General features: G+C 36.1%; 2 protein-coding genes across 2 annotated transcripts; both read left to right on the top strand.

Moving 5' to 3' along the window:
* Positions 1 to 40,036: 40,036 nt before the first annotated feature.
* LOC149261018 (bidirectional sugar transporter SWEET3-like) lies at positions 40,037 to 41,257 on the top strand. The gene is made up of 4 exons (XM_089367247.1): positions 40,037 to 40,139; positions 40,327 to 40,363; positions 40,498 to 40,720; positions 41,042 to 41,257. Exons 1-4 carry the CDS (start codon positions 40,103 to 40,105, stop codon positions 41,255 to 41,257), a joined length of 513 nt encoding a protein of 170 aa, XP_089223373.1. The 5' UTR covers positions 40,037 to 40,102.
* Positions 41,258 to 41,298: 41 nt separating this feature from the next.
* LOC149261017 (bidirectional sugar transporter SWEET3b-like) lies at positions 41,299 to 41,776 on the top strand. Its single transcript, XM_089381004.1, has 2 exons — positions 41,299 to 41,420; positions 41,538 to 41,776. Exons 1-2 carry the CDS (start codon positions 41,382 to 41,384, stop codon positions 41,769 to 41,771), a joined length of 273 nt encoding a protein of 90 aa, XP_089237130.1. The 5' UTR covers positions 41,299 to 41,381; the 3' UTR covers positions 41,772 to 41,776.
* Positions 41,777 to 72,089: the final 30,313 nt, after the last annotated feature.

Raw genomic sequence — 72,089 nt, 5'->3', positions numbered from 1 at the left:
TCAACTCATCGAAGTACGAGTCAAGTTCTAGTCAGACCTATTTCTTTGTCTTTGCCTAGGTGAGAGTCCCAAGTGATGGGATTGCATGTGTGTGCACCACAACATCCATACTCTTGAATACTCGTGCATGGGAAGCCTATCTACTAGTGATAAACTGTGGGAGTTCTTCATAATTCTAGATTTAACTCTGGATACGTACCTTTTCTCAACTGCATTGGCCCTCATCATCTTACGCAAGTGAAGTAGGGCTCCCTTGTACTTCATCATCCATGTTTGCATGTCATCAACAACAGCATACAAGTTCATTAAGATACATGCTCTTCTAGCACATCGCTACTGCCATCCATTGAGATGGACGACTGTCTTGTGCACAGTACCAACCTTGGAGTACAATGCTCACATAACTGTGTCAAGGGACAATACTTCATCTAGTATTGCCTTCTTCAGTTCAACTCAGGCGGACATTGTCACCAAGTCTCCTCCTTGCTTGGCCGTTTGTAGTTCCTTTTCCATTCGCTCATTCTCAACTATTAGGAAGTGAACACTTGAGCTAGTGGCTTTAGCATACACTCTGGTTACATCGGCCAAGGCAGCTAGATGTTTGCACACATCATTCATGATCACTCGTTCCTCAACTTGTGCAGGAGATGTATGATCCTCCGGAGTTGACACTCTGCGAGACTGCACAACTCTATGTTGGGATTCATCAAATGAGATGTTGTACATCTCTTCTTCCGTCTGATCACCAAGGATCTCAGTGCCTCCTTGGTCATTTGAGATTTGCTCATCATCTGGATACATTGACTCATCATCTGGATGCATTGAAGTGGGTGAGTCAACCTCTTTGTGGTGAGGAAAGACGTCGGTGTCCTGTTCCAACTCTTGCTACTCCATGTCTGTATCCAAGTGTTGAAGTGCTTGTTCTATCTCATGAGTGAACTCTGGCCCCTACGATGGTTCACCCTGTTCACCTGATACCAGTTGTTCCAATGAATCAACTACTTGTACGGGTGCTGCTTCATCTATTTACACATGTTGCACCCCTGTTGTATTTGTTGTTGCTGCGCTTATCTCTCCTGTTTGTGCAACTCTTGTTCCTTTTGGAGTTTCTCCCTCATCTCATGAAAATCCTTATCTGCTTCTTCCATTCTCTTCTTATCCCTCTGCCTTCATGCGATTCGCCTGTTGCACTACTGTCTATTTGCCTCTATAGCCATAGCTTCTTTCTCTACAAGTGGAACTACTCGAAACTTGTAGATTTTGTCATCCTCCGTGCAATCGACAATCTTCCTCTTACCTTTGTCGTGCACTGGTATGCTTGCCTCTAATGCCACTGCTGCTACTGGTGCTCTTCGTGATGCTGCTTCATGTTGCTTCGCTAACCATTCCACAGCGAATCCGACCGGTTCATTGGTTCTGGAGAAACTGTAGAAATATCTCCATGGATCCTCCTCGGCCCAATGACATGCACCGTGGATCCAATTGAACTGAACTCTCGTGCAGTGATCTTTCACAATGCAATGTGGGTCATACAGATTGTAACTTTGGAGGTCGAATGGGTACTTCTTCATCAGTTCTGCTTCAACATCTGCTTGCTTGATACTCAGGATCTCATATAACCCAATTCACAACGGAAGAGCGGGCCAAGGTGACTTCTTCTTCCGATGCAGTCTAGTTGTCAATCCTGCCGAGATGTGATATGCTACTTCCTGCATGACAAGTACGCCCAAGGAAAACTTCAGAAGAACATGCGGAGGTTTCTCCGCACTGAACATTCAGATGAAAGTGTTGGACGGTGAGGCATACCAATCTGCAATGCCTATCAATGCCTCCATTACCTCCTTTAACATGCAGGGTGGATCCTATTCACATATCATCTTTTACACTCAGGTTACAAAATGATCAGATAGCCATGTGATTACTCCTTTGAAGCTGCATTTGGACAACAACTTGAAATACGTGTTCATAGCAGTCTCCGTTGGTGACCATGCCCACTCCAAACCCGGGAACTCTTGTCGGGTACAAACTGCATCTAATATGTAGGCGTACATGTAAATCTCTACATGCATACCTCCGGGAGATTGTTGAGCCTTCGTTACTTGTTCCTTCAGCTGATGAGCCAGTATGCCAAACTAGTTACATGGTTTTCCTTCTCTAGCCAATTGATCCAGTGCAACCACCCAACTCTGCCGGAAGGTTTTTGTGCTTGCTTGGCCATACATTCGACAAGAAAATATGTCCAAGTATTGGTATTCCTTCATCAATACATTTGTCTTGTAGATTTGGTTGGGTGTCAACCTGAATCAAGCTGGCTCCTTTATCCAATTCTTCATAATGTCTCTGGAGTTAACACTGTTGTTGGGTAAGCTGAATGGAGTCTTCATGATAGTCACGGGCTCTGATATATGATACATCTCATCATAATCTCATTCCCAGAAAGTCGCAAGCTTCGTCCCACTAACACTGCTCAAGGTCATTGTCTCAGGATTAGTGTGAGAGATGATCCAGTGTATCATGTCCATGCATGGGAACGTGGGATATTTGCATGCAATCCGGTACAAGCTGGACTTGTGAATGTTCACATACACCTTAAGATCTTCGAGGTGTTCCCCAAAAGTGCCTACAAATGTTTCATTGACCTCTTGCCACTTAAGTTTGATGTCCTTGTCTAGATACATGTTTGTATCTTCATAGATCGGCAGACTAGAGCACACTTGCTCAACTGCTGCTCCAACTACATTTCCATCAGTGTCCTATGAGTTCTCTTGGAAGCCATTGATATGGATGAACACCTAAAATATCTAGAGACAAGAAACAGGCATGGCAAGAAATCTGTTAGTGAAAACCAAAGAAAATTCGGGGAATGACACAACACATACCTGGGAAACTAATGGGCAAGATTTCACAATTTCTTTTGGGAGGCTGGGACAAGTTTCCAGAACTACGCAAAAGGCAGTCTGGGATGTTTGGGAGGCAAGAATGGCTGCTAGATTTTCACAATGCGGAATCCAGACTCGCTGCTGGCTTCTGGGATTGCGCAATGCGCAATTTTAGCTGGGAGTGACTATAAGCTCAGGGACTGCATTGTGCAATTTTCTGGGCCAGCAGTCACTGTCCCTCAGAAATGTGCAAAACATTCCTAGACGACAATACTAGGTAGAAATGCACATTTTTGGAGAGGAAAGTAGAGCCTTCCTTCCCCATATTGTGCAATGCTTTCTTAATGAAGGCAGAGTCCGGGCCAAGGTTGGCCTAACTCGCTGACGAGAAATTGAAATTAAATAATACAACTAATGCATGGTGACACTAAGTGAAAGTAGAAGTGATTAATAGTGCATGCAAACATGAATGAAAGCCTCAGCAAGAAAATCAACATGTATGTGGGTGAAGCGATTTGCTGATTTGGCAAACGTTTGTGCAAAACAGTTTCATGCATGGGGCAGCAGTGAGATAGCAACGAAAACTAAAACAGAACTAGGACAAGCTAGTATACATGTAAACAACAGCAAGGATTGAAATAAATCAAGCAAAAAACTCTCAAAAAAGAGAATACACAAAAAATGATAGAAATGATGAAAAAGACAAGTTGAGGCCACTTACCCGTGAATAGCTGAGCCAGATTTGTCAAAGAGTCCTGGATGTATTATGGGATGTTAGAGCTCCAAGATCGATGTGAAAGAATGAGCTCTGATGCATCGGATAAATAAGTTTGGGCTCATGAGGCGCATGCCACAAATCTTGGAAAAAGCGACACTTGGAGAAAAGTTTCTAAAACAACTTTGTATGTAACCTCTAGCTGCTAAAAATATCTCCTTGAATCATGGGATTCCTTTTTCATGTTGCATTTTTCTAATCTAGGAAAAAGCAAGCCATGCATGCAAGTCAAGTTTCCTTGGTCCAGGGTGGAACTGGTCAACCAGACTGCTCATGCATGAAGCTGCTCAATTGCTTGAGAAAAATGGGCATTTCTGGCTAGGAGATGAGGCTGGCTGCCCAGGAGATTTGTGCAATTTCTGAGCAGAACAGCTGACTGCTGCCCAGATTTGTGCAAATTATGGGTTGAGCAACCCTACAGGGGAAAATTGCGCAATTTTCACTAGGAGTGTTGACTGGAAGGATTGCGCAATTCTAGAGCCCAGCATGCTGTCAGACAGGATTGCGCAATTCCTAGAGGGAAGGTTGGCCACCCTCCAGAAATGCGCAATTTCTTGGGGAAGTTGCTTAGCCTGCAACTAGACCAAGTCCAGGTGAATAACCTGTGAGGGAAATGCATCAAGCTGTGACCGACAGGATGCATTTGAGCAAGCAAAACACTGAATCTTATGTGCATGATGAAGCAAGACAAGGTGCTGTGAAAGGTTGGTAGGGAGGCTCCAAAATGAGGCTAAAGAAAAATTATGGAGTGTGGTTGTAGACACTACAACAGAAATTCAATAAGTATTGATCTATCTGAAAATGATGGAATGTGTGTATCAGAAGGTGGTATGTAATTACATCATCTAGCGAGGGCGGTTGGTGATGCTGGAATCAAACTATGTCTACATAAAAATCTACCCCTAGAATCAGATCCTCTATACATGCATCCTAAATGATTTTAATATTAATTTTAACCATGCATCCTAGATAAAAAATTTAACCTATGTATACTTCCCTGACAATAGCTCCAAAAATTTTGGGTAATTTAATTTTTGGTTAAATTACTTTGCATTGAATTATCAATCCAAGGTTTGTGAAATTGTGAAGTATACATTCACTATATATGCTATTGATCTAGGTGGATATTGGTGGCCACCCATCTATTGCACCTAGACCCCCTAGTCAGTTTCATCGATTTCCTTAATTGTAGCACAATTTACTATTTTTGGTAGTTTTACGGCTCATGAACTTCTGGAGCCGTTTTGAGGCCCTAAACGACTTCTTTTTGGCAAGATAAAAGATAGTGATTGCTATGACAATCACATCAGCAGTTGTAGTCCTCGGAGAGATCTTTCCAACAAGGTATCATACACGTAAGACGATGATAATATGAACAAGTTATAGCCCCAGGAAGTTAGTTGCCCAACTAACCCCAATAGGGCCCATAAACTCTTGGTGTTACATCTCCTCGAGCTAGGGTTTAGGTTGTTTAGGGTTTTCTCTTATTGTTCAATAATAAAAAGGCCCTTGAGCCTCATTGTAACTTAGTTCAGAGGCATGTAGCCACCACATCTCTTCTCAGAGATAAGCTACTATTGCCTGAGTTATCTTATTTCCATTCTGTTTGTAAGCATAGTTCAATATTTTTCTATTAATGAAATGAAGTGTTTTTCTATTGCATCTATGTGTTTATGATTATATATGTAAGTTTTTGCATTCCTGTTTAAGTTCAGATCAGTGGTATCAGAGCGGTCTACTCTTTCTCTCTTTTTTCTTTGCATGTGCCCAACGAGGTTAGGGTATAAGGAGTTAGGGCTCAATCTAGTTGAACCATTGCAGTCACAAAACCTGATGACCTCCCATGGCAGAAGAAAAGAAAGATGAGGGGGCATGAGATCCTTTCAAAATGTTGCTCAAGAAAGCCCTTGAGTGATAGAGGGACGCGATGATGGATAACTTTTCCCGGATCCTTCGATGACTACCCATAGGTGATGCATCTTCATCCAACAGCCACTCTGGAGGTGCCACTTATTTTAAGGTATAAGTTAACTTTGATATTCCCATATTCAAAGGCTTGATAGATGCAGATGCCATAGATAAATGATTAAATCTATTAGAAGGATATTTTTTAATTCATGACTTTTCCAATCGGGAAAAGATTACGTTTTCAATTCTCACAGCCGCCCCACACATCAAGGATTGGTGGGAAACCTACTATGAACAAAAGGACGAGAGTGGACCCTCGCTGTTTTCAACTGCACCCACTTGGAATTCTTTCTGAGACACCATCAAGGAATAATATTACCTTGTTAGGAGCTATAAAGATAAATACATAAAGTGGACCATGCTATGGCAGGGAAGGGACCAATATGTGCCAGAGTTCACAAATACTTTCCATACCCTTTGCATGAAGCTGGGAATCAAGGATACTGAGCTTCATTTGGTGCTCAGGTACTGTGGCTGTCTACATAAGCACATCTAGGATGAGATGGAGTTCCTAGACATTTCCTCGCTCGACATAGCATATCGATACACTTTAAAGATTGAGCAGAAGTTTAAACTGAAGAAGCGAGACATTGGATATGCGAATTCAAAGAAAGGAAAAGGGACCCCCAAACCACAAAAAAAGGGGCCAAGCCAAGGCAGGGCTACCCAGGATAGCCTGCTGAAGCCGCAAGCAAAGAACAACACCACGAAGATGAAGGACATGGGAAAATGGTGTGAGTTCCATAAGATATCCACTCACAATACAAGTGAGTGTCGGGCCAAGCAGTCACTGGTGGCCGAATTGAAGGCTTCTAAATTAGATGCAGGTTTCGACTCTAAATTAGAACCCGATGCGGGGACTGACAAAGGGAACAAGATCATTGATGCAGAGCTTAGTGCCATCATGGCCACCACAAAGATCCAGAAAATTGAGCCTAAAGATCCAGAAGAGGGGGAATTTCTCTTCCACTCAGATAGGGGTGAAGGGTTCTCTGCTGCGGTTCATTGTCGACAGCGGGAGCCAAAAGAACCTCATTTCAGTAGAAGTCATGAAGCAGTTTGGCCTAAAGACTAAAACACATCCACAGTCATACACTGTCAGGCGGCTTCACCAAGGACAAGCTTTGTGTCAGCTAGCAGTGCCACCTTCCCTATAACATCAAGCCCTTCATAGATGAGGTATTGTGTGGCATTGCTCCTCTTGAAGTTTTTGATGTATTGTTAGGAAAACCATACTTGTGGAAGCGACATGTTGTATATGAGTCTAGACCTCGCTCTGTGATTATTACTTTGGCTAATAAGTTGTACAGGATACTAGAGGTAGCCTCGCCTACCACCATCTCTTTGATCACTGCAAAGAAATGCAGTAAGATCATTTCCCAGACCAGGAAATTTGTTTTCCTTGTGATTCACCCCCAAGGCAAGAATAAGGTTGTGGCCATGACTTCCAGGCAGGGCTTCTCTTCACAGAAGCAACAGATGGACAAGTTCATGGAGGAGTACGGGGATATTTTCACCTCAACCATAGGGGTACCTCTGCACCGTCAGGTCAAGCACTTCATCGATCTGACCCCGGGTGCACCGCCGCCCAATGGACCGATCTATCGATGCTCTATTTTGGAGAATGATGAGATCAAGAGGCAGATTCAGGAACTACTATAGAAAGGGCACATTAGGCCAAGCTCATCACCCTGTGGGAGCCCAATTATATTGTTGCAAAAGAAGGATGGGACCTAGAGGCTCTGTATTGACTATCGGATGCTAACCAAGATCACTTTTCGGAATAGGTACCCAATCCCGCGTATTGATGACCTTTTGGACCAACTCAAGGGGGTGAAATATTTTAGCAAGATTGACTTGAAATCATGGTATCACCAAATGCATATTGAACCATCTAATGTGTGGAAGACTACCTTCAAATCCAAGGAGGCCCTTTTTGAATGGTTGGCCATGCCATTCGGATTGAAAAACACCCCTGAAATATTCATGAGACTGATGGGCGACATCTTGTGGAACTTCACCAATGCATTCGTGGTGGTGTATTTAGATGACATCTTGATCTTCATCCAGATTTTGGAAGAGAACCTCCACCATATTCGACAGGTCCTTCAAACCATTCAACAACACTAGTTGTGTGCTAAATTGGAAAAATGCACCTTTGGCTTGACTGAGGCTCAATATCTACGGTACATAATTGATGAGCAGGGTGTACATTTGGACCCATCCAAGATACAAGTCATTCGATATTGGCCAACACCAACCACTCTAACAGAGCTCCACAACTTTTTGGGTCTTACCAATTTCTACCGTAGGTTCATGTTGGGGTTCTCTCATATCACTTGGCCTTTAAGTCAAGTCACTAAGGGCGGAGTGAAAGAAAAGTTCTTTTGGTAGGAAAATCAACAACAAGAGTTCTCTTAGATGAAGAATCTCCTCTGTTCTGCACTAGTGCTCACATTACCATATCTGCAACAACCATTTGAGATTGAGACAAATGCCTCTGACTATGCTATTGGTGCGGTTCTTACTCAACATGGGCATCCAGCGGCAGGCCTGTGACAAAGAAATGTATTCCATTGTGCAAGCCTACTGTCAATGAAAGCATTACATTCTGGGGAAGTAAACGGTCATCCACATAGACCACCATCCTCTACAGTTCATATAGACACAAGGGAAGTTGCAGAATGATCTCCATTAAAAATGTTCCACCTATATGCAACAGTTCCATTTGAACATTAAGTATAAGAATGGAAACACCAATAATGTCACCAATTGCCTCAGTCATCCATCGGTCATGGCGCTAATCACTGTGCTCAACTCCTGTGGGCACGAGACATCGGGGTGGCCGCATCTTTACAGGAGTGATCTAGAATTCGGCAGCATATACCAAACACTCCTGGAAGGGAAGAAAGTTCCAAATTTTCACCTTCATGATGCACTATTATGCAACTTGGGGCACATATGTGTTCCTTCAAGTGAGCATGCCAAGATGATTTGGGAGGTGCACTATAGACAAGTCACTAGACATTTCGAAGTAGAGAAAATAGTGGTGGTATTGCAGAAGTATTTTTATTGGCCAAAACTTCGTCATGATGTTGGGAAGTACATTAGATCCCACATTGCCTAAACCATTACAAAACCAACCATCAAGAAGTAAGGCATGTATACTCCTCTACCTACTCCTCGTTGACCTTGGCAATCTGTCTCCATGGATTATATGTTGGGCCTTCCTTCTACTAAGCACAACAACTATGTTTTCATGGTCGTCGACATATTCTCTACGATGGCCATCATGGCATCCTGCAAGAAGAGTATCATAGCAGATGCCACTTCTAAGCTCCTCTTTGAGTGAGTCTGGGTACACTTTGGTATCCCACAATCCATTATCTCAGATCGGGATAGTAGATTCCTGAGTTCATTTTGGTCAAGTCTCTGGTCGATGCTGGATATAAAACTTACTAAATCCGTGGCTTTCCGTCCCCAAACTGATGGCCAAACAGAGGTTTTCAACATGATGATCGTACACTTTATGCGCATGTACAAATTGAAGCATCCACAAAAATGGGATGAATGTATCCCCTATGTCCAACATAGCTACAACAGAGCTCTCCACATCTCAACAGGTCACAACCCCTTTCAGGTAGGGATGGGATTTCAACCATTATGTCTCATTGATGTGGCCATACTATTTACAACCACAGGTAGATTCAAATCACTTGCAGTCCAAAGATGAAAGGGCTAAAATCTTCATTGAGCACATTCAACAAATCCGCCATTAGGTCTAGGATATATTGGACAAAGCCAATGCTAAGTACAAAAAGTGCCATGATCAGCATCGAGTGCCACATAAGTTCCAGGTGGGCGACAAAGTTTGGCTTCATTTGCAGAAGGAGCACCTTGCTATACCCCACCGAAAGCTTCACCCACTTCGATATGGGCCATACACTATCACCAAGGCCATTGGTGACAATGCCTTCACGCTCAACATCCCACCATTCCTTGGTCTGCAACCAGTGTTCAATGTAGATTGCCTTCAGCCATACTTTCCACCATTGTTGGACACATCTCATATTGCAGAACAACTCACACCAATAGAGCTCAACCCAGACTGCATGGAACAGGCCACAACTGATCAGATCAAGGACAGACAGATCAAGAACACTCGGAAACAGAGGATACAACGATATCGAGTGGTCAAAGTAGGCCAACTCCTTCACCAGGGACCAGGTTCAACAAAAGTTTCCTCACCTCATTAAGGCTCTGCATGCAATGGGGACCATTGCTTTATAAGGGGGGAGGAATGATCCAAGTGGATATTGGTGGCCACCCACCTATTCCACCTAGACCCCCTAGTTAGTTTCATTTGTTTCCTTAATTGTAGCACAATTTACTATTTTTTGCAATTTTTTGGGTCCTAAATTTTCGGAGCCGTTTTGAGGCCCTAAACGATGTTTTTTTGGAAAAATTTCAGTTGGTGATTGCTATAGCAATCACATCAAAAATAGTAGTCCTTAGAGAGATCTTTCCAACGAGGTATCATACACATCAAACGAAGATAATATGACCAAGTTACGACCCCAGGAATTTGGCTACCCAAAAACTCTTGTTGTTACATCTCCTCGGGTTAGGGTTTTGGTTGTTTAGAGTTTTCTCTTATTGTTCAATAATAAAAAGGCCCTTGAGCCTCATTGTAACTTATTTCATAGGCATGTAGCTGCAACATCTCTTCTCAGAGATAAACTACCATCGCCAGAGCTATCTTCTTTTCACTCTGTTTATAAGCATAGTATTTTTTTATTAATGAAATGAAGTGTTTTTCTGCTACATCTTTGTGTTTATGATTATATCTGTAAGTTGTTGCTTTCTTGTTTAAGTTCAGATCATCTAGGCTATAAACTTTAACTTTAAAATAAAACTACTCAATTTGCAAGATGAAATTTAAATCTACTTATGACAAGATCTTAGTAGGCACTCACACATGTTCTTTCTCAAAGACCAAAATTAAATAAATTACGAAATTCAATACCTGAAAATTTAAATGAATTCAAAGAAAACTATACTAATATGAAAGCTTCAAAACTCTATTCTATTGAAAAAAGAAATGAAATATTATTCTATTTAACTTTGAAAGATAAATTTACTCTATTGTACTTTCAAAGGAAAACTTAAGCTATTTGACTTGGAAATGAAATTTATTCTACGAAACTCTAAATCAAATATATTCTAAGAATTTACTCTAGTAAATTCAAAAATAATTCATGTTCTGATATGTCAATTAAAGAAAATTTGATCTATGAGACGTGAACTATGACTAGTGAAAGCAACAAGATTATGCTACAATTATAAATTAAATGACAAGAATCAAAATGCAAGAAGCCTAAGAGATTACTAGTGGGCACATACTAAAGAAAAAGTGATCATAATTGTTCCAACATAAATTTGAGACTAAGCTAAAAAGAAGATCATCAAAGTAAATATTTTTGGTTGTTTTAGGTTTCTTATGAAGTGCTTGACCTATAGAAAATCAAAGGCAAATAAGTGAAATTTGAATTTAATAATAGAACAATAAAATGAAATAGAGCATCTAAATGAACTGAATATCTAAACGAAACATAGTTTAATCTAAATGCAAAGCGTAAATAAATTAAATCAAAGAAACGAAATACATATATACTATTCTCACACATCTTTAGTGGGCCCTCCTCATGAGTGCGAGTTATTGGGAACTCAAATCACACAAAGAAAAGTGCCAACAACATTTACAAGGAATCCATGAACAAAATTTATATTACTCGTATTTTATGAAACTGAGACTTCACAATATGATATTTAAGCAATAATAATAATGATTTTTTATCTTAACTTACTTCTTCACTTAGAAATGAAGCATTTTTATAATGTTTTCAAAAGTAAACAACTTGAGGAATTATATCCTAGAAACTAGAAATAAAATAGACATTTAAGTCTTTGATTCTTAATAGAAGTTTTGCTTCTCATGATTCACTACTGAAGGAGAAAATCATGAGAAGAGATTTCTTGAAACATCATTAGGTCAACATGTATTTAGATCTTTCTCGCTTGCTAATTATCCCCACTCGCTTGATTGTAGAACCGATCACTTGATAATCTATGCAAAATAGGTTTGCCATAACCACATTAACCACGAGTTTGACCAATGAGATAAACTTATCTTGTGAGCTTCCATTTGTAACCAATAGGCAGACCTCCATGTTGATGACATTTGAGCACTTATCATGTGCTTTGATTGTACTCTAGTACATGCAAACCTGTAGAACTTTGGATTTGGGTGTGGAAATTTAGGTTAGCTGCAAAAAGTGAACATTTCGGTAGCTATAGTATAGTTTAACCAAATTCATAAAGAAAACATATATTTTGATCTAATGATGGATTATTACCTTTTCAATATAATTTGCATGACCTAGATGACTTTTAATTTATGAAAGAGATAGGATGAATTGAAAATGTATAACAAAATGGTTGGAAAAAGAGAAGATGGACTGTCAAAAGTAGGACAATTAAGAGGTTCAACACTTCCTAAGAACACATTATAACTTGAAAAAGATATTATTAAATGCAGAAGGAGAGGTTAAAGCATGCCAAAGAATGGTCATATCGGCCTTAAATTATACCTATTTGGGAGGCCCATCAAGGGCCTCAGGAGCTAGTTGCAGGGGGGGTGAAAGTATTAGAAAGCATCAATTCCTAATTTAAATCATGAATTCCATCAAGAAGAATGGAAAAAATATTTAAGGAATAAACCAAGGGCTTGTGAAGGCTAAAGAAGACAGAGTCTAAGGTCTAGACTATGTTAAAAAGGTGACGAAGAATTTTCCAAAGGAGACCTTAAGAACCTTGAATTTTTTTTTAAAGATTGTCTGTAATGAACATTGGATACATTTTAACATCATTGTGCCATGCCCATTGAATTATGAAAATACTCCACCGTGTTATGCTTTGTGATCAAAGATAAAAACCTAAATCTTGAAGATCTTAGAGATAGAGAGACTGATCTAATTCTGTTATTTGTCAAACAAATATAATTAGAAGTTTCTAATGACCTTTGCAAAGAGAAAAATATTCTTAGACTCCGAGTTTATTTTGGTCTGCTACAAGGTCAAAAAGACTTCAGAGAAAATATATTAAGACTAAATAATATCAAAAGGCAGTGAAGGTAATCTACTAAAGGATTCTTATATTGAAAGGTATGCGTTATTACTTTCATAAATTTTTTTGAGATCAAAATTATTTTGAGGTTGGAATTTCAAGTGTATCTCCCTCAACCTCAAATAAAAGCAAGAATATTATGCCTCTAGTAAAGAATTTTGTGGAAGACACTATTCATAAAAAAGGGTTGGTTCTTTAGTATCTATGGAAAGGTTGAAGTGTTTCTCATGATTAGTTGTCTCTGAAGAACTATTCTAGAACTAACATCATGGCATTAGACTTTGAAAAAAAGACCAATAAAACTAAAAGAGTATTATTTGATGACTAGAATATAAATTAGATCATAATTCTATGGAAAAAGTATGATCCATTTCCCTACAACTGTTATTCTTGGAAAACTATAGCTATAATAAAGGAACTCATGAAGTATGAAATTCATCTTGTAATGGCAACACCTCGGTTCAAATTGTGGCCCCAAGTATGATAATGAAAGTCAAGAGAAATATTTGATTTATATACATGTTTGAAGTATGACATAGCAAACCTGTGGTTGAAGCTAATGTATCAAATGTTCAAAAGTAGGACATTTAAGCTCAATGTTAGTCAAAGCTCTAAAAGTGCCAAATCTTAGGAGGATTCTGAAATATGTCTTATGTGTTTAAATCCCATTGAAGTTTGTTTGCACAAGAGTAATTTTGTATCTCAGAAAGAAGAATCTATCAAAGTACTTGAAGTAGCATTGACATCTTGTAGTTGTTAAGATTGAATCATTTCTTCAAGTCACATTATGTGGCTCCTAGCTTAAAAAAAAGTTTCCATGCAAAGCATACTACAATGTGAGATTTTTGAAAGACAAGTTTGAAGGTTGATGCCTCCTAAAAAATTTGGAATGTGAGATATGTATCTTCACTATAATTTTTGTTTAAAGATATATTGTCATCATAAATTAGCTCTATCAGTGAATACCTAGTATGCATCTAAAAACTTGCATCAAAATATTCTTTGGAACTATTTAGAAAAATGAATTATTTCTGCTTAATAAGACAGTGTCACCCTACAATCATCTGCATTATATGAAGATATTAAGAAAAAATATGAAGCCATCTTGATATGATACGGGGTATGGATTGTGCATAGTTGAAGACGCAAGGTTTTGTATGTCCTGTATTTCCCTATTGTAAGATATGAAGCAATGGAAATATCTTAAATCATAATTTTGATCAAAGAAAAACAATAATACACACAATATTGAGACGTTACAAAACGCAAGATGTTAAAGCTACAAATATTGCATGGACCTTGTGTTACAATGATGGCAAGGTATGGCTTCCTAGTCTTGGAGTATTTTTCTCTAGGTAGTCAAAGTTCCAAATAAGGAAAAATGTTATTGTCACTAATATATACTTGAGGAAAGCATGCCTTGATGGAACAAGTTCAATATACATGACAAGATTATAATGAAAAATAGGTTGAGTTCCTCTTCAAGGTTGAAGGCTAAAGTCATCTTAAGAAAAATGAGTCATTTGCAAATCTAGAAGTGTTATGATGTTGAAGAATAAGATCTTGTGTTGAAAAGGGTTTACAAACCCTAGTAGGAAAAAATGGCTTGGATAAGGAAGGCCTAGGGTATATGGACAAAACTGTAATATTGGACCTAGATTAACGTTTCTACTAAAAGAAGAAACCCTAGCCTATGCATGAATAGAATACATCATGTTGATGATGAGGATGAGGCTAATAAACTTTGCAAGTTGGATGCAAGGAAGCTAATATCAAGAGGGAGCTAACATTCCCTATAATCCTCAAAAGATAAGTACTTTATATTTCTTCCTTGATTATTAGTGTTTTTTTTTACTTATTAATCTCTTGTCTTTGTTTCTTTAGCTGGGTTGCAATTGTTCTTACATGACCTCTTAGTGAGGATTGAATTTACATAGTGAAGGTTTCTAGGTATTTTCCAATAGATGGAAGAAATGGAAGAATGAAGAAAAGTGTGTGATAATAGAACTTTCCCATAATAGTGAGTTGTGACGAGAGATATTGTACTAGATGAAATTTGTGCTCAAAGGGAGCTAGTAGATCAACAAGATTGAAGTATGCCTTGATTATGCCAATGGAATCTATGAGATCCAACATGAAATAGTTGTGAAAGTTGAGAATAGAAGGTTCTCCGGGTAAGAGAGAGAGGATCATAACAAAATGTTTTCTCCAATTGTAAAAGGAAGTAGTTGTGGTAGAAAAGATTGCTTCTGTAATGGAGGGAGTAGTCAGAGAGCCCTCTTTTAGCTTCAAATGGAATTGACCTCTAAGTTCAAGATGATGAACTATCATTGACATTGTTAGAATAGACAACTTATATGATGAAAGACAAGGAGTGGCAAAGGTTTCAGTGTGAGAGGGAGCACCTAGTCAGGGTGATAGGAAAGAAATTGTGATGATGGACCCATTGAAGGGAAGTTGATCTATTTTATGATCCAAGGCATGTTTTTAAAAATGGGTTGGAGTACCAACATGGTATCGTTGGTCATGGAAAAGTTAGTTATGATCTAAAATTTGTCTCAAATAGTAAAGTACAGTTGTAGATTTAAGATTTGGAAGAGAGTGTTGAAGACATAAATAGTTTTTAAGGATACCACTTCAGTTTGGGCTCTGTAATAATTTCTTGGATGAGCATGAAGTAGACATCTGTCATACTCAGTATTACATAGGTTGAGTATATTGCAACTTTATTAGAAATTTGAGAAGCGATATGGATTAATAGGATACTTGCAGGACTATCTTGATCAGGTGCAGGTAATGACCATGATGATAGGTCGAAGCACAATGAGATCCAATATTGAGACATGGTATAGAAGGAAGTAGTGTGGCTTCAATATTATTCTATAGTATAACAAATTGCTAGAAAAGCCTCTATCCTAGAATGAAGTCTATATACTTCAGGGACAAGCTTGAACTTGCTAAGAATGCCCCTCTCATTGATAGGGAGTGTTGATGAGATAACATTGTGGAATTAAATTCTCCCTCTATCATATATGACTAAAATTAGGGATAATGGTCTATTAGGGGACAATCATTCTTCCTGTTTCAAGTATATTGACCAGAATTAGGAAGAATGGTCCTAGAGGCACATAATTAGCCAAATAGAGTGTGACCTTTCAACATTAAGATAATTTAGTATCAGACCCAAAATTACTCAGGTAGAGTGTGGCTTTTGGGGGTTCACCATGTGGTAGGTACTGACCAAAATGATGGTGAACCAAGACTAGTATGTATACCATGTGTCAGATAGACCAGAATTATGGTGACTAGTTGATGCTAATGACATACCATGTGTCAAGAGTACCGACCATAATTATGGTGAGGATACACCATGTGTCAGAGGTACCGACCAAAATTATGGTAGCCTGTTGATGTTGTTGACTTACCATGTGTCAAATGTGTTTAACAATATTATGGTAATTAATTGATGCTATTGGTTTACCATGTTTCACAATTGTTGACCACATTATGGTAACTTATTTTACCATGTGTCACAATTGTTGACACGATTATGGTCATTATTTTTTATAACCTTTTCTTAGAGAAATTGATCAACATGAGAACATCTAGATAGTCATTATGAATACCTCCCTTGCTAAGATGGACTGTTGAATTTTTGTAGCTATGGTCGGTCTTCATAATTTATATTTTTATCCCTTGATGTATTTATAATTATAAATTTAAAGCATGTTCTTCATGCTAGAGTCAAAAGAAAAATATTAAAGGCATGTTCTTCATGTGCTTTGCAAAAGATAAAATTTGAATTTTGAATTTTGAATATTTTGGCTCCAAGAAAGTCAATTTAGTCCTCCAATAGTTCAAGTTGGCCCAACCTACAAAGGCACACATTAAACCTCCTAGAAAAGTATAAATAAAGGCCTTGTCCTCTTCTAATAAGGTAGCTTGATCAAGTAACTCAAATTCATCACAAAATATTATCTCTATTCCTCTAGATGAAGTTAAGAAGGAGATATTTGATAAAGGATATGACGAATTTGATGAAGGATGAGCCAAAATTTCCAAGCTTGCACATGCTGAAGAGAATCAAATTCCTATGGGCATATTCTCTAGGAAAATCGAGTCACTATGTGATGAAGAAGTGACTCAAGTTCAACCTTAGAAGAACAAAACAGGATGAGTTCTATGGAAAAAATAATTACTTGTCAAAATGGATAATAGAAAAAGTTTCACTAGAATTATGTTAATGGTAAGTTTCACTTAGGGTTTTTTTAGAAACCTTGAACAATACTAAGAGGCGAGCGGGGGGGTGGGTGGGGGTGAATCGGTATTGTGCCTTATGGCCAATTTTACTAAATTTTTTCTTTCTTATTTCAAACCCTAATTCATTCATCCATTAATAGCATAACACATAAGAAAATATATGAATAACCATGAACCATAAGCAACATATCAAAGCACATAGCCATCAAAGAAAATAACCATGAATAACAACATAAACAATACAACATGCACACATATAGACACCAGATGTAAGGTGGAAAACTAAAGGGAGAAAACCGCCATCGAATGTTCCACTTCACTCTTATTCTATTATTATAAAGTATTATTTTACATAGTCACTGGTCGCCACCAGTTTTCAAGCCACAACTTTCCAATCATGCGAGTTGCTACTCACTCCATGCCACAACCTATAAGAACTTTGCAGGCCACCACCTGTAGGAAGCCACCACTCCCTCGACTTTCTAGGTCACTACCTACTAGAAGCCACCACTCCTAATAAGTCTCACCCAACCACCACTGGATGGAAGCCACCACTCCCAAGTTCTCAGGCCACTACTTGACAGATGTCGCTACACCCTGTCACAACAAGCCACTACTTGCCTCACTGAAGGCCCCAACCTTCAAGCTCCTTTCTAGACCATGTTCCAAAATATTTCACATTGAATCCATGATATCTACAATAAAAAACTTGTGAGCCTCTTTTCATCCATTTTTATACTAGAATGATAACATAAAATAAGCACATCAACAACTGAATAAACACTTGGAACACAATCAACAATCTGCATACAAGAATTTGCAACACACTGAATCTTCCCTCACACAACCAGCTCAACAAAATACTCAACATAAAAATCATCCATCACTAAAAATATTTTAGAATGCATTGATCATATTATGCATAACAATACATGAAGACTACAACAATAATATCTTCAATGAAACCCATGCAACGCAAACAAATCATCAATCTAAACTATGATCCAAAGTATATATAGAAACAAATACAAAAATATCTCTCCTCCCCATATTAGCAACAAGTAAGAGCAACACAATCTACAACAAAAACATGTCACACATATATATTTACTACAACTCCATCAAACTCTAAAATATGCTCCAAATCTAAGCTCTAATATGCACACTAACCCTGCAAAATTGTAGCTAACTCAAACACTCTCACTCTATATAACCCCTTCTACTTCACACTCTAACATTTAATAATTGATGGAATATGAAATAAATACACAACACTAATCCTAATTCTCTTGGCTTTATCATCTTCTAGAATGATGATTAACTCAAGTTGAACCTATCCACCAAAAACCATGTTCAAATACCATGGTTTATGTCACTCGAATGCACATGAAATCTAGAAAAATGACTCTAGAAAGAGTAACATTGGTTGTCCCTTCTGGAAGTGCATTTTAATGTACCCTAATACATTGAGCACTAGCCTTATAATTCAGGTTGTGCAAATGAGACTCGCGTTACTTTGATTTCAACCCAAAAACTCAAGAAAATTGCTCCAACTCTTCTTGAAACTGATCATATGTCTCTCTAAGCATCTCCCAAGTATGTTGATCCTCTAAAAGCTTATGTTAAGACTCTAAACATTAAGTCAAGGAATACAAACCTGTTCAACTAATCCTCATTTCAAAACCTTCAACCATGTTGACATTAATGCCAACACAATCGACTCCTCAGCTAACTCCTCAGGAAGGCAGGTTGACAAGACACCATCATAAAGCCTAGTTTTCCAAACAAATCTATAAACCAACATGACCATGAGGACCACCACTACTAGGTTGACATCAATTCCAACACCATGAGACAACATGTCCAAAATTCTCCCCCTTTGGCATTGATGTCAACCTACAACCAGAACACCAAAACTGATCTCATTCTCTGCTTGTGGATGTCGCTCTCCCCCCTTTAACAACAATGGAAAAGGGTGGATAAGTATGGTTGACACATGATTATATCTACTTATATGCATATGAATAGTAATCATATCCTCATGCCAAAAATTCCAACATCATGCCAACAAACCATGCCTCTATGTCAATACCATGTGCTTCCTTCTGTTGTTAGGTTGAACATGCTCCCCCTGAACATGTAATGGGGCTACAAAACATCTCTCCATGCTATTGTACATGATATATGGTGTTGCCAATGCCTCATTGTCACATACAAGAGGTTGCTCCACTTAGACCAAAATATATACAATGAAGGTACAAGGTTGTGCAAGGCCCCATAATTGTCATATTTAATACACCTTTTTTCCCTATTTTATTACTCATGATTTTATCTAATTCCTATCATTATTATTGTCATTTTGCACATTTATGGGCTATATTATCTTAAAATTAGAGCATGATAATGTAATGTTAGCATTATGATTAATATGTTATCCTTGATGGCAACCTGCATGTCAAATATGACCATGATGTCAATTGGTTGTAATATGATGTATTTTCCTTTATGATTATAGAACTGTTGCAAATGACATGAATATTGGTACATGTATTGCATAAATGAGGAAGTGTATTTGCAACCTTGTCATAGTTATAATTTTAGAAAATACTAAAATGTGAAGTTGGAAAAGTATACACGACCTATGTGAAGAAAAGATGAGTACATACGCAAGTTTAATAAACAAGAGTCATATACACGACCCTACCCATAGAAAATAAAAAGCCATGAGGTTTTCCCATGGTAATATCCCACAATTTTGTGTCGAAAATGGTTATTTGATCCCGTTAAACAATCACTACCAACAAATCCAAGGGATTTTCCTATGGTATTGACAAGATAAATGACTATAAAAAGAAAAGGAGATCAAGGGATTGGGCGTGAATTTGATGGATTATTTATGTGTGATCTGATTTGGAACAGGTGTGCACCAGAGAGAAAGGAGAAGGCTCACATTTGAAAGATATCAAAGTGTATTGGAAACCTAATGGATATTCTTGATTAATTTTCTTGTTGCAAGTGTAGTTATGGGAAAATGTTTAAGTTATTAACAAATGCAGGATCATTGATTAAGTAGAGCTATGATCTAGATATTATATGTAGAGATATGATTTCAGTGAGTATGCAAATGCAAAGATCTAGTTTGATGTGTTTAATGATAAATGTATTGAGATCTATATGTGGGTTGTAGTCCTGAATGTCGTGTACATATGTAGATCTGTTTCAGAATAGTCTCTTATACTATCTGAATTAATGCTGGTTGCTTAAATTTGCTACTTGTTGTTGGTTATGATTGATTGTTGTCACTGTGATGTATGAGAGTGTTTAAATTATAGTTGTTTTGTTGCTAATTGATGAATATATTGATGGTTGATGAGAACTTGTTGGATTGGAATTTGGCCTCTTGATAAACTTGTTGAAAGGAAGGCTTGAATTGTATTTGTTACAAGTATTGTATTCAAATATTATGTTTGCTGTTGAGAAAGTATGACAGAAAGAATGATTTGGTAGAGAAGATTTGATATTTAGTGTACTAACATCTGTACATAGGTCTGATGCCCAGGTAACACACACACACACACACACATATATATATGCATATCCATTGAATAAGAGCTACATATATATTCCTAGATAATACTCTTTTCGGTTCTTGCTTGATCTCGGTTGCTAACAATTATTTTTCTACGGATTGATGTATGTGACGAGGTTTGCCTTGAACATACATAATGAATTAATAGAGAAGCTATGGTATTCAATATATTGAAATTCGTATGCTATTTTTATGCATGGGAAGCACATATATTAGTGGATCTGTTTAGTTACAACCACATACATATTATGAATTGATTATGGACAAATTTTTGTATGCCAACAATCTATTAGAGAGGTTTTGAGATCGATGTGGCATCTTGTTATGTGCTTGATGAATATGATTATGATGTTTGGTTTGACATTTGATGATCAAAGAAATTGACTTTGAATTGGCATGGTATATCACTGATTTGGTTGCAAAGGAGATTTCATTTTTTTTATTAGTGTATGTATGCAAAGGTGTAATTCATATTTGCTGATTAATCTTATTATTGGGTGTGGGTCTAGTTTGAAAATTTGATGAAAGGGGGTATGCATGTTTTGATAGTTGATTAAGATAGTTGGATCAAATATGAAATTCTAAAACATGGTCCAAAAAGGTGCTGAGCGTTGGAGCCTTTAGTAAGGGAGTCTGAGCTTCCTTCGGGTAGGAGCCGGTAAACTTGATCAGGGGGTAGTAACTCCCTTCCAATAGGACTAGAGAAAGAGTGGAGGTTGTAGGCTCTTGCAGGTAGGATCGTGTGTGTTGGTAAGATTCTGTGCTAGTACAAGATGTATTTTTTTCTTTATAATAAGAAAGAAGACAAAGATGATAACAACAATGCTTTACTCCCACATTGGGTTTCCACCTAAAATATCAATGTCCATATGTGTTGATGTGTTATGATTTATCTACTCTTCAATGCTCATGGTTACTACATAATGAATGGCTAATGAAATAATTATGTAATGGAAATTGACAAATCATTTTTTTGGAAAAATCATGGAAAATTAGCGCACCTATAAATATTAACCCATAAAATTTTCCATGTGCAAGAGGTGGTTGGTAAGATCCCAACCCAGCTCGTTTCCCTCCTTTATGCTTATTTGGAAACATAGGTTTTAGATATGCTAACATCATTTGATATTTTAAAAGTCTGGTGTGATAATTTATGATTTTAGTTTATGATTTTAGTTTCAGATTTGGAAATCATTACATGTCAATAGCAATAGAAATTGAGTACTCTATATTTTTAGTTTTTATACCTTTACAGAGTGTGATCTTGAGTCTTTGTTGATTTGTAACATGAATTGCATTTAATCCATCGCGATCTAAAAAAATTGGTTGATTTGTACCTTGAATTGCATTTGAACCATCGAAATCTGGGGTCGGTTGTGAATTGCAATCCGAGTTGTAATAGGTCCATCATGACCTGGGGTCTTTTTGGATGAATTGCAACATAATTTGCACTAAACTTAAGAATATTTTGGACTCCTGTAACATTATTCTCAGATCTATTCTTCCCTGTACATTAAAATATAGTATATATGGTGTTTAACGTTTGTATTACATCACCCTAAAATTTCTGATATGCATGATTAAAGTTCATGTATCATTTGATGCAATTCATATTCACTTTGAAAATTGAAGGGACAAAGTGCGTACTTATCTGCGTATTGAATTTTGTATTTGTAATATATTATATTTTAAACCACCTTATTTTTATGCAGATTCGATTTAAAAGGAACTCGTGTCTCATGCATATATTTAATAGATAAAAAAGAACGTTGTCACAAGTCCTTTCATGGATTAAGTTTTGTTGTTGTAGGTTACGTATTTTCCATATTTTCAATTGTATTTGAATTCAAGTTCATGATTGAAAATATTTTGATCATTTAACATAATCTTATAGCTTCTCTGTAAACAAAATAGTGAATTGTGTTTTTAAGGGTACAGGTATTCTCTTTAATGATCCATGCTAATAACTAGTCATTTCACAATTCATAGTTGATGGAGTGAAAGTTTCAAGCTTGAATGCAGGTTTGAAGAAGGTATTGTCAACATTTTGATTTATGCATATGATGTCTACTTTACACAATTAGCACTTTGTACTAGATTGACTTAAGTAGATTTAAAACTTTTTTTGCATTTCACTCAGAAGTAATTATTAATAGGATTAAGTGCAGATTTATTATAGAATTTGATTTTTATTCTGCATTGCGTGTGGAGAAGAGAGTTGATTATGGTCCTTTTGATACTTTTCAAGGAGCTAGAGTTCATATTACAAATATTTAGGGTTTTATTTTTAATTGTCAATAGTTAGGGTTTTTTTTTCAATAGTCAATAGTTGGGGTTTGCTTTCAATTGTTGATAGAACTGTAGGATTAGTGTTTGCAGTAGTTAGGGTTTCATTTCAAATGAATTCCTTTGATTGTAGGATTAGAGCAAGGGATTGACTAGTGCTTGGAAACACTTGAAGGTGTGAGAAGATAGTTCCCAATGACAGATTAGGGTTTGTTTTTGCAAGTCCCTAAAGTCTTTCTCCAATATTTCCAGTGCTACATCTTGAAGTCTACAAACCCCATATTGACACTAAATGTTGGTCCATTAATTTACCATATACTACACCCAACAAGGGCCTAATAGGCCTAATATATGGCAATATGAATGATATAACATAGTTGTACAATGCATACAAATAACTAACATATGGCTAATCATGGATCCTCTCTCATCCATGATCATTACTCACATGACTCAACCAATCTCCCATAAGAAGATCATGATAGCACATGGTTACAATGACATCAAAGAACCATACATTACTGAAACAAATGACATCCATAAGCCCAAAAAATAGCTTTAACAACTCTCATCTCTCAAACAAAACTCACATCAACACATGCTTGACATGACCCGTGATTGTCTCTCTTGACTCTAGCACAAATCCACCAATAACCAAATGATGAAACAACATATTATAGGGATTAATATGAGAGTACATGGATGAAAATGATGATATACAATGTTAAGCATATGGCTATTATATCATGCTCAAAACTCTCTCCAATGCATGACCAAGACTCATAACTCTCTCCAAGCATGGACTACTCAACCAATGTACCAATATATAAGTGATTACAAGGTTGATATTTGCACACATGAGTGCATACATGTCTAAAATAATGGACACATTACAATGCAAGCCAACACATACTCTCTCTCTCTCTCTATGCATAGTTGCACTCAAGGTGTTTACATGGAAAAAATAATGTATCCTCCTAGTGCATTCCAACATCAAATGTTGTTGAAATAATGGATCAAATAGAATGCATGTTCATGGGCCCTTTTAGCCATAATATCAATCAGAATATGTAAAAACATATGGTTGAAAGCATCATTTTCTCTACACATGGCTAAATCAATGATATCCATCTGCATGGTTGGTACACATGCCTTTTTCAACCAAATGTCAATGAGAAAAAATACATATGTATGGCTGAAAACATACCCTTTAACTCATGAAAGCATGTGTAAATCTTATACAAATAAGTGAGAGAATGAAATGAAGAAAATAACAAGAGAAACCATGCATAATTCCCCCTGAGCTCAATATACCTCCAATAGGCAGGCCAATCCTGTGGACCTAAATGTGAATGAGGATCGTGAACACATCAAGATTCTTCTACTATAACTCATACACATACCATGTTGTTGCTACTCATTTCCATCAACTAATCATGTTTCCATACGCTGGTACCATACGCCCCCCTAAGACTATGCACCTCTCACAAATTTTGCAATCTTCGATGAATATGCATGAGCTAACCATGGACTATAGAGGGAAATGATATCACTACTTCATGGGTTGCTGCTCTTTCTTCCTCCACATGGTCTTAGGCTTCTTATTTTCGTTCTTCTCTAACTCTCTGCTAGGTCTCCTTTAGATATGTTGCTGCTTTTTGATGTAGGAGCATAAGGCTTGAAGACAAATTCAAAGAATTATTCCAAAAATACAAAAAGAAATACAAGCAAAGGAGTGGGATCCTTTAGCCATCAATTTCCATGTTTTTCTAGTTAAGCATAGAGCTAGAATATAGGATTTGATCATGATGTAATAAGTTTTAGTTAGTTAGCTGTAGTGGAGATTCTCGAGGAGAATGCCTCGTAGGACAGATAGGATTAATAAATTTTAGCCTTTGAATTAGGATCTGGTTGTTAGGATGAACCAATACTTATGTAATTTTCACACTATTGTAAAGGGATTTTGACCGTTAAAGAAATTTGGCTTTCCAAGAGCAAATCCAATGAATTGGGGAAAATTAGTCTCTGTGCATGTGAATGAGAAATTCCTGTCAAATCCCAAAGGATAATCTCCTTCGAAATCTCTGTGTTTATTGTGAAATTTGAAGTTTAATTGGTATTCTATGAGATGAATGAAATGATGTTGACTGTGTTTTTTAACTATGTTTCTTGTGAACTCTGAGTGTGTGGAGCGGACGGTCGAGATCAATGGAGCGGACGGTCAAGATCAGTGGAGGAAAACCCAAGGACACATCATATGAAGGTTTGTTTTGGACTATTAGATCTTGGTCGAGACAGATCAACAGTGTTTAGGCGCAGAAGTTAACCGACAGTTAACAAGCTGAAGCGGGTTGGAGAAACCACAAGTGGATTTCGGGTGGAAGAAAGACCGTAAGTGGTATTTTCCGATTGGCTCCGATTCCATACATATTTTGACATGTAGCAAAGAAAAGAGAGAGATAAATCGCTTATCGGGTGGGTTTATAGTGCGCAGGTTAGCCGGCCGATATTCTTTTGAGCCGTTAGATCTGGTGGAGCAAGATTAACTGTTGACAGGTGAGGAGCAAGTTCGAAGTCCGGAAGTGAGGTGACCGTTGGATCTTGAACAGATCAATGATGAAGAAGTGTCAACGAAGTTATAGTGGTGGGTGTATAATATTTGAGATTCGACCTTATGCTTTCGGCAACGGGGTTTTCCGTGTAATCCTGTGTATTTCCGATAAAGTGTTGTGGTCCTGATTTATAAAGAGAATCGACTAAGTTGTATGATCCCAGTTTAAAGGCTTAAGGCCTCAAATACGCTTCTGATAAGTTTGTAGAAGTCAGACTTCAAATCTTATTAAACTATGGCTTGTGTTACTGTGGGGTCCGGACTAATGGAGGTTTAGCATAAATCTGTGGTTTTAGAGGAGTTTGCTAATTCAGTGGAAGCTCTAAGGTTATCTATGGATGACAAAGAGCCCATTGAACCAGCAATTACATCCATTAATAGTGGTAGAAGATATAATCTCACAGTTTGGGAGATTAACACTCCTGCCTGTACACTAGACCTCCATCATTAGTGGTATCAGAGCAACCTGTTGACACTGAATTGAATCTCAGAAGCAAGAGAAAGAACTCCAATATGGCTTTTAGAGTTGGAAGAGGATGAGGACATGGTAGAAGAGGATGACCAGTTGCAAATACTGAGGTGATGGAAGCTATGCAATAGATGTAGGCTAGATTAGAAGCATTAACAACAGGGAGAAATATAGACGATGGAGATGTTAGTGAGCCTGAGGTTGAACTTGAAGAAGGGGAGTAAACTATAGCAGTTACTCATGAGATGAGATTCTTCCAATCAGTGTTGAGATCTACAACTAGGCCGAAAACTGAGGTTTCAATATATGCAGGAGGATTGAATCCAGAAGAATTGATAGACTGGATTAATGGCATGGAGAAATTCTTTGATTATGAAGAAACAAAAGATTAGAAGAAAGTAAAGTTTTCTATCACCAAGCTAAAAGGACATGCATCACTTTGGTGGGATGGAGTGCAGGCAAAAAGAAAGAGTCTTGGCAAGCAAGCAATCAGAAATTGGAATAGGATGGTAGCAAAGCTAAGAGGTAAGCTTCTTCCAAGTAATTATCAGCAAACCTTGCTCAGACAGATGCAAAATCTTAGACAAAGGTCTATGATAGTGAGAGAATATACAGAGGAATTGTATAAGGTAAGGATAAGAGCTGGACAAACTCAAGATACATATGAGAAGGTGGCTAGATATGTGAATGGTCTTAGGATGGACCTTCAAGATGAGATAAGTATATTGTCTCCTAAAATAGTAGAAGAAGCTTATCAGGTGGTACTGAAAGCTGAAAAAAAACTCATGAGGAAGAAGTCTGCTAGAGGAAGAGGTACTTTCCGAGGAAAAGGAAGTCAAGGTGGTAGAGGAAGATCTACAACACCTAGAGATGGAGCTAGCAGCAACTCAACCCAGCATGCAACCACAGAAGGTGATGCAGGTGGCAGAGGGATTTTTTCCAGAGGAAGAGGAGGCAGAGGAAGAGGAAGAGAAGTAAGATGTTACAAATGTAACAAACTGGGACACGGAGCTTTTCAATGCCCAGAAAATGCAGGAACAAATCAGAGGAATACAATTGTTGCTCAAGTTGAGGAAGAAGCAGCAGTAGTGACAGAAGAAGAAAATGTACCAAAGAGAGGAGAATCTTTGGTAGTCAATAAAGTTTTGCTCAAGCCAACAAAGGAGATAGTTAAACCATCACAAAGAAAGATTTTGTTCAAAACAATGTGTAAGGTTCAAGGGAAATGTTGTCAGATGATTATTGATAGTGGCAGCACTGATAATTTGGTCTCTACAGAAGTGGTAGAGAAATTAAAGTCGAAGACAATGAGACATCCAACACCTTACAAGGTGGCATGGTTACAAAAGGGACATCAGTTGTTAGTGAATGAATAGTGTGAAGTGGAGTTGCAATGGGGCAAATAATAAAATTGTATGTGATGTGATGCCTATGGGTGTGTGTCACATATTGCTTGGGAGACCTTGGCAATATGAAAAAGGAGCTATGCATGATGGGAAAAGAAACGCCTACAAGTTTGGTAAAGATGGTGTTATTAATACATTGCTGCGTATGGAAGAAGAGGATGCATCAAGAAAGAAGACTAATCCAAAAACTCTATTACTAGGAGGAAAGGAATACTTACAGTAGATTGAAGAGAATGAGGTAAATTTTGCTGTAATTTGCAAGCCCAAGGTAATAATGACTTCTACTAAAGTTTCTGATTTACCCATTGAAATTCAAGAAATGTTGGACAACTATTGTGATATCATTGTTGATGATTTGCCTAATGAGTTACCACCCATTAGAAGAATTAGCCATCATATAGATTTGATTCCTGGAGCAAATCTACCAAACAAAGCAGCTTACAGAATGACTCCCACAGAAAATGAAGAGGTTAGAAAGCAGGTTCAGGAACTGCTTGACAAAGGACTGATCAGAGAAAGTTTGAGTCCTTGTGCAGTACCAACAGTGTTGAGTCCAAAGAAAGATGGAGGCTGGAGAATGTGTACTGATTCAAGAGCCATCAATAAAATCACAATCAGGTACAGATTTCCTTTACCAAGAATTGAAGATTTGATGGATTGTTTGAGTGGAGCAAAGTATTTTACAAAACTAGATCTTAAGAGTGGGTATCATTAGATAAGGATAAGAGAAGGGGATGAGTGGAAAACTGCTTTTAAGACAAATGAAGGATTGTATTAATGGAGAGTAATGCATTTTGGGTTGTCAAATGCACCAAGTACATTTATGAGACTCATGAATGAAGTTATTAAGGAGTTTATTGGTAAATTTGTAATAGTATATCTAGACGATATATTAGTTTACAGTAGGTCTAAGGAGGAGCATATGAGACAATTGAATTATGTCTTACAAAGGTTACAACAAGAGAAATTATTGCTGAATTTGAAGAAATGATCATTCATGAAAGAGGAATTAGTGTATTTGGGTTTTGTTATTTCCGTTGAAGGATTGAAGATGGGTCCAGAGAAGATCAAAGCAATCATGGAGTGGCCTTCACCTAAAAGTACTTTTGAGGTAAGAAGTTTTCATGGTCTTGCTAGTTTTTATAGGAAATTCATAACGAATTTTAGTAAGATCAATGCTCGTATTGTTGAGACTACAAAGAAGGATAAACAACCATTTAGATGGACTGCTGAAGCAGAAAAGAATTTTTAGCTGTTGAAGAAGAACATCACTGAAAAACCTATTTTGGTTCTACCTGATTTTAATAAACCTTTCCAAGTGAAATGTGATGCTAGTGGAGAAGCTATTGGAGGTGTTTTAAGTCAGGAAGGCAGACCTATATCTTACTTTAGTGAAAAGCTGAATGATTCAAAGAAGAAGTATTCCTCTTATGATAAAGGGTTTTATGCAGTCATTGAAGAAGTGGAGACATTATCTAATGTCAAAAGAGTTCATACTTTATTCAGATAACCATGCATTGCAGTATATTATGCAACAGCCAAAGCTTAACCAGAAACATGCCAAATGGGTAGAGTATCTTCAGGGTTTCCATTTTGTCTTGAAGCACATAAATGACCAATCAAACAAAGTTGCAAATGCTTTAAGTAGGAGAAATACATTATTTCAAGAGAGTCAAATTCAAGTGTTGGGTTTTGATTTTCTTAAAGAATTGTATGAGATAGATTTAGATTTTAAGGAGGCATTTGAAGCTTGTAAGAATCTTGTTTTGATGGATAGGAATAAATGGTTGGATTATTTCTTACAAGATGGATTGTTGTTTAAGAGAAATCAGTTGTGCATACCAAATTTTCTATGAGAGAGAACTTAATCAAAGAGAAACATAGTGGTGGACTTGCAGGACATTTTGGTGTAGATAAGACTTATGAGCAGTTGAACATATTTTATTTCTGGCCTAAAATGAGATCTGAAGTGGAAAATTATGTGAAAACTTGTAAAGTCTGTCAATATGAAAAGGGAAAAAGCCAAAACACAGGTTTGTATGTTCCATTACCAATTCCAGAAAGGCCTTGGGATATGGTGAGTATGGATTTTGTTTTGGTTTTACCAAAGACTCAAAGAGGAAATGATTCAATTTTTGTTGTAGTGGATAGATTTTCAAAAATGGCACATTTTATTCCATGTTATAAAACTAGTGAAGCTACTCACATTGCTAATTTGTTTTTCAAGGAGATTTTAAGATTGCATGGGTTGCCTAAGAGTATTGTCTCAGACAGGGATTCCAAATTTGTTGTACATTCCTGGAGGACACTATGGAAGAAGTTAGGAACTAAACTGAGTTAGTTATGCCTATCATCCACAGACTGATGGACAGACTGAAGTTGTGAACAGGAGTTTGGGTAATCTTTTAAGGAGTCTTATTGCAGAAAATCCAAAGCAGTGAGATCAAGTATTGGCACAGGCTAAATATGCATATAATGACTCACCTAACAGGAGTACAGGACAGAGTCCATTCCATATAGTTTATGGAATGCATCCCAGAGGAGTGTCTGAGTTAAGAAACCTGGGAAAATATGAGAAGAGAAGTGCATAGGGAGAAGATTTTTCTTCAGAAATACAAGAAATACATGAACAAGTGAAACAACAGCTACAAGATAGCAACATCAAGTACAAAAACAGAGTAGACATGAGAAGAAGAGAAGTGAACTTTGAAGTTGGGGATTTGGTTTTAGCACACCTGAGGAAGGAAAGATTTCAAAAGAGGGAGTATAACAAATTGAAGTTCAAGAAAATTGGACCACGCAGAGTATTAAGGAAATTTTCTGCAAATGCATATGAAATTGAATTACCCCCTGATGTTGGAATATCTCCAATTTTCAATGTTGTTGATTTGTACAAGTATGAAGGTGAAATTGCAAATGATACAGAAGAAGACCAAGAGACACAGGAAATTGACTGGGTAAAACAGTTACCTACAGCAAAGGAATTACAGCCATAAAGGATTCTAGACAAGAAAGTGTTCAAGAAAACCAGAGGACATGAGTACTTTCAGTATTTGGTCAAATGGAAGGATCAGCCAACTACTGAAGCTACTTGGGTAACAGAAAACATGCTACAGAAATTGGGCAGTTTTGAAGAAGAACTCATGGACAGGAGCCCATGAAGAATTTTTTCCTCAGGAGTCTAATGCAAGAGCATAAGGCTTGAAGACAAATTCAAAGAATTATTCCAAAAATACAAAAAAATTTACAAGAAAAGGAGTGGGATCCTTTAGCCATCAATTTCCATGTTTTTCTAGTTAAGCATAGAGCTAGAATATAGGATTTGATCATGACGTAATAAGTTTTAGTTAGTTAGTTGTAGTGGAGATTCTCAAGGAGAATGCCTCACAGGACAGATAGGATTAATAAATTTTAGCCTTTGAATTAGGATCTGGTTGTTAGGATGAACCAGTACTTATATAATTTTCACACTATTGTAAAGGATTTTGACTGTTAAAGTAATTTGGCTTTCCAGGAGCAAATCTAGTGAATTGGGGAAAATTAGTCTATGTGCATGTGAATGAGAAATTCCTATCAAATCCCGAAGGATAATCTTCTTCTAAATCTCTGTGTTTATTATGAAATTTTAAGTTTAATTGGTATTCTGTGAGATGAATGAAATGGTGTTGACTATGTTACATTTTGTGCTTTTTAACTGTGTTTCTCGAGAAATCTAAGTGTGTGGAGTAGACGGTCGAGATCAGTGGAGCAGACAGTCGAGATCAGCGGAAGAAAACCCAAGGACACAACATATGAAGATTTGTTTTGGACTGTTAGATCTTCGTCGAGACAGATCAATGGTGTTCGGGTGCAGAAGTTAACCGACAGTTAACAAGCCAAAGCAGGTTGGAGAAACCACAAGTGGATTTTGGGTGGAAGAAAGACCGTAAGTGGTATTTTCCAATTGGCTGCGATTCCATACATATTGTGACACATAGCAGAGAAGAGAGAGAGAGAGAGAAACCTCTTATCGAGTGGGTTTAAAGTGCGCAGGTTAGCCGACCGATATTCGTTTGAGCCATTAGATCTGGTGGAGCAAGATCAACGGTTGACAGGTGAGGAGCAAGTTCGAAGTCAGGAAGTGAGGTGACCGTTGGATCTTGAACAGATCAACAGTGAAGAAGTGTCGATGGAGTTATAGTGGTGGGTGTATAATATTTGAGATCCGACCTTATGCTTTCAACAACGGGGTTTTCTGCGTAATCCTGTGTATTTCTGATAAAGTGTTGTGGTCCCAATTTATAAAGAAAAATCGACTAAGTCGTATGGTCCCGGTTTAAAGGCTTAAGGCCTCAAATACGCTTCCGACAAGTTTGTAGAAGGTAGACTTCAAATCCTATTAAACTATGGCTTGTGTTACCGTCAGGTCCGGACTAATGGAGGTTTAGCAGAACTCTGTGGTTTTAGAGGAGTTTTCTAATTTAGTTGAAGCTCTATGGTTATCTGTGGATGACAGAGAGCCCATTGAACCATCAATTACATCCATTAACTGTGGTAGAAGATATAATCTCATAGTTTGGGAGATTAACACTCTTGCCTGTACACTAGACCTCCATCACTTTTCCTAGATTTGCTTTGAAGAACTAGGAAAAATATAGTCTCTCACCATATGGAAAAAATTGTTACATGTATAAAACTCAACATGGCCAATATTTGAAGCAAGAGAATCAAATATCCTACTTCTTATGCTAGATATATGCCTCATATAAAATATGCCTCTCCTCCAAGGGCTAGATATGCAATTAACTGCCTTGTGGCCAAACATGTTACATAATAAAAAAATCCATTAAAACCATAATTATACCTGATGGCTGATCTCCTTGGTTGCTCATAATGTTGCAGGATCTACTGACTAAATCTATATACTCCACTGCTACAGTTGGCTACAACATGTCCAAACTTGTGATAGATGTAACACTCTACCTCATCCATCAAAGGAACAAAGGGGTTTTGATTCCTTTGAAATTTGACAAATTTTCCACAATATCTAAACCTAGGAACAAAATATATTCTAGTGGTAGAGGATCCTTGAGGTCTTCTTCTCTGTTGTTGCTGGATTTGTTGCTTGTTTCCTTGGTTACTGCTACTATTTCTGTTGTTAGTGTTTGCTACAGGAATTTTTGGTTCTACAATGTTATTCTTGCCTTCATGCGAGGTGGACTCTCCCTTTTGAAAACCAAGACCAGATCTATTCAATGGAGATATTTGGTTCTCAAGAAAACTATTTAAGGCTATGGTTCTCTTCTCCATCTTCAATTGCTTATCTTTTTCTTCAAGTTGCTTTCTCACGGAGACAACTTCAACTTCTAATTGTTCAACTTGGCCCTCCTTTTCCTTTTGCTCGATGGTTAATACCTCTTAAATTATTTTGGCCTCTTGAAGCTGGGTTTTCAAAATGATGATCTCCTCCTTGAGCTTGGCCTCCTTATCTTCACAGATTTGCAAGGTTTTTTCTTGATCCTTGCATGCAACTATTAGTCTACTAATCTTAGCAGATTATTTTTCAATAACCACTAAAGTTGACTCATATTCCACTTGTAGAAGCATTAGTTTATCACATTCATCAACATAAATGTCTAAATAAAAAAGAATAATATCAGATTTGTCTAAAACATAACTTAAAAACAATTCATCCATAGTTATACCTTGATATCTACTACATGGAAGCACATTTGGTTCTGCTGAATCTTCATTTTCTGATTTTTTGGCTGCACCATTCATACTAGGGGGACCAATATTTTCTAAAGCCTTCTTATTTTTCTCCTTCTTACAACTCTTCTTGAACTCTCCATTGTTGCTTCTATTTCCTCCAAACAACAGTTGCTGCATATCCCAAATCTCCTTAGCATATTTCAAATCTCCTATTTCCTCCAAGTATGCATTATGGAGATCCTAAAAAAAGATTCGTCTTACTCAAGCATTTTATTAAATTAATTTAGGTGAAAGTGGATCTTAGCCACATCCTTCACAAATCAATCTCCAAATTTTAGATCCATAATACAATAATTTTATTTCATTCTCTCATTCCATACCTTGAAATTTACAGTAGTTAAGACAAATACTATTGGAGGATTCCTTCTAAAAAATTTGCAAAATTTTCACCAAATCTTCCCAGGTCTCCTCTCTAGCAATTAAGCTACAACCAAGAGCCCTTGCTTTGATACCTCTTGTTAGAAACCTTGAACAATACTGAGAGAGGGGCGAATTAGTATTTTTCCTTATGACCCAATTTTACCAATTTTTTCCTTTTTTATTTCAGACCCTGATTCATTCATCCATTAGCAACATAACACATAAGTAGATCTATGAATAAACATGAACCATAATCAACATATCAAAGCACATAACCATCAAATAAAATAACCATGAGCATTAACATAAACAATACAACATGCACACATAGAGACACTAGATGTAAGGTGGAAACCCAAAGGGAGAAAACCACCATTGAATGTTTGCTTCTCTCTTCTTCTATCATTATAAAATTTTCTTTTACATAGTCAATGGCCACCATTAGTGTGCAAGCCACAACTTTCCAATCATGCGAGCTGCTACTCACTTCAGGCCACAACTTGAATGAACTTTGCAGGCCACCACCTACAAGAATTCACCACTCCCTCAACTTTGCAGGCCACTACCTGCTGGAAGCCACCACTCCCAATAAGTCTTGCGCAACCACCACTAGACTATCTAGCCACCACTCCCAAGTTCTCAAGCTACTAACTGAAGGATGCCACTACACCCTGTCATACCAAGCCACTACTTGCCTCACTGAAGGCCCCAACCTTCAAGCTCTTTTGTGGACCACGTTTCAGAATATTTCACATTGGATTCATGATATCTGCAATCAAACACTGTGAGCCTCATTTCATTCATTTTCATATCAGAATCACAACATACAATAAGCACTTCAATAACTAAATCAACACTTGGAACACAATAAAAAATCTACGTACAAAACTTTGCAACACATTAAATCTGCCCTCATACAATAAAGCCAGCAGCATACTCAACATCACACTCAACCATCACTAAAACTACTACAACATATATTGGTCATATTATGCATAACAATACATGAAGGCTACAACTATAAGTTGTCCAAAAAATCCCCTACAACACCAACAAATCAACAATCTAAACTGTAATCCAAATTCTCTACAAAAAAAACTACAACAATATCTCTCCTCTCCAAAATATCAGACATATATATCTACTGCAACTCCATCAACCTCTGAAATATGCTCCAAATTTGAGCTCTGGTCTACACACTAGCTCTGCAAAACTGTAGCTAACTATCTCATACACTCTTACTCTATATAACCCCTTCTACTTCACACTTCGACATTTTATGATTGATGGAGGATGCAATAAATACACAATACTAATCCACATTCTCTTTACTTGATCACCTTCTATAATGGTGATTAACTTAAATCTAACCTATTTTCCAAAAACCATGTGCAAATACCCTCGTTTATGCCACTGGAATTTGCTGGAATGCACATAGAATCCTGAAAACTGACTCTAGAAAGGGTAACATTGGTTGTCCCTTTGAGAAGTGCATTATAACACACCCTAATGAAATTAGCACTAGCATTATAACATAGTTTGTGCACATGAGACCTACGCCACTATGATTTTAGCCCAAAAACCCAAGAAAATGGCTCTAGCTCTTCCTGAAACTAACCATCTGCCTCTCTAAGCATCTCCCAAGTTTGTAGATCCTCTACAAGCTCATGTCAAGCCTTTGAACATCATGTTAAGACATCCAAACTTGTTCAAATAATCATCATGTCAAAGCCTCCAACATTGTTGGCATTAATTCCACCACAATTGACTCTTTAGTTGACTCCTCAAGAAGACATACTAGGTTGACAAGACATCATCATAAAGCCTAGATTTCCAAACACCTAAGTAAACCAACAAGATCATGAGACCAACACTACTAGGTTGACATCAATGTCAACACCTTGAGAAAACATGTCCAACACGGTTTGACTTAGATGCATCTCATGTTGAACAAATCAATTTCTCTAAGGAAAAGGTTGCTAGGTTTTTCGCCCATGTGGGATTTCCCAAGGTAAAATGTTTTATGTTTCTTATGTGGTTGTCTCTTTATGATTCTGCTATCATTCCTTTTATATTTTTGATGATCTTCTGTGTAATTTCTTAATTATTAATGTGAATGCAAGTGAATTTAAATGAATATCATTAGAGGTAATTATCATATAAGAAGATCCGTAAAAATCAACACCATGCATATATATAACACATTGCATGCTTAAGCCTTATTTCTTGCAAACTAACATTCCTACATGGAAATCATGAAGAAAAAATCCACATGAAATAACCAAAAGGTTTTGTAGTGGAATGAAATAAGAAGTAGGTTTGCAAACTGAAGAAGTGTTTGTATAGATTAAGAAAATCTCAAGAATGTGGTATCAAAAGTTTGATACTTACATACTAGGACTTGGTTTATCAAGAAATAAAGTTGATCACTATATGTACTCTTAACAAGTTGGTGATCATTTTATTTCTATGCTTAGATTATATAAATTGATGATATGTTGTTGATTAGAAACAATAATAAAATTATCAATGATGGAAATTCTTACTTGTCTTCTAAAGTGGATATGCAAAAACTTGGCATTGGAAATTAAAAGCGGTCAAGAAAACATAAAACTATGGTTTAAATAGAGGAAATTTGTTGAGACAATATTGAAAATCTTTAATGTGAAAGAATATATATCAATATATATTTCTATTACAATAGATGTAAGCTTATCGGAAAATCAATGTTCTAAAGTGCAAAATGAAGTAAAAGACATGTTTGTGTTCCTTATGCAAGTGTTATTGGAAGTCTAATGGATGTTGTGGTCTATTATTAGACCAAGGTATATGTCCAAACCAAGGAATGAACATTTGACAATTGTAAAGAGGGATTTTAGATAATTGAGTGGCACTTTGGATTATGCAATTTGTTACCGAGGAAGACTTGGACTCCACAAAGAAATAGATACAAATGGTTTGTTTATATATACTAGGCTAGGGATCTTGATCATATAAAATGTATAAGTGGTTATGTATTTAACCTATTTGGTGGAACAACAAATTGGATGAGCAAGAGGTACATGATTTTACTCATGGAAGTAAGGACATTGTATGGTTGCAAAGATTGTGTTTAGATTTTAGCTTTGTTACGTTGTGACAACTCAAGTGATTTTTTTTTGAAAAAGAACTTGCTTATCATTTCAAGAAAAAAAAGCATATTGATGTGCAATACCATTTTGTTAGTGACATGGTTCAACACAATAAAGAATTGTTGGAGAAACTTGATACATGGAAGAATGTTGCAAACGCATTGACAAAGTCTATTATTACTAATTTCTGTAGAGCATCAATCAACATAAATAAAATTAATAATTCATTATATGAATGCCTTACACTCAACCCATATTTTGAAAAAAACATGGTAAGTGAGAGAATGATTTACATGCATTACACACTTTGTACAAATTAGAGAATGTTGATTTGTTTTATGATTTTAAATCCAATGGTTTTTTAAGCACTCATGGTAAACACTCATTTTAAATTAATATTGAAATATTTACCTTTAAAAATTTTTGAAAATAAACTTAAAATAAATCTGAGATAATCCAAATAAAGCATCATTATTAATTTTATACCTTAAATTATATTAATATCACTTTTTTTCCATGAGATTATAAACTAGTTAGTATCTTCTTCATAAACTTATTGTTTAATATTTAAATAAGAAAAAATCATAATGTATAAATTATTCGATCACTTAAAGTTGGTATAGCCTTTTTATAGCATATAAGTTGAGTTAAAGTGAGTTAGTCCCAAAACATCAGATTATTGACTTTTATGGGGGCATATTAGTCCTAAATAAACCAGATTCTTGACTTTTATGGGGGCATATTGATCCTAAAAAGATCAGATTCTCGACTTCTATGGGGACATTAGTGCTAACCAAACGAGACCCTTGACTCCAATGAAAAAATAATGGGGCCCAAGTCCTTTAGGTTCGCTAGATTACATACAGCATTAGAATTAATGTGCTCTAATATTCCTGCATATACAAAGTTATTAAGGATGTAAAAGATATCATGCACAGTAACTTGTCTATGGCATATTGATCCTAAACAAATCAGATTCTCGACTTTTATGGGGACATTAGTGCAAAACAAACGGGACCCTTGACTCAAATAAAAAAATAATGGGGCCCAAGTCCTTTAGGTTCGCTAGATTACATACAGCATTAGAATTAATGTGCTCTAATATTCCTGCATATACAAAGTTATTCAGGATGTAAAAGATATCATGCACAGTAACTTGTCTATGGCATATTGATCCTAAACAAATCAGATTCTCGACTTTTATGGGGACATTAGTGCAAAACAAACGGGACCCTTGACTCAAATAAAAAAATAATGGGGCCCAAGTCCTTTAGGTTCGCTAGATTACATACAGCATTAGAATTAATGTGCTCTAATATTCCTGCATATACAAAGTTATTCAGGATGTAAAAGATATCATGCACAGTAACTTGTCTATGGCATATTGATCCTAAACAAATCAGATTCTCGACTTTTATGGGGACATTAGTGCAAAACAAACGGGACCCTCGACTCAAATAAAAAAATAATGGGGCCCAAGTCCTTTAGGTTCGCTAGATTACATACAGCATTAGAATTAATGTGCTCTAATATTCCTGCATATACAAAGTTATTCAGGATGTAAAAGATATCATGCATAGTAACGTGTGTAAGACAGCGGCTTCTGCTCTAATCAAACAAGCCCATCCTATTAGATATATTAGATATATTCTATTAGACAGCGGCTTCCGCTCTGACTTAAAAAACTATTAGATATATTCTATGGTCTTATGTAAGACTGTTTCTTAGTACGCCTTTAGATCTAATCAAAATGAAATTCACAGTGCCCTCCGACAGCGGCTTCTGCTCTAATCAAACAAGCCCATCCTTTTCAGGAGCTGTCACATCAGTGAAAGAAATACAAGATTGAAAAGCAGCCCACGTCCTGGAATACGGAGCTACAGAGCTCCCACTTTTATCTGTCATCCTCCATTAGATTTCAAAAAACGTGCAGGAGAGGAGGCTTCTTTGATTCCATTGTTCCTCTTTTACGTGCACTGTAGGACCCAACTGGAAAACAGATTGCATTTTTGCGTTGATGGAGAAGCCGTGACAGATAAAAGAAGTTATACGTCAACAACGCATAGAAGGTCGGGACTCGGAATAAAGAGAAAACTTAAGGGCATGGACGGAAAAAAACGCACAACGCCACCACTAATTTGTTATTAGTTCCACTTTAAATCCATGTGTACAGTACGAAGGTATATTCTCTAAACTATAATGGGAACCCTACTTTCAGTTTATTTCGTTGTATAAATAATTTCGTTTTTAAATTTCATTTCCAATTTCATAATCTATAAATAATCGTAAACAAATATTTTAAAATATTTTTAATTATTATTATATTTATGTAATAAAATTAATAATCTTTCTTAATTTTTTATTTGCAACTTAAAAACTTGAACGGGTCTAAATTCACTTTAAAATAATATAACTTCACATTAAAATGATATAACTTTACTTTATTTTAATAGTATTTTTTTTTTAATTTCTAGATTTTTTATTATACTTAATTTAATAATAAGTAAAATAGTATCCAATATTCTTTACTTCTGTGATTTTTTCTTTAATTTCTATATGATCTCATTGGGCCATTGGGCCATTCGAACTCATATATGATCTCCAACTAACTTCCTACTAACATGATGAATTAGTTCGTTGAAATGTGAATTTTTAATGGATTCCTGTCTACATTTCTTTTTTATAAAGATGGGATCGGGACTGGTTTCATGAATGTGGTATCTATTATCTTATTTTATAATGATAAACCAGCTGAGCATTAGAATTTGAGTCGATAGAATTCTTGCCGACTTGATTCTGTAGCGTTTGAAAATAACTTTATTCTACTTGTCAATTTGATTCCTGGTCTTATACATGAAAACATTGATCCATCTCCACAACCTGTGCAGCTATACATTTCTTTTTTATAAAGATGGGACCGGGACTGGTTTCATGAAAAGTCTGTCAGATGTGTGGATTTAATTAACAACAATCAGCTCGTTTGTTAATATTTTTATGAATGTGGTATCTATTAGCTTATTTTATAATGATAAACCAGCTGAGCATTAGAATTTGAGTCGATAGACTTCTTGCGGACTTGATTTTGCAGCCTTTGAAAATAAATTTTTTCTACTCGTCAATTTGATTCCTGGTCTTATACATGAAAACATTGATCCATCTCCACAACTTGTGCAGCTATACATTTCATATTCTCTTTATCTTTCGGTTTGGTTTCAGCGAAAACTATGGTAATTGATAAAGTATTGAGTGGGCTCCTCCTTTTTTGGATTCTTTTGGGTCACTTTATTTTTGCTGTCAAATCGCCAACCACCGGCTAAGTAGGCTATAAATCTATAGCCATGGCTCTGTTTAGAAACAGAGACAGCAGCGAGGACTTCCAGAAGGGTACCCCTTATTTCTGTCTGAATCACATTATTTCTGTGGAAGAACAAGATGGAGAAGAATCTACGTCTGGCTGTTGGAATTATAGGTTTGTCTCTTCTTTTGCCCCCCTCGCCCTTCCCCTTGTCTCTATGCGTTTTCTTAGATTAAGAAAACAAACAAGAAATCTTTGCTTTGTCCCATATTCTGCAATGGCACTTTACAGAGATGATGCTCAGTTCTTTATTGTTTGTTTGCATGGAATTAATGTGATATTTCTCAAACCTATATGACAGGAAATGCTACCTCTTTGCTTCTGTATGGATCACCTGTGTAAGTAATCATAAACATAGATCAGTTAGTTGCTTTGTATAATCATTATATTCTTGCAGTTCAAGAAGCTTGCAATGAATTTCATTAATCTATGAAGTTTTGGATGACCGAAATTATTTCTGTGATCAATGCAGTCTCACATTTGTTAAAGTGATAAAAGACAAGAATGTAGGGGCATACTCATGCATACCCTACGTAATTGCTCTCTTCAACTGCCTCGCCTATGTATGGTATGGCTTCCCTGTGGTCAGTAATGGTTGGGAGAACTTCTTGGTGGTTACTGTTAATGGCGCTGGAATTTTGGCATTATGCTTTTCGATTATTACTTACCTCATTTTCGCTCCACCTAAGATGAAGGTATAATCTTACTCTTTTTTAACTAAGATATTTATGAGTGATCAAAACGGCCTTTCTGCGGTGTTGATGTCTTCTGCATCTCCACCTTTCTGTCAGATGGTGATTTGCTTTTCTCTTCAGAGTTTCCATTCAGAGCTACATTGGTTTTCAAGCCCACTTCTGGATCCAAACCAGTCCACTAAGATTTATTCATATATATTTGTTCTTGATTAACATTTTTTTCATTATCTCAGCTCAGAGTAGGTAGGATGCTTGTGGGAAACTTGGGAAACTTGGTGTATATTTGTTCCTGATTAACATTCTGTTGAATCATGATCTCAGCTAAGAGTTGGTAGGATGCTTGTGGGAGCCCTGGTGTTGTTCGCTGTACTAGCAGTTATATCAGCCTTTGCTCTTCATGATCATAAGCACCGCAAGTTCATGATTGGAATGGTGGGAATAGCCTCCTCTATTGGCCTGTATAGCTCTCCACTCTTTGCAATGGTGAGTATATATTCACTCTATGATAATATTCACCATCCTCTGTACAAATTTTAACATACAAAAATAACTGGAATGGCATAACTGGAATTTTGTGCAGAAATTGGTGATCAAAACAAAGAGCGTCGAGTCCATTCCTTTCTACTTGTCATTCTTTTCTTTCTTAAACAGCTTTTTCTGGATGACTTACGGTGCTCTGGGCAGAGATATCTTTATTGCAGTATGTTTATCAATTTTGACTAATCATTTAATTTATGTAGCTGCGCTAACAAATTTATATGAATCTGTTATTATCATACTAGCAAATCTTATATTTGTGTTCTGGACTTGGTTGCAGATTCCCAACATTATAGGTGTGCCCTTGACATTGGCTCAATTGATATTATATTGCTGTTACAGAAAGAGAAAGACATGTCAACAGACTGGGACTGGTTTGGATCCAGAAGTGGGCTTGAAAACCAATGGAGCTCTGAATGGAAACTCTGAAGAGAAAAGCAAATCACCATCTGACAGAAAGGTGGAGATGCAGAAGACATCAACACCGCAGAAAGGCCGTTTTGATCACTCATAAATTTCCAGTAAGCAGGAGGATTCTTCAACACTGAATCCCAGTTTTCTCTCATTTATTCTGCTAAGTACTAGTACTCAATATTCAAAGTTTATACTGTAATGTCCCGTTAGCTGCCAACTTCGTAAGACAAGGCAAGAACACTTCTTTTATAATTTGTGCTCTTCTAGGTCATCCTTGATTCTCGGTCGTCCACTTGTAAAGCAGCCCATTGTGATGAAGTTACTCCATAAATAAAGCATTTGCGACCGGTTAAGGATTGGTCTATTCTGTTCTCCTTTCATTAAAATAAATAAATAAATTCACTGAAAAATCATTTGAATACAATCCATTTGCACCGACGTAGTGTTTGGAAAGGTTCAGATTATTTGATATAAAAAAAAATATTTCACGATATCCCACAGTGGAAAGCATTTAAACTCAATCTTTGTTCCATAGAATTAAAATAATGGTGTTCACTTTGCATTTTATTTTGAAACTTTATGATAAAGAAAAACTAAAATCTCGATTATTTAATAAGTAAAATATATTAATAAATATAGAATTAAATATTAAAAATGAGAGAATAACGATATAGATAATATATATTATGAGTACATCAAGTATTAAATAATTATGGAAATAACTAGGAATAATATTTATTACTGATATTGAAACTCCATAAAAACATATATATATATTTTCTTAATATGATTATTCAAGTGAAAAGAAAAAATATTTGTTAATAATATTAAATAACATATTAGTATAATTTGATAGATACCAAATATGTGGTATGTAGATATTTTTATAATGTTTTTATTTCACAATTTAATTTGATATATATATATATATATATAGTCACATATGTATTTTTATAAATATAATTATAGTATATATTTTTAGTATATAATACATTAATGTATATATATATATATATATATATATATATATATATTTTTGTAATATTTCTTTTAGTCAATATAATATAATATAATATATTTTTATTTTTATTTTAAATTTATTTATATTATAAAAGTGATATGAAAATGGTTAATTTTACTATTTTACAAAAAGTATTATTATTTTTTAAAATTCAATCACATAAATATGTAAACTTAAACGTAAATGTAAATGTAAATGTAATGTTTAACCTTTAAGATTTTTAATTTAATGTTGTCTCTATTTAAAAATAAATCTAATTGTTATTATGTATAAACACAATATAAATTTAAAATATAAAAAGGTTTATAAACACTAGAAAAAGGAATAGTAAATAAATAAAAATATAAATAAACTAGAGGCATGGTAAATAAAGAAATCTCTTTTTATATTTACTCCATAAATCCCTTTATATTTACAAAAATTCAAAAAAAAATATTTAAGTGAAGCCTATGGGCCAAATACCATGGAACAAATAATTATTAATACCATGGGCTAAATACCATATTTATAAAAGACTTATGGTAAATAAATAAATAGAAAAGAAGTATAAAGAGGTATGGTAAATAAATAAAAACATATCAAATAGGATTAGAAATCAACATCTAATTATATGCCAAGCCTAAGGGCCAAATACCATGGTAAATAAAAGAGGTATGATAAACAAATATAAATATGAATAAACTAGAGGTATGGTAAATAAATAAAACCTCTTTTTATATTTACTCCGTAAACCTCTTTATACTTACTAACAATAAAAAAAAGGTTTTATTTAGGTAAAGCCTGTGGACCAAATACCATGGGCCAATTTATTATTAATACCATGCAAAAATAAAATAAATTATTAACCCTAATATTAATATTAAAAGATTATTATTATTAAATATAATATTCATATTGATATATTATAATATTAATATAATTAAATTTAATAAATTTGAATTAATACAATATTAAATTTTGTTATATTAATATATCATAATATATATTAACTCTAGATATATATGGGAGGGAAGAACAAAGACATAGAGTGATAGAGGTGGAGAGGTAGGGGGAGTGACAAGGGTGAGATTGAGATAAACTGAAGGAGAGGGGATAGGAGGAATGAAGAGAGAGAGGGCAAGAGGAGTGAGAGAGGTAGAGAAGGGTAAGGGAGGGAGAGGGAGACATAAAGATGGAGGGGGAGAGAAGAAGAAAGACATGGAGAGTGAGAAGTGGAGAGAGAGGGAGTGACAAGGGAGAGATGGAGAGATAGAGTGTATGTTTAGGGGTGAGACAAAGAGACAAAGAAGGAGAAATAGAGGGAAGGGGGAGAGAAGGAGAGAGAAGGAGGGAGGGAGGGATATAGTAACACACACACACACACACACAGATTGGGGAAGAGAGAGGGAGGTAGGAGAGAAATGGAGAGAGGGGAAGAATGATAGACAAAACATGAGAGAGAGAGAGATGGGGGAAGAGAGAGGGAGGTAGGAGAGAAATGGAAAGAGAGGAAGAATGAGAGACATAACTTGAGAGAGACGAGGAGAGTGATGGGGGAACAGAGAGGATTGAAGGATGGAGAGAGAGAGAGAGAGAGAGAGAGAGATGGGGGAAGAGAGAGGGAGGTATCAGAGAAAGGGAGAGAGAGGAAGTACGGGAGGGCAGACTTAAGAGAGATGAGGAGAGAGGGAAGGATAGAGAGATGGAGTTGGAGGGGAGAGAGGGAGGGAAGAAGAAATACATAGAGAGTGAGAAGTGGAGAGAGAGAGGGAGTGAAAAGGGAGAGATGGAGATAGTGTGTGTATGTTTGGGGTGAGATAAATAGACAAAGAATGAGATATGGAGGGAATGGGGGATGAAGGAGAGAGGAGAGAGGGATGGATATATTAACAGAGTAGGACAGTGGATAGGGAGAGAGAGAGGGAGAGAGAGGAAGGAAGAGAGAGAGGATGTGAGAGAGTGGAGAGAGGGAGGGAAAGAGATATGGAGTTGGAGGGGAAAAGAGAGGGAGGTAAGAAGAAAGAAATAGAAAGAGAAATGTAGAGAGAGAGAGGGGGTGATAAGGAAGATGGAGATAGAGGGAGAGAGGACAACGGGAGGAAAGAGAGATAAAAGTGGGGGAGAGGGAGAGAGAGAGAGGGAGAGAGAGAGAGAGAGAGAGAGATTGGATAAAGAGAGTGCATGTTTTGGGTGTTATATAGAGAGACAAAGGGAGATAGAGATATAGATGGAAAGTGAAGAGAGGGAAGAAGAGAGAGATGGAGAGAGGGAGGGAGGGATATAGAGATTGATAGATATGGAGTGAGAGGGCATGTGTGTTTGGGGGGTTGAGATAAAGAGACAAAGGAGATATGGAGGGAGATATAGATATAAATGGAGGGGCGAGAGAGGGAAGAACATTTCTTGCACTAGATGCATTGATTTCAGTGTAGATGGTGATTTCTAATCCTATTTGATTGCTTGCACTAGATGCATTGATTTTAGTGTAGATGTTGATTTCTAATGATATTTGATTGCTTGCACTAGATGCATTGATTTCAATGTAGATGATTTCTAATCTTATTTGATTGCTTGCACTAAATGCATTGATTTTAGTGTAGATGGTGATTTCTAATCCTATTTGATTGCTTGCAGTAGATGCATTGATTTCAATGTAGATGTTGATTTCTAATCATATTTGATTGCTTGCACAAGATGCATTGATTTCAATGTAGATGATTTCTAATCCTATTTGATTGCTTACACTAAATGCATTAATTTCAGTGTAGATGGTGATTTCTAATCCTATTCGATTGATTGCACTAGATGCATTAATTTCAATGTAGATGTTGGTCTATAATCCTATTTTCTTACTTTCACTAGATACATTTATTTCAGTGTAGATGTTGCTTTATAATCCTATTTTCTTACTTACACTAGATGCATTGATTTGAGTGTAAATGTTGATTTCTAATCCTATTTGATCATTGATTTTAATGTAAATGTTGTTTTATAATCTTATTTGATTTCTTGCATTAGATGCATTCATTTTAGTGTAGATTTTGATTTTTGATTTGATGTAATTGGATGCATGATGGTCCATTAATTTTATAGTGACTGGATTAACATTGTGCATTAGATGCATTCATTTTAGTGTAGATGTTGATTTCTGATTTGATGTAATTGGATGTATGATGGTACATTAATTTTATAGTGATTGGATTAACAGTGTACATTGATTTTTGTGTTATGGTAACTCAAGAGAAAGAGAGAGAAGGTATGATGTTTACTACAATAACTCAAGCTAAAGATTTAAATGGTATACAATTTAACCTTTCTTTTTGATATAATCGATATGAAAAGATGAAAAAAGTAACAAGGGTGACAATAAGAATAGTAGAAAAAATAGTTTGAGATTAATCACAATGAAGACTATTTGTAATTGACTATATTCTTAGTATTCACATTTTCTATCATTCAACAAGTCTATTACATTGTACTTTACATTCCAAATTTTTATTTTATGATTTTTCATCATCAAAGTTATTAAAAATATTTATCATCTCAACAAACTTTTAAAATTAAAATGACCAAATTAATATGAGACATATTTAGCATATTTAAAATAATCATATTAATATTACATGAATCCATATTAACTCCAGATCTCTCTACACTTGATAGATCTGAAATTAAAATAAATCTAAACTAATTTATATTTTATTTTAATAAAAAAATTGAAATATTTATTAATTTTTTTTTATTAAATAAACTTTATTTTATTAAAAACACCTGTAACTATATCTAAGTTATGATTAAGATATGAAACAATTTCTCATCTCACTTTTTTCTTTATAAAGATTGTTTTTATTTCATTGCATTAGTTTTTCCAAATGCGAAGATAGTTTTACTTCATCATAGCTTTACTTCATCTTGGTCATGATCATTTAAGATATAATAAAAAATTATTTTTATTTTTAGAAAGTATGTTTTTATTTCATTATCTTGATTTCTTAAAATATTGAGATGATTTTTTTTTAATAATGATTGTTTTTTTAATTAATCTTGTTATATATATATAAAACTAATGTTATAATTTTTATATAACAACTGTTAAGAATAATTATAAAAAATATATATTTAAATTCACATGTTAAGAAAATTTATAAGAGATATAAAGTTAGTTTTAATTACTCTTTTCATTAACATCATAAGAGTTAAGTATTTTGATAAAAAAAAAATATTTAAATTAAATATGTGATATAAGTTTTTTAAAAATATACTAAATTAAAAAAATAAATTCATTTAAATCAATGAGATAAATATAATAAGAGAAATATATATCTATATATATATATATATATATATACTTTATCAATCCTGGCTAATTAGTCACTTAATGAAATTATTTCAAATACAATTACATGTTTATTAGATAGCTATATTTTTATTATGGTTTAGAAACTTAAGAAAGATAGAAAATAAATAAAGTTGGTTTGATGATTTTTTTTTTAATATATATCAAAAAATTCAAGAAAAAATATAAGTAATTAGCTTTGCATTCCTATCTACAATATATTAACACAATAAAAACATAGTCATGTCCTTCTTAATTAGAAAAAAAAGGTAACTATAGCAAAAACATCAAGAAGATAAAGATATATATGTTTCAATGGACTAAACTCCATTCTTACAAGGAGGAGCTTTTATCGGGCTTAGAGATAGACCAAGCTCGAGATGAGTGACACAACCTTCAATATATAAGAGAAATAGCTTCAGATTCTCCAACTTGTTTAGAATTTGATTTCTTGCATCCCTACAATCCAACAACACCTTGTGTAGTAGAGTGTTTAAATGCCAATACAAATCCACAATATATAGATAATGATTTATTCTTCTTTTGGTACTCCTTGGGTAATGAATCCATGCTGCAATGCTATCCAAAACATCTGCATTGGTCATGCCTGACATCCATCTCTATTTCGTTAAGATTTGACTAAACTTCTAGAGGGACATAGTTCTGAAAGTGGTGAGCCAATGCCTCTGCATGAAATCAATCTTGTGAACCATCAATGTGCCCACTTTCACCTCCTCTGCAAGTGCGAGCCTCTTGATGAGTCATGGCGATAGTGAGGAGAAAGAATTTCATTGGGTTTAATAACACCAAATTTAAAGAACAAATTACATGTAACCAAGAAAAGATGATGGAGCCTTCAACAATGTCTAACAAGGCATATGCGTTGGGTAGAAGATTCAAAGAACAATCATAAAAGTTGATGAAGGACAAGAGGAGAGGACGAAGCAAACCTGTGGACCTTGACAGGAATAAAGGGGAAATACAAGGAAAGTCCATGGAAGGTGGAGGAAACAACAACAATGATGTTGATCAAGTGTAATGAACGCGTTAACCTAGGATCATGACAATGAAACTCATACCTAAATATATAGAGACTAGGAAAGCCTAAATGAAGTTAATGTGAGCTGCCATATAGAGTGGTGAATATGACATCTAAGACACAAACTTGTTGACTATAATCCTATGAATTGATTGTCTAATGTTCATCTATCTTCATATCAACATTAAACACCCATTAAAAAAATTATCTTTTCAGAATTAACATAGTTTTATTTCAACTTTTCTTTTATTATGAAACATATTTTATTATTTATATGTAATTTTTAAAATCATTTTGTTATTTTCAATAAATTTTAAAAATATAATCAAAATTTAACATACCACTAATTTACTAAACCCTAGAATAAATAAATGATATAATCAATAATTACATTTATTATATTTTTAATTAATTGATATAACTAATATTATGGTATAGAAATTTTGAAAAATAGAGTAATAAACTGCTATAAATCAAGCCACTAAAGTAGTCAATGTATGGACAAATCATTTATTGTGCATGGAAACTTGACATATAGAATACCCACTTTGTTAAAGATCATTTAGATAATAATATAGTGGAATAATGGTTAAAAATAGTCCACGTGGTCATTATAAACATAATGTCAACCTTTAGAGTTTTGTAATTATAGGAGATTTAATGGAACACTTAATAATAATTCTCATTTATATAGTTTAATAATAAATATATTATTCAATAAAAATACCTTTAAACTTCTAAAATGTTAAAATTGATATTTCTAGTTTAAAAAATGTTACTCGAAAAAGATAAAATTGTGCATGATAATATTTATGAAATAATTTATCGAGAGCAAAAGACTAATGTTAGACTACAAGAATTGGACTTTTAGGAAACGAGAGGGATATGAATTGGACTTGTGAGACACCACCTGTTATAAAATAGGAGAATGATATTCCTATGATTATTAAAATAAATGACTTACATGAGTGAATGACATTTCAGATGAAAGGGTTTACATGACTCCTTGACTCTATTCCCATAACAAAGAAAGATTTCATAAATGGGCTTCAAATATTGAAATTATGATTGGTGTGTAAAAGAAAAGATATTAGGTATGTATATTTTCGATTTTGCGAATTGCTATGGAGGTTTGGAAAATGATACTTAAATCTTATATGGAAAGTATATTTACATCACAATTCTATTAGATGGTTATTTTCAATGTTATTATAAATTTATTTTTATATAATTAAGATTTTTATTATTAATTTTTATAAATATAATAATTTTTTTGGAGTGATTAATTTATTAAAAAAATTAATTAAAATTGAAAATGATATGATTTGAAGTTTATAACTATTTTGCATTTAATTATTTTTCTTGTTTTAAAAATATCTTTGTAATATATAGGATTTACATATTATATGTCTTTTTTATATGCAAAGATAATGCAAGTTGGATGGAAGAATATAAAACTTCACAATAATAGAATGGATTGTTAAAGGATAGATATAATGAAAAACTTATGCTAGCTTTTTTTCAAAGTAAAAAAATATTTAGAATATAAATAGTGTATGGGGATGAGTATTATGAATGGATCATTTTTAATGAAGATATTTGATAATTGTATATTACATTGGAGGAGGAGAAAGTGAAGGTAATCAACACTGTGGTGATCACTGAGATCTTGCACATAGTTAAAAAAAAAAAAAAAACTTTGAATAATCTTGGTGTTCAACAATTAAATCTAAATGTGAACAAAAATACATCTAATTAAAACAACATTACTAGACATATATATGATTAAATATAAATAAATAAACACGTTTTTTTTTCCTTTTTTTTCTTCTTTTTTCTTTTCTTTTTTTTCGGGAGTGGGGATGTGAGGGGTTGATCTACTTTTTTCATTAAAGAAAATTAGTCAATAATCTAGGGAATACTTGTGGGGATAAAAGAGAGCCATCCTTTGTTTTTTAGAGATGGAATGCCTTGTGTGAATAATATTATTTACTTATGTTTGCACAATGAGGTGAAAAGATACAAGGAGATACATTTCAATGTAATCGTTAAATCAAGTTAATGACAATGCTTTTATAGTAGCAAATACTACTTTAAAATTCACACCTACTTGAGAATCAACCAAGCAATTCAAATCAATTACAAAATGTCAAATAAAGTTTTCATACATAGATTGAATTGTTCAAACATGGTTATCTTGACCTCCTTTATTTAATGTAAGCAAATGAAAAACAAATCATGGTTTTTCAATAAAATGATATATTAATAATTGACACAATTTTTGTATAGAATTTGAAAGGAATATTTCCTTTTCACTCAAAAGGGATTGGATAAGATCATATATTCAAAGTTATATTCACCATTTGATTAAGATATAACAAAAAAAAATATGATGTTTGAAGAAATATGCAAGGACATTTTTTAAAATAATAAATTCCAAATAATATGGGTAACTAGGCTTAATAAAATTTCTATGATAATATGTAAACAAAAAGCAATAATATTCACTCTCATAAATTGAGATTGGGATCCAAGAAAAATCCTAAATGAAAAAGGAAATGGAGATTGGTCATTGTGAGGTTTTCATAATTATAATACATATAAAGACTATATAACAAAGAGAACAAACATAAATATAACTGGGAAAGTTTGACACCTCTACACTGCCCCACCAACCCCCTCTTTTTTGCTACATTTTTGTAATTAGAGACTTATAATGAAAAGGCGCCAACATTGATGGTATGAGTTGAAACTATTAGATCTATGATTACACTAAGGGAGGGGGGGTGAATCAAAGTATTAGCAAACTCATAATTTTAACACAATTCATCAATAAACATGTAGCAGTGTACCATAACAATTTGCAGCATAAAATTAAATGAAACCATGCATAAAATAGCCATCAACATAAGAGGACACAAGATTTTACTGGAAACCCTTATGAGAGAAAACCACAAATTATTCTTCTTCTTCTCTTTCAATTTATTACATAGTTTTCCAAACACTAACCTGCTAGATACATCCACCCCTAAGATGTGAAAGCAACTACTTGCAATAGGCTACGACTTGATTGAGGCACTAACCTTGAAAATGTGCAAGCAACCACTTGCAATATGTTGTAATGACCACAACACCCTCCAAAATTTTGCCTTGCACTTAAATTTCGGAGCCTTCTTTGGTCTTTCCCTTTATGATTGCAAACACTTGAGCTCATTCCATGAGCTCTATTGGAGTCTTTTCACCCCTTCTGCTTGTTTGGTCAATTGCAATCTTTTGGCATGTTTGATTGTTTTACCTTGCTTACAATCCTTTTTTTGTGATTTCAAAGGTTGTTCATTATGTATTTGAGTTGTCCTAGCTATGAAAACATCTATCGCACTCACACAAAGTTTTAAGCACTGTCACACACGTGTCGTCACGATCATCCTAAGTCCACCCCAAGTGTCACACTTGTCACTTTTGTCCTAGGACAATCTAGCAGAGGGTATTTATTTGTCTTGTGGTTCCGGTGGTCTATGTTTTCATTTCGTCGAAGTATGCTAAGTGTGTGATCACAATTTTAAGTTCCTCACAAGGTCACATCTCTCCTGCACTTTGCCATTTCTCCAAAAATCCTTCCCACCAGGGAACTCACCTTCACCGAACCCTGACTGAACTACACACTATGCAGTCTCAGCCCTCAGCGATGCAACCTTGCTTCCTAGAACTACACAGTGCACAATCATTGTCCCAAGGGAAGTTGTACTATGAAATTCCAGAGCTGAGAAGCCTACCTTAATCACTAGAATTGCGTAGTAACTTCTCCCAGCTTGACCTGAACTACCCATTTTTCAAGATTAGTCATCGAGCTTCTTCCCTCCCTGTTGGAACTCCGCAATGCGTAGAAGAACAAGCCTACCTTACCTCCAAGAACTTCCCATAAGTATCTCCTTAATGCCCTCCCTCAGTCGGGACTCACTGATCTCAAGAACTGTGTAGACTTGTCCTCCCAGGCCCCTCTACTACCCAGTCCTGCCTTGCCTCCAAAAATTGTGTAGACCGTCCTCCTAGGGTCCCATCCTGCATCAGTCACTGGCTTTCTCAACTGTGCAATCCTGCCTCCTAGTGGCCTCTGCACAATTTTCCCCAACAGTAAGGATTGTGCTAAGGAGTTCCTCAACCAAGCCTGAGCTATGTTATGCGCAATCTCAGTGACTAACCTCCTAGTCTATCACCTGGAACTGTGTAATGCACAATTATTGGGCCCTATTTCCCAGACGGTCACCTGTCCTAGGCCCAGTCCATGGATAACAATGCTTCAACTTTGACTAGGAGGTTTTAGATTTGATGTCGTCCTGTCATGAGTGAATTGCAGGAATAAGCACATTGTTGGATCATGGCGAGATGATGAAGAAGGAAGAGAAGGAGCAAACATACTTGAAGACTCACATACAGCTAGACGAACAAAGAGGCATATCAAGAACAAGAAAAGGGAACACATGCATGCAACCACCTCTCAAGACCAAAGATCATTGAAGACCCTGCATTATCAAGCTATGTGAAGGAGAAGAGAAAGCACACTCAAGAATACATCTATCACTCAGTAGCAATAGTGGCTTGACATTGCCACCTCAACAAGCTAGTCCATGTTAGTAGTGTCATGTCAATTCGTGTCATTATTTTTCAAACGCCACATCAGTATTATGAGCCATATGCATATTTTAAATCAAATGTAATGTAAAGTGGAAGTCTAATGGACAAACATGAATATGAAGAGTCATGTCAGTTGAAAAGTCATAGGAAGTTGAATAGTCATGAGGGTAGTCAAATAGTTACAAGGGTCCAACAGCACCCCTTGGTTATATATACCCCCTCATCTCATGAGCAAAAGAATTTTCACCTTGGCTCCTCCCACAAAGAATAGAGAGTTTCAGTCAGTTCTTTGAGGAGCAAGGAGTGGCTCCAATGTCCCACTACTAGGGCTAATGTTGTATAATGTAAGTATGTGTCTCAGAACTTTTTTTTAAATACATAAGCCTTCTCAGCCCAACACTTTTCCATGCATGACTCATGGATGTTTTTAAGACTATTCTATGAGCATTTATATTTCATGTTTGTTTCACATGTACTAAGATAGTTGAACTATTTTGGTTGTTTTAGTGCTTACCTTGTTAGGAATGTGATGTTATGGTTGTCATTGTTGTCTCATCCTTGTGGACTACTCTACAGGATACTATATAGAACTTCCCCGCACTCATTGGTTACAATGATCGTCACATTCGTTGTGGACTATTCCATTGGATTGTAAATATATCCTTTCCCTATTCTTTGGTTTTAATGAATGCCACATCCGTTGTTGACTATTCTACTAGATGTTGGAAAAACATTCTTGGTTCACATGTGTCTCTTCCTAGGTGGTACTATTACCTCTCACTTAGAGGCTCACTTTTCTCCCCTTTTTGTAGTAAGAGAACCTAGACATAGTTACATTGCACACTCACCTTGCTTTTTGAAGGTACCATTGCAACACTCTCATGTGCTGAAAGTTAGAGCTGAGGAAAATCTCTAAGTATATGGAAACCAGGCCATCATACCAGATGGGACTCCTACACCAAATGGTGTGAGGTCTAATTGGGACCTCATATCAGGGAGATCCCCTGAATGTTGGTGGATCTAACATTGTCAACATTTCTCGTGCTAGAAGGAGAGCTGCTAATAATTTATGGTTGATTGTCCCACCGACCCCACTCATCCATTTTCTGTTCAAGGTAGTAACATTCACTCCCTCTCCCCTACCCACAATTCTAAATTTGGTAATTCCTCACCTCCTAGGCTTGAACGTGAAATCCCGTACCATCAAATTCGGGCTCTCCATCCTATCACCCGTCAATTTGCAAAAGTTGTTGGACTGATTCCAGGAGTGTACGCTCTTCCATATTCTCAAAAGAAGAACAAGACTATCCCTATAGTAGTAGTAGTTACATATGTAGCAATATTTGCCACTCTTGAGGAGCTAGAACAATTTGTGGAGAAAGAAGAGGAACCTCCGCTCTTTTGAAAGGAAGAAGAAGACAACCTCTTACTCTCGGATTCAAGTTCCAGTGGATGAGGTGGAGGGGAAGGAAACAGAGGAGGAGGTGAAGAAGAGGAGGAACCAATAGATTTGGAAGAGGAATCATCAGATTTATAAGAGGAGGAGGAAGACAACGAAGAAGACAACATGGGAGAACAAAATTTGGATTGGATGACTCAAGGCCCACTGACACTTCTAGGTGTCCTGCACAACATGCCAGGACATGCAAAGAAGCTCTTAATGAAATATGACCCTGACAAGACAGTGAAGGCAAAAGATCACTCAGACACTTTCTACCTACATATGTAGACACTCAAGGTACATCCTGATGACATTGGATGTAGATTGTTTCCATGTACCTTTGATGGCAGAGCGGCTGAATGGTACCACAACCTTCCTCCAAACTCCATCCAGAATTGGAGGGTATTCAAAAGGATGTTTGTTGAGAAATTTGTTGAAGACAATACCCCTGCCATGTTATTGAAGGACTTGGGTAGTTTGAAGATGGAGAAGAAAGAAAAGGTAAAAGATTTTAATAAGAGGTTCAACTGTATTTTGAACATGTTCTCAAACAACACCAAAACTCATGACTCCATCACTATCGACTACTACAATTTTGCCTTGTCGACCAATATTACGCAGTTCATCAAGCGAGTTGTGAATGTTGGGTTGTGTTATATTTTGGACCCTATATAAGGTGGGCAGACCTACCTATGGTTTTTTGTATGGATTTAGCACATTGTTTTGGGCATGATGGTTTTCTATCCATGGTATTTTGTAGATCTGATAAAGGGAACTAGGGTTATGTTCTAATCCAGGGTTAATGGATTGGGGTTTATGGATGTTGCAACATTTATATATATGTATTGTAACATTGAAAGGAACATAATGAAAAATTAGTTTGGTAGTCCCAGTTTTGGAATCCAGAGGAAACTATCTATGTATATCTATTTTATGTTTTATGCTCTCGCCATTACTTATTTTCTGTTTTTAGAATTCGTATGCAGGTAATTTTTGTACAGGGTAAAACCTATAGTGAAACCATATTTAACAGAAAATTATGAAGAGGCTATTGTCGTAGAGAAATACCTGCGTGCTATTGGAGTCATTGTAGACGATGAACCCACTAAGGACTTCAAAGACACAGGTAAGACGTCTCAAACTTCTGTGAGCAAGGACAGGGAAAAGGAAGCAAGTGATATTGAGAAACTTACTCGTCTCGTCAAGTCCCTGACTACTGAAGTGGCCAAACTTAAACAGAGGACAAGCGAGACTACCATGAGCAGCAGGCCCCCCAGGTACCCGCAAAAGAAGAATGTAACTTCCAGTAGAAGAAACAACAACAAAAAGCTGACCAAATCTACGCAGAGCTCCAACATGGTTCTGAACATCGAGAAAATTGCCACAGATTCATACTACACATTCCACCACGAACATCATTCGAAAAAAACATGCCCAGAATGGAACCATGGAATGAGTAGTATGGCTATGCAGTTGATGGACACACTCATGGTTAATGAACAGGCTGATCCTAACGATGAAGAAGAAGAAGCTGCTACGCTTGATGAAGCTCCAAGCACTAGGCATGTAGTAAACATGTATCAGTATGCTCTCGCAGCCTAGAAGACCACCACTAATAAGGAGCCTCCAAGTGACGGTCTGATCCTGAAGAAAAATTATCGATATAACTTGAGATGCCAAGGGGCCACCACTGTGATTAAGATATCAAAGAAGAAAATAAGAGAAGATTTGTTAAGGAAAGTGGGTCCGTTGTTCGACTCAACACAAAACACTCAGAACAACTCTGGGAAGATAGCTTCAATGAAAAGTGTTTCCACACGCAACAAAGACAGAACCATCCCATTGAAAACCATGAACTCAGTTCCACCCCCGGACACCTTGGTTAGTCTTCCCGCAATACATTACAATGTTATAGAAGACATGAAGAATACTCTTCCAAATATATCCATGTTTCAACTTACAAAGATCACAAGTCAGCTGGACATTCTTCTAGAAGCACTTGGGGAAACCTCTGCTAGTCATGCCACCTCTTCAAGCAAGGAATCTAGTAAGTCTCCTGACACTCTCGCATCTATTCTTAACACGCTCCACATGAAGGAGGTGAACTCAATCTTCCCACCATTCTTATTATCATTTAAAACCTTTAACTTCAATGTTCACAACTGCTTGGTTGATTCTGGTGCATCGGTTAATGTCATGCCACTCTCCATTGCTAAGAAGATCAATGCTCAATGGAGTAAGACATGTGCACAGATCATCCAACTTGACAAAATTTGTGTTCCATCAATTGGTGAACTCGGGGATGTGATCATTTGGCTATCATATTATGGATGAGTTCATTAATGCATCAATATTTTAATTGTGGACATCCTAGAAGCATACATGGTTTTGCTCAACAAATACTAGTCAAGCAAGATGCAAGGATACTTTCCCATTGACTGGTCACACTTATGGATTCTGTATAAGTGTAGAAACAACCATATTCAAATACTTTCATAAAGATACATGAAGCACAACGTGACTCCCTTGGATGGAATAAACGAGCTGTTGCCTTTCAGAGAACTTATTTTCGACAATTACTTTCTAGAGACAGAGTCGGGGTGCTATCTTGTAGAGCCATCCCCTGTCCCACCAGACACACAGTTGGGCTTCCTTCCATCCCAACTAGTGAAAATGAAACTTGTATAGTGAGTAGTAGTAGTAGTAGTAGCAGTACCATTAGTGCAGTAGGCAGTCCTTGTACAGATGATATGTGGACCATGTACTTTGACGGATCCAAAACGTAGGAGGGCTCTGGGTCTGGTTGTGTTTTAATATACCCACTACAAAGGAAATATAGAATAAAAGATAGATCAACACCTTCAAAATCAAGCTCTTCGAGGGGGAAACCTCCTTTACATTACACAAATGAAGAATTTTTGGATGATACAAATGACTAAACCTCCTTTCTATATATAAGAGTCTAAGGGGTCACAATATAATCTAAGCCGACATAACAATAGTAATATAAGGGCACAACAATAATAATAGTGGGCTTCTATGGGGCACACTAATAACAATATGGGGACAATAGGGGCACAATAATAACAATAAGGGCTACAATGAAAATAGTAATGGGGGAATCACTAGTATTATAGAGACCTAACATACCCCTCCCCTTAAAAAAAATATTGTCCTCAACGCTTGAGTAGTTATAGATGCTTCTGTATAAAATTCTCATCCTCCCATGTGGAATCTTCAACGGGTAAGTTCTTCCACTTGATGAGATACTCTGAAATTGATCGATTTCTTAGCTGTCGAGTTCTTGTTCCTATGACAGCTTCAAGTTCCAATATGATTTTTCCTTCCTCGTCAATTTCTGACAATATTGTTTGAATTGGGAGCTTGTCACCTATAACCTTCTTTAAACATGAAACATGGAAAACTGGGTGCACTCGGGAAGCTACAGGAAGCTCCAATTTGTATGCCATAATACCAATCTTTTGCAACACCTTGTATGGACCATAATACTTTGGTGATAATTTATTATGCTTCTTAGCTTACTTGAGGGACATTTGTTTATATGGTTGTAGTCGTAGGAATACCCAGTCACTTACATCAAAATTCTTTTGCTACGATGTTGATCTACCTGTTGTTTCATTCTATTTTGTGCCAATGTGAGGTTATCCTTTAAGAGTTGGAGAACTTGTTGTTGATGCTCGATGTGATATTCCATTGCTTGAACCTTAGAATTTTCTCTTAAATATGATGTGATGGATGGTGGACAATATCCATAAAGTGCCATAAATGGGGTCATTTTTGCTACAGTATGGAAGAAAATGTTATACCACCATTCAGCCAGAGGCAACCATTTGACCCATTGTGTATGTTTATCAAAGACAAAACAACGAAGATATCCTTCCAAACATTTATTTACTATCTCATTTTTCCCATCATATTGAGGATGATAAGCTGAGCTATGAGCTAACTGAGTACCGAGACAAGAAATAATTTTGTCCAAAAATTTCCAATGAAAATGGGATCTCTGTCGCTTACAATAATCTTTGGGTTTCCATGTAGCTTTTGAATTATTTCCATATAAATGCAATAGAAATTGCACTGGATTTAAATGGATGAGATAATGCACAAAAGTGTGCATACTTGGTAAGTCTGTCAACTACCACCATGATGACACTTAGTCCTTCGGGCTTGGGTAAACCTGTGATAAAATCCATTGAAACCTCCTCCCAAGTTGGCTTGGAATGGATAAAGGTTGTAATAGACTAGGGGTCTTAATTGCTTCAACTTTATTTTGTTGGCAAACCAAACACTCTGCCACAAACTTTTGAATATCCGATCTAAGGCCATCCCAAAAAAATTCCTTCTTAACCCTGTTGTAATTTTTTAAAAATCCTAAGTGCCCTCTTAAGGGAGAAGTGTGCAATTCCATAAGAATATTTTGTTTGAGTTGGGAATTCTCACATAGGTATAAGCGATATTTGTACCATAACGAATCATTTTTCCAGGTAAATGTTTCAGATGTACTGGGATCTTGTTGTATCTTTTGAATGAGTGCCCACACTTCTTCATCATTCTTCCATTCATCCCTTACTTCATTTATCCAATCTGGTTGGATAATAGAAATGGCGCAAAGAAATGCTTCCACATCCTCATCCTTTCTTGAGAGTGCATCTGCCACGACATTTTTCTTCGTTTTTTTGTAGATGATTTCAAAGTCATAACCCAACATCTTTGTGACCCATTTTTGCTTCTCTTTTGAAGATAATCTTTGTTCTAAAAAGTATTTAAGCCTATCATTATCTGTTTTTAGCTTGACGTGTCTTCCCATTAGGTAGGGTCGTCATTTCTTAAGTGCATGTAGTATTGCCAACTTTTCCTTCTCATAAACAACTTTGTGTAAATACTTTCCTTTGATTGGATGACTTTCAAAAGAAATGGGTCTTTCTACTTGTATTAAAATAACATCAATTCCATTTCTTGAGGCATCACATTCCACAATAAAGGTTTTGTGAAGTCTAGCGTAGCTAAGACCAATGCTTGGCACATTGCCTCTTAAAGTTGTTCAAAGGCCTTTGTTGCTTCTAGAGTCCATGAAAATGCATCTTTCCTCAATAATGTTGTTAGAGGTGCTAATATTCTCCCATAATTCTTAACAAACTTGCGATAATACCCTATCAACCCGAGAAATCCTCATAGATGCTTTATGGATGTGGGGATTTTCCATTCCTTAATGGTTTTAATTTTGCTAGGGTCTACCTTAACACCTTCATGAGATACAATATGACCCAGATATTCCACCTCTTGTACTCCAAAGAAACATTTGGAGATTTTTGCGTATAATTGTTTCTCCTCCAATAGTTTGAGCACCATGTCAACATGTTGGACATGATCCTTCCAAGACTTGTTGTAAATTAGTATATCATCAAAAAATACTAACACAAATTTTCTAAGGAAGGGTTTGAAAATGGAATTCATCAAACCTTGAAATGTAGAAGGTGCATTAGTAAGGCCAAAAGGCATGACCAAAAATTCATAATGACCCTCATGAGTTCTAAATTTTGTTTTTGGAATGTCTTCAGTCTTCATTCTGATTTGATGATATCCTGAACAAAGATCCAAATTGGTGAAGTAAATTGATCCATGCAATTCATCCAATAATTCATCAATGACAGGAATGGAAAATTTATCTTTAATAGTGAGCTTGTTGAGCTCCCTATAATCTAGACACATGCGCCATGATCCATCCTACTTGTGAACCAATGCTATTGGAGCAGAGAAAGAACTTTGAATAGGTTGAATTATACCAACCTCTAGCATTTCGGCAACCATACGTTCAATTTCACTATTTTGTACGTAGGGATATCTGTAAGGCCTGATGTTTGGAGGAACGCTTCTTGGAATCAAATTAATAGCATGATCATGATCACGAATAGGTGGGAGGCCTTTGGGAGTCTCAAATACCTTGGGATGATTGTCCAAGACTTTTTGGAGATCCGGAGAAACAGATGATTTCGATGTGGGAAGCTCTAGTGAACATAATTGTGAAATTATGCCTCGTTGTTCTTTCTTTAGAAGCTTTGTCATTCCGTTAGAGCTGATTATCTTTCCTAGTTTCCCTGCGATACCCCTTAATTCAACTTCCTTTCCTTCTGAAGAGAATTTCATGAAAAGTTCTTAAAAATTAAAAGCTATTGTACCCAAGGATTGTAGCCATTAGACTCCTAGTACAACATTAGCACCACCCATTGGAATGGAAAGCATTGGGCTGTTCAATACATATTCTGCCATGGATAGCTTGATATTATGGCACTTTCTTGAGCAATTTATGGTTCCTCCACTTGCAACCATCACTTGACACTCTGGTGCTGGATATAGGAAGCAATTCAATTCCTTGGCTATCTTACAATGAATAAAATTATAGGTATTCCCTGAATCAATCAACACTATTACCTTTTTCTTCTTGATATGCCCTTCTATCTTGATAGTTTAAGGACTGTAATTCGATCCAATGCATTACAAGATATGGTCAGATTCATTTCTTCTTTTTCTAGGGTTTGTTCCTAGTGTATATCCTCTTCTTTTGACGTTTCTTGTTCATTTTCTTCCTCCTCTTCACAATCTATGTAAAATAATTTCTTCTCGGCGCACTTATGACCTTTAATGTATTTTCTATCACAACTATAACAAATCCCTTTTTCTCTTTTTTCTTCCAATTGTTGTGGTGTCAACCTTGTAGGTTGTAGATGGCTAGGGGCAGCAACACTTCCATCTTTATGATTATGAGTGGTAGGCTTCCTTGTTGCCATAATTTTGCTTTCCATTTTTCTTTCCAACCTGAATGCCTTCTCCAATGAATCTGGTTCCCAAAGGTGAACCTCATGTTGGATGTTATATTTTAAAGTCCCTAAGAACACATAAATCCTATGCTCCTCTGGAATAACTTTCATCCTTATATTCAATTTTTGGAAGTCCTTAATGTGTTCCATCATTGAACCCTTTTGTTTGAGATTTATCAATTGGCTAAAAAAAGTGTTGCCTTTTGTATCCTCATAATGTGCTATCATTTCATCCGTAAAAATAGCCCAAGTGACAATTTATTTACGAGAGAAAAGCCATCGATACCATACAAACTGATTTAGTTCCAAATATAAAGTTGTAATGCGTACCTTTTGTGTGTTTTGCACATTATGGAGATCGAAAAAATGCTCCATCTATAGTATCAATGTTCCGGGATCCTTACCATCAAACTTCCTCATATCAATCTTTGGAACATGGTGGTTCTTCGATCCAATGTTAGAGTCTATGAAATCATGATTAACATTTATTTTGTTCTCATCATGAGTTTTCTTTACTACCCTTTTGTCATTAGTAAGCATTTCTTATAGAAACTTTGTCAAATCTGTCTTCAAATCTATTTTCAAATCTTCCATGCCTTTCTTTAAATCATCCATCTTAGCTTCCACACCATCCATCTTAGTTTCCACGATGTCCATCTTAGCTTCCACGTCATTCATCTTAGCTTCGACGCCTTTCTTTAAACCATCCATCTTAGCTTTCACGCCATACATCTTAGCTTCTATGTCTTTATTTAAACCATCCATCTTAGTTTCTATTAATTTTTGTGCGAACGAAATTTGTTGCACTTGGTCTCGTAATTTTTATATATCATGTTGCATTTCTTCCTCTTCTTCATGAGTCATGCTAGAGCTTTTAGGCTACTTACTAGGTGTTTCTATTTTCTTTCTTCAGGGCATTAATTACCAATAATAATGCTTCAATATACCCTTTGAATTCCTTCAAACTAATTTTTCAGACCAAGCTTATGCAAAAATTTAAAAAAAAAATTGCACATCTTTTTTAACTTTGTAGGATTAGTGGCACTATCAATTACATAGGTAGAATACATGGCAGCCACTCATGCAAGCAAGGAAGCAATTTGGTTGTAAAGATTGTGTTCAAGTATGGGGTTAGTACAGGGAGCTATAAAGATAGACAATGACAGCTAAAGCAAAATTTTCTTGGCAAAGAACCCTACTTATCATTCAAAGACAAAGCACAATGATGTTCAACATCACTTTGTGAGGGATATGATAGAAGAAAAAAAGGTGTTGCTGGTAAAGGTGGACACTTTGAAGAATACTGTAGATGCATTGACAAAATCTGCGAGCTCTGAAAAGTTCTCTTGGTATAGAGAAAAAATGGGCGTTATAAGGCTAGATAAATGACTAAGCTCTCCTGTGGCCCCCTGTGGAAAGAAAACAACAAGTGGGAGAATGTTGGGTTGTGTTATATTCTTTTCACGACTAGCCCACGTAGTTAACCCGAGGGTTAGAGGGGGAACGGAGCCCCCACTTCATTGCGTTGATTGCAAAATGACGGGGTCATAGGGGTGTTTGAGGGGGGCAGCTAGCCCCCCCTGTATGGGGTCTAGGGCAACAGTCCGGGAAATTTTTTTTTGACCCTATATTAGGTTGAGCAGACCTACCTATGGTTTTGTGCATGGTTTTTGCACATGGTTTTGGACTGCAATGGTTTTCGATCCATGGTATTGGATGCTTCGACATATATAAATATGTATTGTAACATTGAAAAGAACATAATGAAAAGTCAATCTAGTAGTCTCGATTTTGGGATCAAGGGGAAAATCTCCGTGTATATGTGTTTTATGTGTTATGCTCTCGCATTATTTCTTTTTTGTGTTTTAGAATTCGTATGCAGGTAATTTCTGTACGGGGTTAAAACCTACACATCTTAGCTTCCACGTCATTCATCTTAGCTTCTACACCTTTCTTTAAACCATCCATCATAGCTTCTATGTCTTTCCTTAAACCATCCATATTCACTTCTGTTACTTTTTGTGCGAGTGAAATTTGTTGCACTTGGTCTCGTAATTTTGATATATCATGTTGCATTTCTTCATCTTCTTCTTGAGTCATGCTAGAGCTTTCAGGTTGCTTACTAGGTGTTTCCATTTTCTTTCTTCACTATGCCCTTTGAATTCCTTCAAACTAATTTTTCAAACCAAGCTTATGCAAAAATTTAAAAAAAACTACCCACCTTTGTTTCACTTTGTAGGAGCTCTATATTGAAGTTGATGTATCTCTGTAATTGTGGATCTCCAAAGTCTGAAATTTCTTCCTGTAGTAACCCTCTGAGTAAGCTTTCTAACCCCACAAGTCTGATCAAGATTGGGTTTTCCAATCAAAAGTTATGCAAAATCTCCAACGATGACCTGAGTATAGACTGGTTTAGTAGAGTGAACTTGTACGACGTTCCACGGGTCACTATTTCAACCTTAGGTTCTGAAAATGATACCCAAAAAACCTACAGTTCGTTCTCTTTTTGTAACTTCTTACGAAAATTCAATATGATGCTCAGAGCGAAAGTTATGATGATTTTTCCAAGGTCACCTGTTTGGAATTTAATTCGGGGGTCTGCAAAAACCCTAACTTCCTTAGATTATATCGCCGAAAATATAGTGATACACGATCTGAAATTTGGGCTCGAGGTTCAGCGCGATTTTGTCTCAAACGTTTTTTTTTTTAGCTTCTAAAACATTGCAGAAAAAAAAGTTATAACAAAAATTCCACGATGACCTATTTGGAGTAGCAAAACCCTAGAATCCAAAGCTCTGATACCAAATATTATGAAACCAGCGCACAAAAAGATAGAAAAGATAGATCAACACCTTAGAAATAAGCCTCTTCGAGGGGACAACCTCCTTTACATTACAAAAATGAGCATTTATTAGATGATTCAAATGACAAAACCTCCTTTCTATATATAGGAGTTTAAGGGGTCACAATTAACCAAAATTGACCTAACAATAATAATATAAAGGCACAAAAATCATAATAGTGGAATTCTATGGGGCACAATAATAACAATATGGGAACAATAGGAGCACAACAATAACAATAAGGGATACAATGAAAATAGTAATGGGGGAATCACTAGTATTATAGGGACCTAACACCAAGACAAATAACAATGTATAATTTTTTCTAACTATAATAAAATTATACACATTTACTTTAAAAAAATCATTAATATACATATACATATACATATTTATTTATATAATCTAACCCAAATTGCAAATCATTTTTACTATAAATTGATTTAGAGTTTATAATATCTACTTTATTCTCATAAAGCTTTTTATTTATTATACTTATATTACATGACAAATTGTTTTAAATGTCAAACTCCTTTCCTAACGAGGCGGAGGAATCGCACGAACGGTCAAAAGAGGCCGGAATCTGGGCAAAAAAATTTCAAAAAATCTTGTAGAGACAGTCTTTGAATCACGTTTTTGATGGTGGAAATGGATTCAGCACCATCAAAAAAGTCTAGGACACCTAAAATTTTGAAGTTTAACAACTATAACTTGGATTTACAAAAATCTTTGCCGGATTTTATCTAAATATGACCGAAATTTTCATAACTTTTTGGACAACTCCTCCACCTCGTTAAACTACACGTTTTATTATTTTCAAATACACCGCAAAAATAAAAATATTGAACAATATGGAGCACTTCTCATTGTACCCAACTGGAAAAATGTGTAGTAGTTTTGTAAATAAAATGAGATAGTTGAATCTTATTCAAAGATGCAACGGACGGAAGTACATGTTAATTACTTTTATGCTTACATCAAAGTGAGTGATTCTGGTTTCGGTTTATTTCGAGTTAATATAAACAAATTTCCTTCCGTTACATATTATTTTTAATTAAAAAGGGGATTCAATTCTATACAAAAGCAAAAGGGCATTGCATTTTACTATACAAAAGGGTATATTTTTAGGGCATTGCCTTTTGCTATACAAACGGGTATATTTTTATTCGATGGTGTAGTAGAAAAAGGTTGTGCACGATAGGATATTTGTGGTAAAAGAAGGTTGTGCATGATGGGATATTTTGTTATTGAGCCAAGTATTTTATTGTAACCTCTTGCCACATAGGAGGGGTTTTGGTGTTAATATTTTATATTGTTGAGTACTTTTTAATTTTTCTTTTAATGTGGGATTATATGCATTTCCCTTTTCCTTTTTAATTTAATGTTACAAATTAAGTGATATATTAAAGAAATTTTTACAGTTTTATGTTAAGATTATAAATTAAATTATTGGGTGATTTATTTATTTTTTGAGATGAAGGATTTTTTTTGTTTTTTTTGTTAATTGCATTTAGTTTAGGTGGTTGGGAAAAATGATTTTATCTTCCAAGTTTAGTTACGGTAGTTAGGAGAAATGTTGTTATCCTCCCACCCATGTCTAATTCTTGCATGTGACATATTTAACTCATAATGAGTATTTCTTGTGATGGTTACGTGGTTAACAGACATAGTGTTATCTTCCCGAGTTTAGTTAGGGTAGTTAGTAGAAGTTTCATTATCATCTTATCCACGTCTAATTCTCTCATGTGACATGTTGAACTGATCTAGGTGGCTCCAGAGAGATACACAGGACAAAGAGGACTGATAGAAGCTCAAAAATCAAAGTGTTTGGATTATGCTCGAACAAGGACTAGAGCGTAGATCTTGTCGTCCTGATCGTGGTGGTGTGAACAGTTCATCAATCCAAATCCAGATGAGAAAGTTAGAAGCAGTCAAAGTTGGGTTGAATTTTTGATGACTGGGCAGGCTTAAGGAGACCACAATTTGGACATTTTCCGACCACTGGATTCCAACCAACCTAGGTCGGATTCCAGATGAAATTGTGGGGTCGTTAAATGCACTACTACCGTTGAAATTCGAATTTCAAAATATGTGCATTTGTTGTTAATAAAACAAAAAAATTATAAATTAAGGGGAGTGGGGGCCACCAACCCCACCACCCCCCAACCTACGTACCATGTTAATTTGGGGAAGCCCCATGCTATAAAAAAACTTAACGAAAAGAACCATATTTAAATGTAACCAAATGACATTGTGAATAGTTCCACTGTCAGCACATGTGTTATTATCAGAGTTAGTCTTATTATTATTATGAGGTCAGTTTTTGGGAGTAACGTGTAGGCAGCCGGATACAACAGTGAAACAATGCAAAGTGAGTTGAAAACAATGGAAATTTGTGAATGATTTCGATAAAATTTGGTGAAATTTCAAGTGCGGGTTTTGAAGGGTGATTAAAAGAAAAGAATGACCTGAATAAATTTTCGCCGGCGATCAATTCATAAAAGAATTTAAATACCCAATAAACCATGGTCTCTAAATAAGGATAAACACCATGGTCATTGAACATCTACCCGATCTCCCGCATCCAAACATGAATTATCCTTCTCCTTCATCATCGCTATGTCTCCACATATGAATCGAATTTCGGAGGTGAGAAAAACAGAGGCACCCTAAGAGCATCCATACATGAATATTATGCAATTCAGTAATATCCTTCACCTTCATCATCGCTATGTCTCCACAGATGAATCGAATTTCGGAGCTGAGAAAAATAGAGGCAACCTAAGGAATTATGTGAGCGGCACATTTGTGGTAATGTTATGTAATCATAACTATCGAGCAGTACGAGATCCCGCCAGAGAAGCTGCTAAGACATGCAATGAGTCGAGGATAGCAGGGGAGGTGTTGCGTGCCACGGAAATTATTTGCACCAAAACAAAAAAAGAAAAATTCAATCAAATTTGATATATATATATATATAAACTTGATCATAATATTAAACATATCCTAGGCACAAATTTGTATTTGCCAAGATTGTTATGATCGATGACATAATCTTTTTATATTAAACCAATGTCCGGAAGCCCGTAATGAAGATTCCGGCATCTTCGAAGGCAGCTCACTCTTCCGGTGCGTTCTTACATAACAACAGAATTGTTGGTTATTTTTGATGGGGAAAATACCAAAACCAAGATTCAAACTAAACACAGAGGCAATGCTCTGTTTTACCTCCACAGGATTTTTATACACAGACAGCTTAAAAAAAATTTCACTGAGTAACAGAGGATTTCACCACCATAAAATATTTCTATTCATTAAAACAAAAAAAAACTAATACATCCTCTTTTTCTGAGAGAGATTTACCACTGTAAAATCATTTTCATATTCACTGCTGTGAAAAACAACTTACTGCTGTAACAAAAGTTTACATGAGCTTACTGCTGTAAAACAAAATTTACATTCACTGGTGTGTAAAACAACTTACGCTCCACCATTTTCTTTATGCACTTGCAAAACCACACATGGTTTTCCTTCACCTCTGTTTTTCAATGCCCACACAAAAACATTACAACATATTTGTGCACTGCTGTGCATACACCCTCTGGTTCTTCTTACTGCCGTAAAAAACCAGTTTTCTCTTTACTCCCGTGCGCAATACATACCAAAAAAAATCAACACACATAGCCATGTATAAAAAACATAATAAAAAAAACTAACGTGGCCCATAACCATATTAAATGGCCTACACCTAAACTTACGTAAATGCATATATAAAAAAATACAAATGGGACGTATGCCCATAACCATTTAAAACAGGCCTCCACCAAACAATTACGAACAGCATTAAAAGCCATGACTTTTCTTACACGGCGGTCAAACCATAGACCTTTTACTCCACGTAAAAATTGATTTGACGTGGGCCTGTGCACTTTCCGGAGATCGACGGTGAAGATTTCATGCCCAGATCACTTGGCTGATCCAACGAGGTTCGCACACCAACCTCGGGTAAAACAAACGAACTTTACTGTCCGGGGAAAATGGTTTTGGGGGGTTCGTACACTGGACGCGTGTCTCATGCTGAATGTGTTCGGAGGGCTCCAAGGAAAAACAGCCTTTGCCAAAAGGCGGTGCGAACAAGGTAGATGGTTTTGTTTGGTGGTTTTCGGCTGCGTTGAAATTACACTTTTAACACTCCCCTTTAATTTCAACAGCTGGGCATTCTGTCATACCCAGACACTTCCTCAAAAATTCAAAGCTTTTCTGGTCCAGTGGCTTTGTCAAAATGTCTGCTACCTGTTCCTGAGTCCTGCAATGTTCTAAGACAATTTCTCCATTGTTCACTAACTCTCTGATGTAGTGAAACCTTGTGTCGATGTGTTTCGTTCTCTTATGAAACACTGAATTCTTTGACAAAGCAATAGCTGAGCTATTGTCACAAAAGACCACTGTCGCTTTTGCCTGCTCTTGGCCTAAGCTTCTCAACATCCTTCTCATCCATACTGCCTGACATGCTGCTGCTGTTGCTGCCACATACTCTGCCTCTGCTGTAGATAATGCTACAATGGACTGCTTCTTAGAAGCCCATGAGATGGCTCCTGAACCCATATTAAAAACATAACCGGAAGTGCTCTTCCGATCATCTACACTTCCAGCCCAATCGCTATCTGTGTACCCAACCAAATCTGAATGTTCTGAGGCATGATATAAAATTCCAAACATTTTGGTACCTTTCACATACCTCAAAATTCTCTTTGCTGCCTGCCAATGTGCTTCCTTTGGCCTCTCCATGAACCTGGAAATCAAACTAACAGCATACATTAAATCAGGCCTAGTTGATGTTAAATACATAAGGCTGCCCACAATGCTTTTATACAAGCTAGGATCAAAATCCTTGCTGCTGTCCTCTCTGCTGAGCTTTAATCCCATCACTGTGGGAGTGATTGCTGCCTTGCATTTTTCCATCTTAAATCTGCCCAAAACTTGATTTACATATCTTGCTTGAGATATAAAAATTCCTTTTTCATTTTGATCTACTTCTATGCCTAAGAAGTATCTCAACAACCCCATGTCAGTCATTTCAAATTCATTCTTCATGACTGATTTAAAATTCTCAATGAGATAAATATCATTTCCAGTGAAAATAACATCATCTACATACAAGACAACAATTAAAATTTTACCATCCTTTTCCTTGATGTAGACTGTGGGTTCTCCTTCACATTTGTCAAATTCATTATCCAAGAGATATGAATCTATCCGGCTGTACCATGCTCTTGGCGCTTGCTTCAGCCCATAAAGAGCTTTCTTTAATTTGCACACTTTGTGCTCTTCACCTTTCTTCTCATAGCCAAGAGGTTGTTCCACATAAACCTCTTCCATTAACACTCCGTTTAGGAATGCTGATTTCACATCCATTTGGTAGACTTTCCATTTGTTTTGAGCTGCTATGGACAGCACTGCTCTCACGGTTTCCATTCTTGCAACCGGGGCGAAAGTCTCCTCATAATCTCTCCCATACTGCTGCTTGTAGCCTTTGACAACCAGCCTTGCTTTATGCCTTTCAATCTTGCCTTCAGCATTGCTCTTGGTCTTGTAGACCCATTTCACACCAATGACTTCTTTGCCTTTTGGTAGCTCAACCAAATCCCATGTTTTGTTTCTCTCTATGGCATTGATCTCCTCATCCATAGCTTCTATCCATTTCCTATCTTTAATTGCTTCTTCAAAATGGATAGGATCATCAACATGACAAAACAAGGCAAATAAGGAATTCATTTCTTCTTCATAAATTTCACTTAGATTTCTAAACTTCTTACCTCGTTCACTTGGTGTGCAAGTGCTTGAAGATGCACTTGAATTTCCTCCTTGTGGCGTGCTTGGAGAAGCACTCTCATTTATCCTCAATGGTGTACCTTGCTGTCCTTGTGTTGGTGCTGCTGTTTGGGGATTCATTTCAGCCACCTCCTCTTCATCTTCATCATGAGACAAACAGTTTTTAATGTTCACTGTTTTCTCTATGCTTCCATCCCAAGCTTCCTCCTCAATGAATTGAACATCCCTGCTGACAAAGAACTTCTTGGTAGATGGAATGTACAGCCTGTAGGCTTTGGATTCATCACTGTATCCAATGAAGATGCATTTCTCCCCTTTGCTGTCCAACTTCCTCCTTAGCTGATCTGGAATGTGTGCATAGGCCACACACCCAAAAACTCTCATGTGGGTGACTCCTTGCTTTCTCCCACTCCATGCCTCTTCTGGCACCTTGTTCATCACTGCTTTTGTAGGACACCTGTTTAGTATGTAAACTGCACAATGTACAGCTTCAGCCCAATACTCATTTGGCAAGTGCTTTGCCTTCAACATGCTCCTTGCCATCTCCATGATGGTTCTGTTCTTCCTTTCAGCAACTCCATTTTGCTGTGGGGTGTACCGAGTTGTGAATTGTTTATGAATTCCATTTTCCTTACAAAACTTTAGGAATTCATTGGAGATATACTCACCTCCTCTATCAGTTCTCAAAACTTTTATGTGCAGCCCGCTTTGGTTCTCCACAAGTGCTTTGAAGTTTTGGAATTTCTCAAAAACTTCACTTTTGTTCTTGAGGAAATATATCCAAGTCTTTCTTGTAAAATCATCAATGAATGTCAAGAAATATAGGCTGCCAGCTAATGATGGAGCTTGCATTGGTCCACACAAATCTGAGTGGATAATCTCTAAGGGTGCCTTTGCCCTTATACTTTTCCCTGATGGAAAACTTTCTCTATGTTGTTTGCCCAATATGCAGCCTTCACATAGGCTGTCCGGTTTCTCTATCAATGGTAATCCTCTTACCATTCCTTTTCTGCTCAATAAGTTTAGACCTCCAAAATTTAGATGCCCGAATCTCAAGTGCCATAACCAGTTCTCATCCTTTGGCACACTTTGGAAGGCCTCTTGGGTGACTGCTGCCATTTCCTTCTTGTTCTTCAAGTCTGCTCTTATTCTAAGAGGGAACATTCTGTTCCTTGTCATCTTCACTTCAGCAATGCATCTTTTGCTGGGTGGTATATCCATGATGGTGCACACATCATTTACAAAATAAACATTGTAACCCTTTTGGATAAGCTGTCCAACACTCAAGAGGTTACATCTCATTCCGGGGACATAGTATACATCTGCTATGGTTTTCCTTTCTCCTTGTTTTGAAAATATTTTTACCTCCCCTTTTCCCATAACAGACACTTTACTATCAGTTCCTAGTGTGACCTCTGATTTCAAATTCTGATTTAACGCTGAGAAGAGGGCTACATTCCCTGTCATATGGTTGCTGCAACCTGAGTCTAAAAACCATATGTCCTCACTATGTGTTTCAGCCATGTTACAAGCTAACAGGACATTTTCTTGACTGTTGTTTTCTCTTGTAACATTTGCACTTTGTCTGCTGTTCATATCATGTTGTTTCTTTCTACAATCACTAGCATAATGTCCATACTTTTTGCAGTAATAGCATTGAACATTAGATTTATCATACCTTTGTCCTTGAGCCTGATACTGATCTCTTTGTTGGCTGCTGCCTTGACCTTGGTTCTGATTTGTATTGCTGCCTCTTCCTTGTGCATTTGATGAGCTGTTCCTTCCTCCTCTATTCTGGCTTCTGCCTCTTCCTCTTCGGTTTCCTCTTCCTTGACCTCTTCCTCTTCCAAAGGACATCTGGGTCTTGAAGGCTTGCTCAAGAGATGAGTTTTCATTCCTACTCAACCTCTGCTCATGAGTCATCAGTGATGCATGTAGCTCATCAACTGAATATCTTGAGAGATCCTTTGTCTCTTCAATGGTGGTGACTATGGCATCAAACCTTGAGGGTAAGACCCTCAATATTTTCTCCACTATTCTTCTATCTTCAATTGTTTCTCCATGAGTTCTCATTTGTGTGATTACACCAATCACATGAGTGAAGAATGATTCAATGTTGTCTGACTCCTTCATGTTCAAGTTTTCAAAATCCTTTCTCAACATTTGCAATTTTGCTGTCTTCACTCTCTCCATGCCTTGATAGGCTGTCTTGAGGGTTTGCCATGCATTGTGTGATGTTGTAGCTGCTGCTATCCTTGGGAATATACTCTGGTCCACTGCTTGATACAACAAGACAATGGCCTTTGCATCCTTCTTCCTATTGAGCTTCAGCTGATCCTTCTCTCCCTGAGTTAATGCATTGAACTCAGTTTCATCTGCTGGTTCCTCAAACCCATATTCTACTAGTTCCCATATATCTTGAGCGATGAACAAAGCTCTCATGGTTATAGACCAGTAGT

The sequence above is a fragment of the Pinus tabuliformis genome, chromosome 6 (genome assembly GCF_031772625.1).
Source record: "Pinus tabuliformis cultivar Carrire ecotype Pingquan chromosome 6, CPIR1, whole genome shotgun sequence".
Taxonomy (NCBI): Eukaryota; Viridiplantae; Streptophyta; class Pinopsida; order Pinales; family Pinaceae; genus Pinus; species Pinus tabuliformis.
The sequence above is the reverse complement of the archived record's forward strand: the minus strand, read 5'-3'. Positions and strand labels throughout refer to the sequence as shown.

What these genes read in the sequence shown, in the direction of transcription:
- LOC149261018 (XM_089367247.1), top strand. Translation starts at nt 40,103, where the DNA reads ATGGAGAAGAATCTACGTCTGGCTGTTGGAATTATAG. An exon ending in TCTGGCTGTTGGAATTATAG is followed by an intron (nt 40,140 to 40,326) that starts GTTTGTCTCTTC and finishes CCTATATGACAG; the next exon opens with GAAATGCTACCTCTTTGCTT. An exon ending in TCGCTCCACCTAAGATGAAG is followed by an intron (nt 40,721 to 41,041) that starts GTATAATCTTAC and finishes TCATGATCTCAG; the next exon opens with CTAAGAGTTGGTAGGATGCT.
- LOC149261017 (XM_089381004.1), top strand. Translation starts at nt 41,382, where the DNA reads ATGACTTACGGTGCTCTGGGCAGAGATATCTTTATTGCA. An exon ending in GCAGAGATATCTTTATTGCA is followed by an intron (nt 41,421 to 41,537) that starts GTATGTTTATCA and finishes ACTTGGTTGCAG; the next exon opens with ATTCCCAACATTATAGGTGT.